General features: G+C 51.5%; 2 protein-coding genes across 4 annotated transcripts; both read right to left on the bottom strand.

Moving 5' to 3' along the window:
• Positions 1–5,230: 5,230 nt before the first annotated feature.
• LOC123580225 (lipopolysaccharide-binding protein-like) lies at positions 5,231–29,347 on the bottom strand. 2 transcript variants are annotated; one of them, XM_045444628.1, is made up of 15 exons: positions 29,165–29,346; positions 27,374–27,488; positions 26,128–26,256; positions 21,952–22,107; positions 21,300–21,363; positions 17,362–17,425; positions 16,623–16,714; positions 15,938–16,114; positions 14,433–14,492; positions 12,293–12,460; positions 10,932–10,999; positions 10,097–10,139; positions 8,052–8,115; positions 7,171–7,247; positions 5,231–5,593 (listed from the first exon to the last, which is right to left on the bottom strand). In XM_045444628.1, exons 1-15 carry the CDS (start codon positions 29,286–29,288, stop codon positions 5,549–5,551), a joined length of 1,446 nt encoding a protein of 481 aa, XP_045300584.1. In that variant the 5' UTR covers positions 29,289–29,346; the 3' UTR covers positions 5,231–5,548. The 2 variants fall into 2 exon arrangements, with proteins under 2 accessions (XP_045300584.1, XP_045300585.1); XM_045444629.1 differs by lacking the exons at positions 5,231–5,593; positions 7,171–7,247; positions 8,052–8,115; positions 10,097–10,139 and adding an exon at positions 10,201–10,273 and having other exon boundaries at positions 29,165–29,347.
• An 8,670-nt stretch (positions 29,348–38,017) lies between these two features.
• BPI (bactericidal permeability increasing protein) lies at positions 38,018–64,977 on the bottom strand. 2 transcript variants are annotated; one of them, XM_045444631.1, is made up of 15 exons: positions 64,806–64,976; positions 61,967–62,081; positions 60,566–60,694; positions 59,009–59,170; positions 57,731–57,794; positions 55,518–55,581; positions 54,022–54,113; positions 49,981–50,157; positions 49,047–49,106; positions 47,066–47,233; positions 46,006–46,073; positions 43,558–43,600; positions 41,041–41,104; positions 39,883–39,959; positions 38,018–38,313 (listed from the first exon to the last, which is right to left on the bottom strand). In XM_045444631.1, exons 1-15 carry the CDS (start codon positions 64,933–64,935, stop codon positions 38,275–38,277), a joined length of 1,452 nt encoding a protein of 483 aa, XP_045300587.1. In that variant the 5' UTR covers positions 64,936–64,976; the 3' UTR covers positions 38,018–38,274. The 2 variants fall into 2 exon arrangements, with proteins under 2 accessions (XP_045300587.1, XP_045300586.1); XM_045444630.1 differs by lacking the exon at positions 38,018–38,313 and adding an exon at positions 38,760–39,414 and having other exon boundaries at positions 64,806–64,977.
• Positions 64,978–69,588: the final 4,611 nt, after the last annotated feature.

A 69,588-nucleotide genomic window follows, 5' to 3' on the forward strand; every position in this document is an offset into this window, starting at 1 on the left:
GGGAAACGGAGAACGGAGCCCTAGATTCTTTAGTGGCCTCGGGTGGGAAATCATTTTCTTCTGGCCCATAAAACAGTTGTCTGTTCTGCTGTGTTTTACTACCAGTGTTCCCGTGCGGGCTGGGAGAAGCAGGCCCAGGCGGATGTGCCGGGGCGGGGGGTGGGATTTATGCACCAGACTCCAGTGGAAATCCTCAGGATGCCTTTACAGATCCCTTGGTCACACGGGCCATGTGCACCGCCCCTCCTCCCTCCCCCCCCAAATCCAGTTAGTTCAAGGGGGATGTCAAGTCTGTAGTTAGAGGATAGGCCAGAGTCTCAGGAGAGGTCTGGACTCGAGACATATACAGAAGGGTCGTTGCAACAGATGATCTTCCGGCTCTGGAGGCTGAAACCCCCTTCCTGCCTATACTAACCAGAGTGGATTCTGGAGTTTGTAGTTGGGAAGTCTGACAAATACAGAGTTTGCAGTGCCCACAAAGCAGAGCTCAGGAGGAGTCAGCTGGCAGCAGGAGTGGGGGCCCCCAGGCCCCGCCAAGCCACAGAAAACAGATATCAAGTGTCTGAGGCCAGCAATGTGTCTCGTGGCCAAAGGAGCCGGAGAACAGAAGATCCTCTGTGAAGTTAGAGGTAGGCTACAGTCCCCAAGACCACCCTCACTTCTGACACCCATCGCAAGTTTGAGGGTCCCCAAGACCACCCGTAAGTTCCATGATTTGCTAGAAGGACTCATAGAACTCGCAGGAAGCTGTGCATCTCAAGGTGACAGTTTGTTAAAAACAAAAGATACCAGTTACAATCAGCCAAGGCAAGAGGTTCGGAGGGCAGAGCCCAGGAAAGTTCCAAACACAGTGCTTCCGGTTGACCTCTCCTTGCGGATTTGCGAAGGCCTTACTCCCCCTCCCTGCCCCCTACCTCCCCTCCCCCCATCAATGTATAACAATGTGCACAGAGTGTTGCCAACCAGGAGGCTCACCCAAGCATTGTTGTCCAGAGCCCTGTTGTCCAGGGTTTCATCTGTGGGCACTGGTTGACCGCCCCGCCCTCCCGCCCCATGTCAATGACTGTAGTCTCCAGCCCCTTGGGGGCTCCAGACGATGCCACGGGACCCAAAGCCCCCAGCATAGATCACACTGGAAGACACGCCCAATGCCCCCAGATGGAGCAAGACTTCCGAAGGGCTTAGAGGTTACCTCCTGGCCTGAGGGCGAATATCAGACCTCTCTCTGAGCAAGGCTGAATCATTTACTACCAACGCCCCCTCCCTCTCCACTGCCATGATTCCGTGGGCGCTCAGGCCCCACCTCAGGAGAAGGGGAGAGTGTGTGAGAGGAGAGACCACGAGCGAATACTCAATTGCTGGATCATGGAAGAGTCTCTTCCAATTATCGGATCCCATTTCTGGATATTGATTTCACAGATGTATCTGCACATATACATGAGTGGATGTGTGAAGAGAAGTGATGGATGGCCCGAGCTCTTCACTGAAGCCCTATTTATTGTCAAGAGCTCGGCGGAGCTGGAGAGGGAGCTGGCCTGCCGTGTGCCTGGGTAGTGGATTAAAGCGACAACGAGCCCACATGAAAGTAACGGTGGTCTTCAGTCATTCACTCTGATCGTCGAAGCAAGAGGCTCACACCAGAGAAAGCACCGCCACCCCCCTGTTCCCTTTCCACCGTGGGTTGGAATGCAGAGGGGTCAGTGTAGACGTGGGGACTGTCTCACTGGAGAGGAAGACCCACACTGAAGCCTCTGGCTGTTTTATGGACCCTGGGCCAGGGGAGAGAGGGCCAGGGGGGTAGGCTGGAGGTAGAAAGTCCTGAGTCCTGAGTACTGAGTCTTTAGTGGCCCCGGGGTTGGGGGGGGAATCTTGTCTGCCAGGCATCTCCCTTCTCTCCCTGTGTGGCAGGGGTGAAAAGGAAGAAGAAGGACATCTAGAGAAGCCCTCTGATGAAGGTCTTAGATGGAGACACTTAGGACCGCAGGCGGCTGGGCTAGGAACGCAGGTTATGTTAAGAGCGGGATGGGCTGCCACTCGCAGGCTGTTCACCAGGTCTGGTGCGGGGAGGCCAGCCTTCCTCCCTGAGGCCTGTCAGGGAAAGGCTTTCTAACTGCCCATGGTCCGGCCTCAGAAAGCACATGTATGTTTTTGGCGAAAATGCCAGAATTTGGTTACAATGAGGAGGTGGACGGACTCCTTACTGATAAAAGCAAAGTATTAGAAACAAACTAAGAACCCATCAGTAGGGGATTGGTTAAAGACGTTGTGGTAGATCCCCGCCAGGAAATCCTATGCGTCTTTCAGAAAGAGGGAGTCGTGGAGCACCTGAGTGTCTCTGTTGGTTAAAGGGCCGATTCTTGATTTCAGCTTGGGTCGTGATCTCGCGGTTCATGGGTTCGAGCCCCACGTCAGGCTCCCCCGCCGGTGGCATGGAGCCTGCTTGGGATTTCTCCCTCTCTCTGTGCTCCTCTCTCCCTTGTGCTATCTCTGTCTCTCTCACAAGACATAAACTTAAAAATAATAAAAGAAAGAGGAAGTTGTCTTGTACATTCACAAGCACGGAACTCTGCGTAGCTGTAAGGAGGGGTGGTGGGGAAGTCAGGGGAGAGCAGAGAAGAAGCAAGAACTCGTAGCCAAGAGGAGAGTCTCCAGGGTGCATCTTAGGTGTGCGGATGAGGTCCATGGTGCAACGAGACTGTGGTCTCGGGGTGGTTCTTTGACGGCTCAGAGTTTTGATCATTAATAGCAGAATGTCCTGTCCCGAAGCCAGCGCGTCTATACACGTCTGAGTTGAACAGTTATATATCCACAGTAGATTTCAGGGTGTTGGAACCCACTATGGGCCAGCTGTGGTTTGCCCTGCACCTATCCCAGCAAGGTGCGATGACACCCTGTTACAAAATGAATGTGTTCAGTCTCACTGGGCAAGAATAGCCTTTCCCTGCTTTGGGAATCACAAATATCTTGTTCTTTTACAAGTAAGTGTTCTTCCCCTGTCTCATAGCAAAACGGTTGCCCCACATTCATCAAGGACTTGCCTGGGCTTCCCTGAGTCTTTTCTTGGAGCCGTCCCCTGGGATGTGCTGGAATGTCCTAGAGTGTTCAGAATGCAGGCTTGCTTGCAAACTAGGCTGAGTGTCTTAAACACGTGCATAGGAGAACAACCCACAACTTTTCCAGGCATGGTAGCAAACCGCTTTCTAGCATGTCCAGGGTTTTAAAGCTGGTGAGCTCCCACCCCATTGTAGGACCATATCAGTGCCCCACCCATCTTCCCACAGCCATGGACACCGACCCCATTTCTGCTTGCTGGCACTTGTATTTCTTTGCCTGAGAGGTTCCTATGGCTGCCAGAACCTTCTCTGCCAAGACTAGAAGAACTAGGGGACTAATGTCCACCAGGAGCTCCCCTCAACCAGCGAGTGACGGGAGATGGTGTATAAATATTCACGCTCCCTTGGCCCTTGGGTGTATACTCTGAGGAGTGTTCTGTGCTGGCTTCCAGAGTTTCCCCGGTGGGATTACGCTGTGGTCACCGTTGGTTTGATCACATACCCTTTCTAGGCTGCTTTCCCTTCCCCATCCCATTTTCTCTCCTCCTGGAACTTCTTCCAAAGAAACTACTTGTACTCACGTGCTTGTGTCAGGGTCTGCTTCTGAGGAGCCCAAAGCAAGATGGCGGATAGTCACACTGGCCATTTACCAGGACCTAGTATGACCCCCGCACCCCCAAGGGCTTGACGTGAACTCATGGAGTCCCTCGTCACCTGGCAAGGAGGGATTCCCAGACGCAGTCGACAGGTGGGGAAACAGAGTCAGACAGGCTTTGCCCGGGGGCCCAAAGCAAGTAACCTGAGTCAGGCTTCCACAGAACCCGAGGCAACACTCTTGCAAGTGGGGACTGGAACTGGGTCAGTTGCTGCCTCTACTTCCCTCACGCTGAGCCTGCGAGGAGGAGATGATCGGTAATCACGTCCAGCCAAGAAACGTCGAATCCCCACTACAGCTAAATAAATCCTTTTACGTGGGTTACCTAATATGACCATTATAACCGCCCCATGAAGTGGCTACTGTTATTATTATCCTTATTTGATTTATTGATTTATTTATTATTAAAAATTTTTTTTTTAACATTTATTCATTTTTCAGAGACTTTCTCGAGAGAGACAGAGCATGAGCGGGGAAGGGGCAGAGAAAGAGGGAGACGCAGAATCTGAAACAGGCTCCAGGCTCTGAGCTGTCAGCACAGAGCCCGGCGTGGGGCTCGAACTCACAGACTGCGAGATCCGGACCTGAGCTGAAGTCGGACGCTCAGCTGACTGAGCCACCCAGGCACCCCAATCCTTATTTTATAGATGAGGATCCCGAGGCAGGGGGAAGGGACCTGACCGAGGCCACGTGGCTAGGAATAGACAAAGCCCAGGTCTGTCACCTGTGCAGCATAGGGATGGGTGATGCAGGCAGACAAGTGAACAAAAGGAAAGAGGAGGGGGCACGTGAGGCCATGGCCCACCCTGCCAGCAGCTGGGTGACAGAGCGTTGCCCCATCTCGGAACGCAGCTCTGTCACACACAGGGTAAATGGGTCTATTCTCTGTGAATTATCTCTTAGCCGGCAGCTCCATCCATCTGCTCATTAACCCAATAAAAAAAAAATATCAAACGAGCCTTCTGATTCCCAGTCCCCGGGGGCCCAACTACATAACTTGGAAATGACTCTTTAGTAAGTCTGATCAAGGGCTGGTTGTTCAGTGATTAGAAATCATGGCCTCTTCCTCCAGGCTGGGGGCTCGTAAACAACAGTTGGATGAGCTTTTTATTGGGGTCGGACCGAAAACCTAGAGGGATCCATTTCTTCCTAATTTACACCCATTTCAGTGGGGAGAACAGCGGGAGGCTGAGGGTTTGCTCTGGGAGACCCAGCGGCTCCCTCGGCTGCAGCAGGCAGGAAGTGAGGACGGGAGCACATATTGAGGTGCGCCCATGAGCTGCCCAAGCACGGTGATAGACAAAGTGCCTTACAGACCGGGCGTCATTACCAGGTCCAGGGCTTAGTGGGGAGCAGAACCCCTTGTTTCCTCCTTGAACTTCCCACAGTAGCAGCCAGTGAGAAAGGGGAATGTGGTCAGGGTTGAGCCTTGGAGAACAAGGATGGGGCTGACCATCCAAAGACCCCTCAGTCAAAAGATGGTGGGTGGTAGGGAGGTTCAGCGAGAGTACCAAGTGGTTCCTTCATTGAACCATTCAATAAATATTTATTGAGGACCTACTACATGCCAGGCATGGTGTCTGCCCTTAAAGATAGTATATGCCAGTGGGGGAAGATGGTCCAATCTTGGGGGGAGAGTGAAGTCCAGAGTCAGAGAAGGTGTGGGTGCACCTGCTGAAGAGGAGTGGTGTGGGGGCCGAGGCCAGGCAGACCTCTCCCCCAGATCTGAGAACGGAAAAAATCTTCATCTTCTCAGAATCTCCGGGAATATGCTGCACATCTGGAAAAGCAACTTGTCCATTTAGCTGTGGCCTCCAAGCCCCCGGCTCTCTCCTTGCCCTCAAACTCTCATGTACTGGACATTGGCACCTAGGAACAGAAAGTCCTAGGAGAGACAAGACAGGACAAGATGGTAAAAGCATCCTCTACTCCGAAAAGATGTATCTCCACTTAAAGGGAGGCCCACGTCTGGGGAAACACAAGCTCTGGCAGAAACAGGTCAGTGCATAAATCGCGAACGTACCTCCATCCCCAAGGTCTCCATAAAGCACAGCTTTTGCCAGCCACCTTCTCTAAGGTGGCAATTTATCTGTCATTTCCCAAGCTGCTGCTTCCTGGCAGGCCTCATAAATGTCCTTTGTGTCACCTAAATTTTCTCTCCTTCGCGAATAACACAAAATTGTGCGCGGCTGGGATTTACTCTCCTACCTCCAGGTAACTTTCCATCACCCGAAGGGGCGGGAACTCTGAACTCCAGGCGAAGTCCAATTCTCTCCCACAGTGATCCATCCCATGCCTTTGGAGGTCAAACAAATGACCTCAAAATTCTAATGAGCATGATAGTGTAGAATAAATCTTCTGATGATTTCCCACATGCCATCCTGAGGCCAGCTGTGTGAATTGTCAGTTTTGACTTAAATAACGAGCTGTCTGACTCCTTGTAATCACTCAGCAGGAGTTGGATGTTGAGTATCTCTGGGCCCAAAAGGACTTTGGATATTGGTTTTTCCAAATATAGCAGTTGGTCAGTGTCTCAGTGTCCCTGACCACTCTGCTGCCCTTCACTCTCTTCAGTGACTGTTATTTGCTGGATATTGACGATGGACCAGATGCGATCTGGCATCTCCTTTACTGCTCACAGGGCTGCCGACCCAGTCGTCCCACCTTGCAGATGCTATTCTAGAAAGATAGCCTGAACCGTGGGCACAGACAGACCAGAACATGCTTGGACAGCATAGTGAAGAGGAGAGTGAACAATCAGACGTGTTCCTTGGTATCGAAACCGTTCAGTAGGTTATGGTCTCTGATGGATAGAACGGTATTTAACATGGGAGCGCCAAGGACTAGTTTGCAACAACAACAAAAAAGAAAAACAGCAAAGAAAGAAAAAGGGTCTGGGCACTAGGAGTGCAACTGTCCCAAACAAACAAACGAACACATTTTAGAAATACCTAGAGGGGCGCCTGGGTGGCTCAGTCGGTTAAGCGGCCGACTTCGGCTCAGGTCATGATCTCGCAGTCCGCGAGTAACTGTGGGGGCGGGTATGGGGTGATGGTCTATGAGGGGGAGCACATCAAACCTATATTAATAATAACGTTCCTCCACTTAAGAATTTAGAAGAAATGTTCAAAGCTTACAAATGGCTTTCATAACCTGGGCTGTTGCCATGGCAGTGTTTTCAAAATGAGCCGGTCTTGAAGTTCCCCATGGTGGGAGGGGGTGGGAGGCAGTGGGGACAACAGACCGTGTCAAATGCCTCTTGCCCCGGTAGGGGTACCACCTCTGAAGGACACGTCGATCACTGCACGGCATCTAGCCATGCCCGGGGCATCCCTCCCCAATCCAGGCCTTCTGAGCTGTAAGGCTGGGCTGGCTCCGACCCACTGAGCTATGGCCCCTGAACTTGGAAAACTAATCACCCCCCTGCCCCAAATCCTCAAAAGCCCACCTGAGCCCACTGACCTTGTGGATCTCGAGAACAGGGTCATAGAGCTGAATGCGCTTCAGCAGAGGGAGGGGGAAGCCTCCTGCCAACTTCTCTGGAGGTTGAGGCATAACATTGAGAGAGATTTGTTAATAAACAACAATTGTAAGGTAAGTTCCTCTCTGCCAGCTCTATACACGGTATATTCCCATTTAATTATCTCCAAAGATGATGAGGTAGATAAGACTACTATTTCCATTTCACCGATGAGGAAATTGAGGCGCAGAGTGGCCAAGGAACCTGTGCAAGGTCAGAAACTGGCAGAGCTGGAATGTCAACCCAGGCAGGCTGCTATAGGAGCCTGAAATACCAGCCACGGTGCCATATGGGAGGAGTGGCCGGGATGGGGCAGCGCACGCTCATGCGAAGAAGCTAGTGGGCACCTGCTCTCTGCCCTCCGCCCCTGTCCTGCCCTCTGTGGCAGCCAAATGAAGCAGGTCCTTGTGGAAACAGTGTTTAGGGCTTTATGCTTTATTTTCTGATTAGGGAGTTGGCAATTGACTGGGAAATTCAGAGATGGGCCGCCTCATGCCCTCTGTATTAACTTGGTCCTCTGTCTTTTGCCAGCCATTTTGGGGTGTAGGGGGCACTTCTGTGGGCCCCTCCTTCTCTCTCAGGAGGAGGTTTCCTGTGCTCCAAAGAGCTGCCTCAGTGTCCAAATTTCGCTAGAGCCTTGGAGGGAGATGAGGCCACCTCCAATAGGCCCATCTCACAGATGGGCCGCTGAAGCTCAGAGGAGAAATGACTAGTCCAAGGTCACTCAACCTGCAGGAGAGCCCTGTTTCCCATCTCCAAGTCCAGCTCCTTTCCCCCCAAAGAGTATTGTCCTTGATTTGGAAAAATCCATAGTGATTCTTACCGTTGACCTGAGGGTAGAGGGTGTTGAGAATGTGGTAGTTGAGCAGCGCCTCCAACAGCTCCACCTGGTGGAGAACAGGAGAGATACAACTGTGACCACACGCGCCATTTTGCCTGGGCTCAGCTAATTCTCTACGTGATGCCATGGCAAAAAAGACGCAAAAAAAGCAAATTTCAGATAGATGGCTACATCATGCTACTATTTTATGAGATAAAACTATCTTGAGATGCACATTTACGTGCGTGCAGACGGATAGAAACATTTGAAAGATTACACACCCAACTGTCCTTCCTCAGAAAGAACATCAGGGTTTGGCTTAGCCTTATCTTTAGTATTAATTTTCTTTCTTTCTTTTTTTTTACCATTTGATTTTTCCTTCACAGAATGTTTTCCTGAATGAATTTTTTTTTTTGAAAAAAATTCAAAACGAAAGTTATGAAACCCAACTTTTAACATTCACCATGCGCCCGGTATAGGGCTCAGAGCATGACATATACATCTGATTCAATCTTCTCAATAACCCTTTGGAGTTGATATTACTGCCCCCATTTCACAGACAGGAAAACCGAGACCCACAGAATGAAAGTGACTTTCAGAAACTGAGCAGCAGGGGCCACATTTGAACCTGAATTTATCTGATTCTATCATTCTTGCTTTCTACATCCTCTGTTCTGGTAAGATGACTTTTTGTGAATCTTTACATTTGACGGTTCACCTCATAGAACATTTTTAATTTTTTTTAATGTTTATTTATTTTTGAGAGAGAGGGAGAGTTAGAGAGAGAAACAGAGCATGAGTGAGGGAGGAGCAGAGAGCGAGGGAGACAGAATAAGAAGCAGGCTCCAGGCTCTGAGCTGTCAGCACAGAGCCCGACGCGGGGCTCCAACCCATGAACCATGAGATCATGACCTGAGCCAGAGTTGGTCGCTTAACCGACTGAATCACCCAGGCGCCCCACCTCATGGAACACTTTCATGCCACGCACAGAAGCAATATTAGCGTGTCATTATTCCCTTCCTCCTTTGTTACGGAAAGAGGTCATCGTTTGGGGTCCTTGGGGGTAGAATCTCTCCCCACAGTTGATGTGCTTGTTTCTACTTGGTAAGTTCGTAAGGGAAGGTCTGGGCAGCAGAAGGCAGGGGGTGGCTGGCCAGAGGGGCCAGTGAAGGCGGGATGGTGTTTGCAAGTTAAAGTCTATCCATCTCCTGCTTGGCCTGAGGAGGAACTGCCGTCATCCTGTCTTCCCTCTTGTCAGAGACTTTTCCCTGATTACTTCTTCCCGTACTGATGTTCCCACGGTCTTTCTTCCTTCAATATGGGGCCATCCATTTCACTGTTTGTTGCTCCTTGTGGAATCACCTCTTGCTTTAGCCTGCCCTGCAATCCATTCCTCTGGTTTTAATAACAGAGCTCCTATTTTCCCCCGGGGACCCCTCCTTTCCAGGCTCAGTCGGTACGGTTTGAGACCCCACATCCTGGCCCCAGGAGTCCAGATGAAACCCATGTTTGGTCAATCAGCCTTGTCCAATTTTTAACCACAGTGAGTGTCTAAAGAACGGCCACGGGATTCAGATTAATCCAATGAGAGCCAGCACCCCATATCTTGTATTGGGATGTAACTGCTCCTTGGCCCTATGTTTCAAGTCTTCGAGAACTTCTACCCTTTTCTAGGGCAGAAAGCAGATCTTCTAATTTTTCTATTTTATTTTTTTTTATATTTAAAAATTTTATTTATTTATTTATTTATTTATTTTTGAGACAGAGAGAAACAGAGCATGAGCAGGAGAGGGGCAGAGAGAGAGGGAGACACAGAATCTGAAACAGGCTCCAGGCTCTGAGCGGTCAGCATAGAGCCCGACGCGGGGCTCGAACTCATGGACCGTGAGATCATGACCTGAGCTGAAGTCGACACTCAACCGACTGAGCCACCCAGGCGCCCCTAATTCTTCTATTTTCTACTAATGGGTGCCATAGCATTGCTTAGTAAATGCATGAAATTAACTAATACCTTAAACATTTCATCAATAAAAACAATAAGAACTTACATTGAATACTCCAACTTTAGATTCTTTCAGTTCCACTTGTACCCTGTAACAAATTCGAGAAGACTCAGAGATGTGGTCATTATGCCCATGGGAATTTCCACTCAAGTGATGTGGGGTCCCTAGAAAGGAGGCACTGGCTTGAGAAGACACAGAGCCAAGGATGGGGTAAGGATGGGACTGAAAAAGATGATTAAATAACAAAACCCCCTTATTGTGATACCCCCTTATTGTGAAGGCTTGCAGAGGGGAGATGGGTCGTGTAGAGGAACTCAATCTTTATCTGATATTAGAAAGTCAACAGAGCTGATGTTTAAAATTCACAGGCTAAACAAAAGCAGTATTAGTTAATTCTTTATTTACTATTACTTTTTTAACGTTTATTCAGTTTTGAGAGAGAGAGAGAGAGAGACGGAGTGTGAGCAGGGGAGGGGCGGAGAGAGATACACACAGAATCTGAAGCAGGCTCCCGGCTCTGAGCTGTCAGCACAGAGTCAGACATGGGGCTCGAACGCACAAACCACAGATCATGACCTGAGTCGAAGCTGGGCGCTCAACCGACTGAGCCACCCAGGCACCCCATTTTTTAAAAAAACTTTTTCAAAAATTCTTTGGAAATTTGGAAGTAATGGGGATTAGGTGGGAAGGAAGTTTATGGAGGCAGGACCCATGGGGCAACAACTCATGTAAAATTTAAGTTTCCTTCCCCAGTCGTGGGCCCCAACGTTGAGAGGAGGCTCTGCTCACAGCCCCATCCCCAGCTACAGAGAATCAGCTAGAGGGTCCAGATGGACGAAGCCTAGTTGAGTGTCCCCATGTGGGCGGGAGGCTGACTTACTTTCCTGGCTTCAGGGCCCCAGTGATCTTGCTGGTGTTGAAGGTCAACATGGCAGACACATTGGTAGCCTGGGAATTCCAGTAGAAGAAAACAGGTTTTTATATGAGAAAGGTTGTCCCCTATGGGAAGGATACCTATTAGTACCAACTGTTTCCTTTAAACAAACAGCTGAGCAAGTTAAAGCAGGAACTTGTCCACTAGACTGTAGGCTCCTAGAAGGCTCATCACAGGTACTCGATAAATGTTTGAACTTGGACTTGAACATTTTTTACTTGAAATTGCTGACTATGAACGCGTTTAAACTGTGAACAGACTACCGCGAAAAGGTGTAGGGTGCCTGTCCCTGGATATCTCTAAAGGGATCGCTTTTAGCTATCTCAGGGCTAAGAATCAGCCCTAGTGGTGACAATAATAAAAAATAATAATGATAAAATTTTGTTTTAGTTTACAATATGTACAATGTATTAAATGTACAATCCATTAAACAACAAATTTGATAATTGTAACAATAATATCAAACTGCAGATACAGCATCTAGAAGCAATTACCCTTCCAGAAATCGGTGTGGTTGAGTTTCAGATCTGAAACAAGAGAGCAAAGTTCTCCATCCGGTGGGCAGGAACCCAAAAGGATTCAGAATCCCTTCTCTCTTGGACAGGAGAAAGGAGAGACCACTCTCAATATTTAACTCAGAGGGACTTTAATATAGGGAATTGGTTATGCAAGTGATGCAATTGACAAGAAGCCAAAAAAAAAAAAAAAAGTTAGAGGGGTGACTCAGAGACTAGCAAAGGCAGAAAGCTGCTTCTACCCCAGGACTAGAAGAACCGAAGGAGGAATTGGGGTTATGAAAGCCACCGCCGAGGAGAAATAGTCAATGCCTGAGTCTCTGTCCAGAATCAAAAGAGGAAGAAATATTCTGGCTTCTTCCTTCCTCCCACCTGTAGCCTCTTGATGGTACATTCCATTGGCTGACCTCGCCTGAAACCAGGGTTCAAGGGCGCCTGGGAAATGTCATCTTCAGGGGTCAGATATAGATGCAGAGTAAACAGGTCAAAAACCCCCTCCATCTTCCTTCTGACAATAGCCCAGTCTCACTTAGTGGGAGACACATACATTAAACAAATAAACCTGCCAACAACTATATAAGTATCTTTATAATTGCTATGCAATTCTAATAATAGGGTGCTTTAAGGAAAAAAAATGACAGGGGGCCTAAGGTGGGTCAAGGGTAAGGGGTAATCAAGAAAGGTCTCTCTGAGGAAGTGAGATTTGAGATCTGAAGGAATTAACCAGGTGGTGAGTAGGGGGAAGAGCATGCAGAAAAAGGGAACAGCATTTGCAAAGGCTTTGAACCTTACCACACCAAGCCTGAACACAGGCTCCCTGACGGAGCTGGGCAGGAGCACAAAGCCTTCAATCTCCATCTGGGGGGTCAAGGACAGATTCCCAGGGCTGAGGTTCAGGAATGGGGCTGATGCCATTGTTCCCTGGAGCTCCAAGTTCATGTTGGGGTACAGTCTGGCTAACTGGGGGGACAGAATGAGGAGATTATGCCAAGAGAAGGAAATATGCAAGTTTGCCAAGGGCGCCCCAAAGGGAGTCAGATAAAGCTGAGAATGTTTTTTGATTGATTTTATTTTCACCAAATAATGCTCTGTTCTTCTTTCTCTTAATGGGTCACCTGGAGATCTTTCCTGTCATCAGACATCTGGAGTCTGCCTCATGTATCTTGTGGCTGCACTGGGTCCATTGTGCGTGGGTCTGTAACTGATCTAACCACAGTGAAAAGCAGGTGGTTTCCAAGGTTTCGCCATGATAACGATCACCCCTGTGTGCACCTTTGGCTGTTTTGGGGAGGTGGGTGGAAGTGAAATTGCTGAGTCAAAGGGCAGGGATATTTTTCAAGCTCTTGACAGGTATTGTCAAACTGTCCTCCAGAAAGGTCGGGCCAATTTTCTCATGCCCCATCCCTCCTGGGGCGTGAGGTGAGAGACCTACTGCGTCTCGGGCCCTCCCTGCACTCGGGGAAACCGTGCACGCGGAGACCAGACCCCCCCCCCCCCCACCCCACCCTCCGTTTTTGAAATATGACCAGACTAGATGGCACAGTTTCACCAGTGCTCACGGTTTTCTGTTTAACTGGAATTTAATTGGGGGGCAAGACTTGTTCCTTTTTAGGGGAAAGAACAACAGTCCCTGTGAGCCTTTTTTGTTATGCAAATATAAAACCTGCATCCTACCGTAAAAGGGAGATATTTAGAAGGTTGGGGAGGTAAAAGGCTTTACTGAGAAGCTGGGCTGAGTTGCGTCTGCCACGTCCGTCCACGTCGTCGAGGCTGATGTAAGCAGGAAGTGGGAGGGGAAGAGTTTGCTCCTCTTTCTAGGGCTAAAAGGATGTTGGAGCCACCGAGGGCTCTCCAAATCTGATAACTTGGTAGCCTGATAAGCGGTTCCGGAGCTCAAGGGAGAGAAGGAGCCTATGGGGGGCACCTTATGGAAGGATGCGACCCAGGCACTGCAGGACCTTAAGTTTAAAAACTTTCCCATTATAACCCCCTCAGCCACCTGCAAGGCTTCTCCAAGGCCTGTTCAACACTCCTGACTGTCTGAGCTGTGTCTTGCGGGGGGCTGGGAAGATGGGGGAGAGGACAAGTGGATTGCTGTCGGGTTAGATGAGACGCCGCGCACAGTGAGGTTTAGCCCCACGATGACAGAGTGGCGAGGATAGTCCCTGCAGCACTGATGTAGCGATGAGTGCAAACAACCCCCGGGTCCCTCAGGGGAGACGGGCTAAGCTACAGAAGTCCACCAGATGGCAGGCTGGATATCCAATGGAAACAAGAGTGAGGAAGCTCCTTATCTACCTCGACGGAATGATCTCCCAGGCCAGTAAGGCAAAAAAGGAAGGTACGAAATCACGTGTGTGGTACATTTCTGTTTGTGTAAAAAAATGGAGAAGACTCACGGCGTTTGTTTGGATCCACACGGAACATCCCCAGAAGGATATATACTGGGGGTGGGCACGGGGGGGTTCGGGGCCAGGAGCAGATGGGAAAATTTTCCACTCTAGAACCTTTTATGTGTTTTGAATGTGGAGCTATGAGAATTTAGTGTGGTTATAAACAAATTTCTTATTTACTGTTAGGGTGCCTGGTCCCTCACGTGCCCGCTGTAATTATTAATGTCATTAATAATGATGTTATTATCAATGATGTTATTAATTAGGGTGCATTTGGCAGGACGTGTTGGCATTCTTTGGGATTCTCAGACACCACCGGTAAAAGACCGGGCCACCTGTGGTCCCACGAGACATGGGGCTCCGGCGTCTGTCGTTTGGGCTTTGGAGAGAAGCCCCCACGCCTCCAGAACGAAGCACCGCCCCCGCTGGGGGCTTCACTGCTGGCCTCGGTCAGCTGAGAGTAGCACCGAGGTTTTAGAGAAACCCCTGGAGGCTAGTGAGCCTGGCCTGCACCTGCCCAGGGCTGAGAGAAGGCTTACCCGGGGCGCGAAGGGGCGGAAGGACTTGGTGGTCAGCCGGATGGCAGAGCCAGAAGGAACCTGCAGCAAAGAGACACGGTTTTAGGGTACTCCCGCTGGAGCTGAAGGTGTAAGAATAAGGAGGTGTGGCAGGGGGGAGATGTTCAAGACGGTAGCTTCTTGACGGCCTGTGTTACTATGGCAACAGTCGCCAGGGTCCCGGCCGCTCTCCTTGGGACACAGGCGACATGCGGTGTCCTGAGTGAGGGTGCGATCTGCAGTCACAAAGATGTATGGTTCCCGGCTTTGTTACTGTGTGGTCTCAGGCCATTCCCTTCACCTCTCTGAGCCTCAACTTCCTCATCTGTAGCATGGGGATAATAGTAGTCCCTGATGTAGTAGGTATGGTTCCTGGCTTTGTTACTGTGTGGTCTCAGGCCATTCCCTTCACCTCTCTGAGCCTCAACTTCCTCATCTGTAGCATGGGGATAATAGTAGTCCCTGCTTCTCAGGTCATTGTGAGGGCTAAATGGGACAGTGTGAACAACGCACCTAGCCCAAGGCCCAGCATAACTATTACAAAACACAGCTATTCTGATCCGATCCACTAAAAAAAAGGGACTGCACCACAGGCAGGGTGGGTTCCTCAAATGTGATAACAGAAGTAAAAGGCCTGTGTGCATGTGTGAGAAATCAATGAAAAGACAAAAAGCCACTCCCTCTACCCGCCACACGGCCCCCATCTACCATCAGAGCCGGCTGGACCTTCCGAGCCGGCCCGCACTCTGTGCTTCCCTCATCATCCCGACGCTGTTCACGAGGCCTCAGCTTTACAAAAAGCGACGAGAAATAATTTTCTGAGACCCAGAAATACTAAAGAAACTTGAGAATTATTAAAGATGTCATCCATGGTAAAATTTAAGATTCCTGACAAAAAGTCCCATTTAAGACAAGTGTTTTAAAGGTAAGTCCTAGGAAGACTTTGCCTTTCCTTCTACCATGAATCACTAGATCATGGACCTTTTTCACTTTGGCTACAAGGAAGCTCCCAGAGAGATTTTTTATTTAAAAAAAAAATCAACTTAGGGGCACAGTGTTTTCTTTAATTGTACTTTACTTGTAACTTGGTCTTAATTTCCTATTCCATGTAATTATATGCATTTATCGGGGTATTTATTATCCTGCCTCATTTACTAAATTTTTTTCATTTTTTTTTTTTTTTTAAACCTCCGCAACCAAGCATGAGAGAAAATATGAATTCGAACAACAGGTCTAGACTGGGGCAAAAGTAAAACACAGACAAGGAAGCCACAGTCTTTCACGGTTCTACGGGAGAAAGAATTTTGATTTGAGCTTTCTGGCGGCCAAAGAGAAAAGGGAAATTGTGCCAATTTGTATATTTCCTTGTCTTAATCTTTTTGCACGACAGCTTCCCATTTCACTGATGTAAATGGGGTAGAAAGGAAAGAAGGAAGAAGGACAGGTTACACTGTCACTCGTGAGTGCTATTCTGCCACCACCCTCACCATGTCATCTGTGATGGAGAAGTTCAGGTGCCCTGCCTCGTGATAAACCCGACTGGCTGTGTTGAAGACATAATCAGAGATGGCAAAGTAGACCATTCGGTTGTGCTCCTCAGGAAGACTCATGACAGGAGCAAGGAAGGTGACTGGGGAATACCGATCGCGGTTAAAAATTTCACCCTGGAAAGAGAAATAGGATGCATTTGAACTTTTCAAAGTCCGTCTCAGAGCTGGACAGCTGAGCTAGGCAATCGCTCGCATAGACTGATGCGGGGGCACTGGCGAGAGTCACTGCCTGAAACTCTACCACGAAAGGCGTTTTCCTAAGGGTCCAGAATCCCTTAATGACAAGCTCCCCAGCTTTGGCATATTAACCCATAGTACCCTCTACACCACCGTCTACACCACCTAGCCGGGTTCTGATTGACCTCACTTGCATGGTGGTCAAGATGAAGGAAGGGAAGAGCGTGGGTTTCAAGGTCTAAGGGTTAAGATGCCTGTTGGAACTCTGGCTCTTGAAACCCTCCCCATCACTCCATATCGCCCTGCCCTCAACACAGTGGGCACCGCTGGGGAGATGGGGCCAGATCTGAAGCCAGAGAGACAGGAGGCCCCCAGTGAGGGCTGGCCCTGAGGGCATGCGACCCTGGGGCCCAGCCCACCCCAGCCCCTCCTCTGGGCCTCTCACCTTAAACATCACGTCCAGCATTTGGGCTGTTGCCCGAGGGGCTTCCGTTAAACTGTAATCGATGCCAGCGAAACTGTCGATCTCTGTTGTGACTGTGAACCAGGAGAGGGGTGGAATCAGGAGCCAGGTGATGGGGGATCTGATTGACCCACATCCTTGTAACTTTCTTCATGGCTCCCTGCCCCTCTGCCTCCCGACCTTCTACCCAGCCCAGGCCCACAGCAAAGAGCTGCTTCTCCAAGAAAGAGATGGCATGGTTCTATTGTCCCACTGGTGGATTAGCCATGAAGAGGGTAGTATGCTCAGCCTGGGGCCCGAATGGGTTCCAGGGTTACACACACACACACACACACACACACGCACACAAGCGGGGGAGAGAAGCACACACACATGCACACAAGCAGAAGGAGAGAATCCCAAGCAGGATCCACCCTCAGCACAGAGCCCGATGCGGGGCTCAATCCCATGGCCCTGAGATCATGCATGACCTAAGCCGAAATCAAGAGTCAGACACTCAACCAATTGAGCCACCCAGACGCCCTTGCATGTGTATATTTATATTTGCATATACAAAAGAAAATGTCTGGGAGCATACACCCTAAACAGAGATTACCTCTTGGGAGAAAACTGGGGGAGAAAAGGGGACTTAAAATGATTACTTTCCACGTTTCTGTCCCGTTTAATGTTTTATGAGGTATGTATATGCGCGAGTATCCCAGGGACGGGTGGGATGGCCTACCTGGCAGAGTTTGGAGATACGGCTGTAGGTCAGAGGCCACCGATTTCTGGATCCTTTCGCAAATCTGAAAAACACGGGAGGAGAAGCCTGAGCGGGTCCCCCAGCTTTGGTCTGCCATCGTGCTAATCGCTTTAGTCACGGCCTTTCACGTATTTGCTCATTGACCAACGATTCTACAAAAAATGTATCAGTGCTTGCCACGTGCCATGCGTCAGGAAACGGAAACGATCAAAAACACGTAGGTCCCATGTGGACCTCAATAGGGTCCACCTGGATCTTTCAAAGTTGTTCCCGGGGTTGGACATCTGAGCTGGGTGGTCAGTGACCCCGCCTGGTGAGGGGACGTCGACCAGAGGCACTTCCTGAAATACTACCGCGAAAGATACTTTCCTTTGGGAGGTGTTGGCCTCCCAGAGTTTAGAATTGAATAGCAGAACTAGACCGTCGGGAATGCATGTTCCCCAACCAGTTTGCCATATTTGCTCTTGTAATCGCTCAAATTACTTATTATGGAAACCCACGAAACGTGGCGGTGAAACCCAAGGATAAATGCCTTGGAAAGGTGAGCTGCTTAAAGAAAATGCTGAGAGAACCAAGAGACGTTCTTGGCGTGGACAGGAAAAAGCTTAGGAGGAAAAAAAGTCATACAAATCTAGAAGGATTCTGCACTGGGATTGCTTTGCAAAGGTCTTGGAATTCTCATTGTGGTTAGAGAAATCTGAGCCGGAACTTGGGGCAGATCAATGTTTTACGCAGGAAAGACGAAGAAGTCCGTTGTCGATCAATCAAGAGACTATTTTCATTTTGTTTGTTTGTTTTAATGTTTTACTCAGGGTTTTGAGAGGGAGAAAAACGTGAGCGGGGGAGAGGCAGAGAGAGAGAGGAGGACAGAGGATCCGAAGCGAGCTCTGTGCTGACAGCTCGGAGCCCGGAGCCTGTTTCGGATTCTGTGTCTCCCTCTCTCTGACCCTCCCCTGTTCATGCTCTGTCTCTCTCTGTCTCAAAGATAAATAAACGTTAAAAAAAAAAATTAAAAAAAAAAAAAAAGAAGGATCCACGCATGTAGGAAGGAGAGGAACATGACGAGGTGGGCTCTGAGAGCATGGGGTGGGGCCCTGGCCTTGTGTGGGGGTTGTAGGTGTCTTCCTTCAAGAGGTGACATTTTAAGGGCAGGCTAATGGGTGAGCAGACATAAATCAGGCACAAGGTTGTGGGGAAGGAACTGCGCTGGGGGCACGGCAGGCAAGAGGTGAGATCGTAGCCTCCCTTTGTAGCTGGCTCAGTTTGGGGAGAGGAGCTTGGCATCAGGTTGCTGCCAAAAAGCAAAGAAAGGTGTGGTAAACAATAGTCATGGTTGATTTCACAGGAACCAGGAAACGCTGCTGGCCTCACTGGAGCCTGTCCCCTTCTTGTTTTTCCTTCAGACAAAGGCCCATCGGATCTTCCTAAAGGCCCCCCTGGATGCCCCACCCCCCGGAGGGGACCTGCACGATGGGGGGAGCGAAGGCCCTTGGGCCCTCAGGCCCAGACCTGTAGTAGGGCCTCCCAGGGAGGCGGGGTAAGGGTGTAGTATGTGAGCTGAGCAAACCTGGGTTCAAGTCCTGTTCGGTCCCCCCGCTGGCTGTGTGACCTTTGAAGAATCTTTCCCTGCTTTCGAGTCCTCACACACAGGATCCAGTGACAAGGCCAATCCCTGTTTCCCAGGGATTTTGGGGGGACTAGGGAATGAGACAGTACGTATATACGGCCCAGAGAGCAAACATGTAGAAAGTGCTTATTCTTTTTTTGTTGTTGTTGTTAAATTTTTTTTTTAGCGTTTATTTAATTTTGAGACAGAGAGAGACAGAGCATGAACGGGGGAGGGTCAGAGAGAGGGAGACACAGAATCTGAAACAGGCTCCAGGCTCTGAGCTGTCAGCACAGGGCCCGACGCAGGGCTCGAACTCACGGACCGCGAGATCATGACCTGAGCCGAAGTCGGCCGCTTAACCGACTGAGCCACCCAGGCGCCCCAGTAAGCGCTCATTCTTAACCCTGTTGGTCAGATACCATATCCCTTCCTGAGTGAGGAATTTTGAAAGGTCCTGTATCAGGCTCTTAGTTTTCCTGGAAGAAGGAGATTTCTGAAGACCCATAAAGGTCAGGGGTCAGGTGAGATCTCCATCTTTCACGAGACACCCAGCCCCTGTAAGGCCTTTGGTACAAGATGCTCCATGTTCTAGGAAGTTCGAAACCCAACCTAGCTCCTCACTAGCAAGGTGACCACCGGGCAAGTGATTCCACCTCTCAGAGCCTCTTCGATCAAATGTAGAAAACAGCGCCTTCTTCAAAGGTTGTGGTTGAGACTCAATGGCATATCAATGGTTCAGTGCTTAGCACACTACTTCTGGCCAAACCACAGGCTCAATAAATAGCTGCCATTGCTATAAATAAGAATAATTAGGGGCGCCTGTGTGGCTCAGTCAGTTAAGCGTCTTCAGCTCAGGTCATGATCTCACAGTTTGTGAGTTCGAGCCCCGCATCGGGCTCTGTGCTGACAGCTCGGAGCCTGGATCCTGCTTCAGATTCTGTGTCTCCCTCTGTCTCTGCCCCTCCCCCACTCATGCTCTGTCTCTGTCTCTCTCTCTCTCAAAAATGAATAAATGTTTAAAAAAATTTAAAAAAAGAATAATTATACAGTGATATATTCGGTTCACATTAATTATATTAACCGATTAAGACAATAATTAATAAATTACCATGACAATTATTATATCAACGCCACTTGTAATGTATTACTATATTATATAATATTACTAGTCATTATTTGCACCCACACTGCGGAAGAATACTGTGTCCTATTTAGAAAGCCATGGCATCGTGGAAATGGGGCGCACAAGAAGGAGGTTAGCATATGTCCCCAGCTCACCTACACCCCAGGACTCCAGAAAAAGGAAAGGAACAGAATCCAGTTTGCCATTCCCATCTGTGGGGTCTGTCTGCTATTCCCACTTCAACCACCAGGGGGCACTCAAAACAAGACCAGGGGCACCTGGATGGCTCAGTTGGTTAAATGGCCAACTCTTGATTTCGGCTCAGGGCATGATCTCATAGTTCCTGGGTTCGAGCGTCGCATCGGGCTCCGCACTGACAATGCAGAACCTGCCTAGGATTCTCTCTGTCCCTCTCTCTCTCTCTGCCCCTCCTGTGCTCTCCTTCTTTCAAAATAAATAAATAAACTTATGAAACAAGACCAGACGTTGGACCAAGTGGAGTGTGAGTGTGTGTGTGTGTGTGTCTGTGTCTGTGTTTTCTTCTTTCCTCCTTCATTACTTTCTCCCTTCTCAAGCACAATCGTTGCTACAGACACAGCTCCACATTCATAATACCTCAGGAATGGGATTTGGGGGATGAAATGAGTGTTTAACGTGAAACCTCTTTGGTTTAGCCAGAGGTTTCAAAATTTGGAGATTTCACATAATTTTTTTTTTTTTTAATGGGAAAAACCGACACTCTGTGGCTGCCTTCCCGTCCAAGGCAGGGGCTCATGAACACCCGGTTCTCACGTTCCCCAAGTTTCCTGCCTGCTGTCTGCAGGCACCTAAGTGTTAATTTCCTTTTTGGCCTTATGGAGTGCAGGGCAGTGAGGGTGGGGGGGAGCACGCCCTGAGCAAGGTCAAGCAGAGAGAAGGGGAGGAGTCTCTGTTCGGCCCCTGCTGTTTTACCATTGGCTGAACTTCTTACCATTCTCTGCCTGACCACACCCACTTGGAGTCCAGAGACCCACATTTTGCCCCAGCCTGACTGCACACTGGCTCCAAGTGATTTGTCCTTTCTGGGCCTTGGGCTTAAGTATGTCTGGGCCAGCCCTCCTGACCATCTAGGACCAGAAGTCGGCGAGGAATTACACCTCACCCTTGAATGGCACGGCGGGATACCAGCCGCGTGGACATTCCTACCTTGTTTTCCAATGCTTTGCGTAACTTGGACTCAATCTGGTTGTCGAAGAGATTCAACAGCCACCTGGGGAGAGGAGCACAAAGGATGGTCAGCTGTGTTCCGCCGAATGCAGGGGCAGTGAGGCAGCAGAGGGGCTAGGCCAGTCTCCAACGGAGCCCTCTCAACCCGTCTTGGTGCCCTGCTGTGTGACAGAATTCTTGACAGGATGGAAATCCAGAGTCCCCAGCTCCCAGTACGTTCACTGATTCAGTGCATCTGGTCTCCCAGGCCCCTGCTGCACCCCGATCAGGTTCAGGAGATTTGGAGGAGAGGCTTGAGAATCCATATAGTTCTAAACAAGGAAACTGAGACTGAAAGAGATGTACTCAAGCACTTGTATATTGTCCGCACCCTCTCCTTTGGCCAAAGACCCTTGTGTTCTTCCAATAATCAGATTTCACTCCCTTGATGGTGGTCCCCACCAGCATTCCTGGCTTGAAACTACCTCTGTTCATCTCAGCAGGGTCCTCCAAGGAATGACCTCTAAGTGCCTGTGATGTGCCTGTGCATGACGCCTGGACACTTATGCTTATCAGAGGCCAGGCTTCGGGCTGGGTGGATCTCGGGCTGCACCCAGGGATCAAGTTGGCCAGGGTCCCGATGGTGACCTACCCCAAATCTCCCGACACGTCCACCTTCACATCTTGAATGTGGCTGCTGCAGCTGGTGGCACTGACAGTGGGCCTCCCAGAGAGCTCTCTGCCCAAGAGAAGGTTGACTGAAATGGTAATGCCCTTGACCTCCACATCAAGGGAGCCGTGTAGTTTCCTGGAGGAAATGAGAGAAGCAGTCATTGATTCCTAGACTAAGATCAGCCACCATCTGGGGGGAAAATAGGAAGCTCAATTCTTACCCCAAAATAAATGGAGCTGGATCAAAACTTTAATTACAAAAATTATCACAAAGTAAAGATTTATTACAAATAAGACCACAAATGATCAGGAAGAAAGACTGGGTCTAGTTATTTATGGGAAGGAGTGGGCAAAAGCCTTTCTAGGTAGGATCCAAGTCTCAAAAGCCATAAAGGAAATGGTTAATAAACTGGCCAGCATAGAAAATTAAAACTTCAGCGAACAAAAAAACCTTCCGTATTCAAAGTAAAAGAAAAAAAAAATCGCATGGTGAGCCAGCCGAAGAGCTAATTTCCGTAACATGTCAGCTAATTTCCTTAATGCACAAGGAACAGGCTTATACAAATTAATAAGGAAAGGACAAAACAACCCAAGAGAAGAAAAAAGGGATCAAAGATATCAAACAGGAAGTTCAATTGCAAATAAGCGTATGAAAAGTTATTAAAAATGAAAATAAAATGATGCCAATTTTTACCTATCAGATTGGTGAACGTTTTTGAAGCTTGTGAAGGTAACGGGTAAACAGAAGTCCCAGACACCGTGGTTGGGAGAGCATATCTGGAATATAGACTGGTGGGATACATCCTAACACACGCATCTTTGGCCTAGAGATTTTGTTTCTAGAACTTTACTCTGTGGCTCTTCCTGCCAAGTTATATGCGTGGGGCAGCTCACAGAAGCATCATGGGTAATAGCAGAAGGTGATGAACAATCTAAATGTCAACTGGTGGGGCACAGGTTCGACAAGCCGTGGGCATCTATGCCATGCGTCCTTTCAAAAGAATGAGGGCTAATGTGGTCTCTCTATACAATGAAATAGTACTCATCAATAAAAAGGAAGAAAGCACTGGGACGCCTGGGGGGCTCAGTCGGTTGAGCGTCCAACTTCGGTTCAGATCGTGATCTCGCGGTCCGTGGGTTGGAGCCCCGCGTCGGGCTCTGTGCTGACAGCTCAGAGCCTGGCGCCTGCTTCGGGTTCTGTGTCTCCCTCTCTCTCTGCCCCTCCACCTCGTGTGCTATCTCTCTCTCTCGAAAGTAAAAAAAAAAAAACATTAAAAACCTTTTAAAAAAGGGATAAAGCACTGACGCATGCTATGTTGTGGACAAACCTCAAAAACATGATGATAATATATGCCAGATACAAAATGTCCCGTGTCGATATCATTCCAATTGTATGAAATGTCCCCAGTAGGCAAACCATAGAGATCTAGTTCAGATTGGTGGTTGCCTGGGGCTGGGGGAGGAGGCAATGGGCCGTGACTGCTTAATGGGTCTGGAGTTCATCTCGTGGGGGGATGAAAACGTTCTGGAACTAGATGGAGGTGGTGGTGGCACAACATTGGGAATGTACTGTTCACTTTAAAATGGTTACTCTTGGGGCGCCTGGGTGGCACAGTCGGTTAAGCGTCCGACTTCAGCCAGGTCACGATCTCGCAGTCCGTGAGTTCGAGCCCCGCGTCGGGCTGTGGGCTGATGGCTCAGAGCCTGGAGCCTGTTTCCGATTCTGTGTCTCCCTCTCTCTCTGCCCCTCCCCCGTTCATGCTCTGTCTCTCTCTGTCCCAAAAATAAATAAATGTTGGAAAAAAAAAAAAAAGGTTACTTTTATGCTATGTGAATTTCACCTCAAAAAATATTACATTAAAAAAGGTAAAAAAGAAAAAGAATGAGGTAGATTTTCATATGCTCATACAGAAAGATCTTTGAGATCTTTAACTGAACAAAGCCAGGACAGAAGAGCACGGCTCGATTCCTTTCATGGAAGTGAATAAATGTGACTTGTCTACTGAGCGTCTTTCTAAAGCCCCGCTGCCCAGTAGAAATATAATGTGAGTCCCGTAGGTAATTAAAACATTTCTAGTAGCCACATTTAAAAAGGCAAAATGAAAGAGGTAAAATTAATTTTAACAGCATATATTATCATTTCAACATATAACAACATAAACATCATTAATGGGATTTCTTATGTTCTTTCTTGTACCGAATCCTCAAATCTGGTGTTTCACACTTACAGCAGATCTCAACTGGTACCAGCCGCTTTTCTTTTCTTCTTCTTCTTTTTTAAGTTTATTTATTTATTTTGAGAGACAGAGACAGTGCGAGTGGGGGTGGGGCGGAGAGAGAGGGAGACAGAGAATCCCAAGCAGCCTCCTGGCCAGCACAGAGCCCGGTGCGGGGCTCGAACTCACGAAACTGTGAGATCATGACCTGAGCCAAAACCAAGAGTCAGACGCCCAACTGACAGAACTACCCAGGCGCCCTTGGCTGTTTTTCAGGTACTCTGGAAAGACACGTGGCTAGAAGCTACCATATTGGACAGCGCAGGTCTAAAGTATCAATATAGTCAGGTCATCCAGAAGAGACTGGTCAACCTTTCTGTTATGGGCTGAATTGTGTGTCCCCACCCCAAATTCAAATGTTGAAGGCTTGAATCCCAGGACCTCGGAATATGACTACATTTGAGACAGAGCCTTTGAAGAGGTGATGATATTAAAATGAAGCCATTAGGGGGATGCTTGACTGATTCAGTCCGTGGAGTGTGCAGCTCTTGATCTAAGGGTTGTGAGTTCCAGCCCCATGCTGAGTGTAGAGATTACTTAAAAAAATAAACTTAAGGGGCGCCTGAGTGGCGCAGTCGGTTAAGCGTCCGACTTCAGCCAGGTCACGATCTCGCGGTCCGTGAGTTCGAGCCCCGCGTCGGGCTCTGGGCTGATGGCTCAGAGCCTGGAGCCTGTTTCCGATTCTGTGTCTCCCTCTCTCTCTGCCCCTCCCCCGTTCATGCTCTGTCTCTCTCTGTCCCAAAAATAAATAAATGTTGGAAAAAAAAAAAAAAAGGTTACTTTTATGCTATGTGAATTTCACCTCAAAAAATATTACATTAAAAAAGGTAAAAATGGGGGCGCCTGGGTGGCGCAGTTGGTTAAGCGTCCGACTTCAGCCAGGTCACGATCTCGCGGTCTGTGAGTTCGAGCCCCGCGTCGGGCTCTGGGCTGATGGCTCAGAGCCTGGAGCCTGTTTCCGATTCTGTGTCTCCCTCTCTCTCTGCCCCTCCCCCGTTCATGCTCTGTCTCTCTCTGTCCCAAAAATAAATAAACGTTGAAAAAATAAATAAGTAAACTTAAAAAAAAAAATGAGGCCATTAGGGTGGGCCCGAATCCGATGTGACTGGTGTGCTCATAGGAAAAGCGCACATTGAAAAGAGGACACAGAGGGACACCCGGGGTGCCTGCACACAGAGGGACCACCATGTGAGGACACAGCCAGAGGGTCACCGTCTGCAGGCTAAGGAGAGAGGCCCCGGGAGAAAGTAGGCCTGCTGACACCTTGACCTTGGACTTCCGGCCTCCGGAAGGGTTGTTTAAGCCACCTAGTCTGTGCTATTTTGTTATGGCAGCCCAAGTAGACTCATCCACCTTCCATCCAAGGACCTTGGAGGTCGGAGAACAGTTCAAAGAGCCAGAGATTTGTGCCCCTGGGATCTGCCCTTGACCAACGGCAAATAAGGAAGAAGGGGTCGTAATGGCTGAGTTGGGGTAACTCAGAGGTTTGCTCTGCCTGCATGGCTTCCAGAAGTCCCCAGGAGGGCTGAACTCCCATCAGCTGCCAGGCTGACTTCCTTCCCTCCCTGCCTCCCTTCTCCACCCCCACGGACCGCTTCCTTCGGTCATTTCCCAGGTAAAGTACTTGCACTTGAATTCTTGCCTTGGGGTCTGCTCCTGGGGAAAGCAAACCGAAAAGAAACAGCATTCTCTCATTCAGCTCACCCATAACCCCACCAGGAAAGCTTAAGTCTTAACCAAGAGCCAGGGCGCAGGCCCCTGTGGGCTCCTTTCATCTGCCGAGTGGCCTTTCTGATGAGCCGGGAATACCTTGGGCCCAAGAAGGATGGGAGAAAGACCAAGGCCAAGGTCCCAAGAGCCTGGGAGCAGAGTCTACTTACACGAAAGATTTGCGCACCTCCCATTTGCTCCGGACTCTGATGAAGGAGTCAGAGATGGTGAAACTCAGGCCCTGGCCGGGAAGGGGTGTCAGAGTGGAGCCAGGCAGCTCACAGCTGTGGATCTGCAGGCTGAGGAGAGAGAGGCATGGAGTGCCATGTCAGCCCCAGCTTGGGTCCCTCCTCAGCAGGGCTCTTGCTCCGACCTCCACCACCCCCTACCCCCACCCCACGGGGACTTGGCGGGCAGGGCCTGCTTCGGGCAGGCGTGTGGCTCCCCCTGACTGTGCAGCCATGCTAAGCACGTTCCATCCATTATGTCACTTAGGCCTCTCGAAGGGGACAGCACTGTCCTTGTTCCCTTGTTACAGAGGGGGAAATAGAACCTCTTGAAAGGGCCGCACTTGCCCAAAGTCCCGCAGTTGGGATCAGAGCCCATGAATCTCGTGGTCCTGGGTAGGGTCTGGAATTGGGCCCACAGGCACGCCCCTTTGCGTTTTGCAGCTCCCTTGACAGATCCGGGTTGAGGGATCAGATCCAGGGAAGGCTGGGGCCAGCCTCAAGAAAAGACACAGAGTGCTGGGAGAAGCAAACCAAGACGACACATATCGTGGGGCCGTCAGTGGGAAAACAATGGTCGTTTCATTTTATTTGCCCGGCACATAGTAGGTACTCAATAAATGTTTGCTGATGGACTGAATAAAAGAAAGAAAGAATGAAGCCATCAGTGGTAGCGGGCAGGGAGGGGGTGATGAGCTGTGACTGGATTGCCTTCCTCCACCGGCTGTGCCTCAACAAGCATTTCATGCCCTTTTTTGGCATCAGCTGCTCATGTCTAACGATCCTCTGAAGGCTCAGCTCCAATGCCGGCTCCTCTGGGAGCCTTCCTTGACTCCCCCGGATGTACGACCCTCAGCTCTAAGAGCTGGGCTAATGTCTTTAAAGTTTAAGGTCTATCTTCCCTTCCAGACTACATCCAGGGGCCAGACTGGAGCCTAGATTATCACAGTGTCATCCCCATTTTACAGATAAGGGAACTGAGGCTCAGGTCACACAACTGGTGGGTCTTCTTTGATATTTATTGGATGAATGATAGAATGGGGGAACCCAACTCCTCCCCAGGACCTCTCTCTGAATGCTGCAATGAACTCTCCCACTGCTGCCCCAGGGAGGTCCTGGGGTTCTCCTTCCCCTGCTGACCCCCACCCCTCCCCACCCTCTCAGGGCCCCGGCAGAAGGAAGGCCCCACCTATGGAACTCGTAGTGCCCACGGCCGAAGGGCTTGATCTTAAAGTCCCCGGTGAAGTCAGGCAGTGTGATTCTGAGCAGTTCCTCCCGCAGGGTCACCAATCCCTCGTGGGCCACTGTGGACAGGAAAAAGCTATGAGTCAGCCTGGCCTGCCTGCCTGCCTCCCTTCTAAACCCTTCAGTGGCTCCCACCTGCTCTAGGGAGACAGGCCGACTTCCTTATAAGTATTAATGACAGTTACGGAATCTTGAGCCCCTGTTTTGTACCATATGACTTCAGGAAACAGGAGCATCACCCCGTTTCATGTGGTGCTGTTATGTGGGTGCCCAGCTGATGGGTGAGGAAACTGTCTTTGTCAGCAACCCCACCAGGGGAGGAGTGCTGTGGGTGTGGGTGGGTGGTCCTCTGTCCTGTCCTTCCCGGCATCTAGCCTGTGCTAGATGTAAAGACTTAGGGACGGAATCCCGGCATTGATGTCTTTCTAGCTGGCTGACCTTGAGCAAGCCTTCAGCCTTCACTTTCTCCGCGGCAGTGGTAACAGAACTCTCTTCTCGGAGCTGGCATGAGGATTACAGGAGATCCTTGCAGAGCAAAGAGGGGCCGGGGGCAGATAAGAAGCACTCCTAGCTTGGGGTGTGGTACACAGAGTAGGTGCTCAGGAAAGGCCCCGGAGCAGCAAAGTAGGGTTTATGTTATAAAAATATGGAAAGGACCAAAATGTCCAACTCCAGACGACTGGCTTAAGTAAACATGATACATTCACACAGCGGAAAGGAACCAAAGGCAAATTTTGCCTGACTTAGGGTTTCAAAGCACACAGCATTTACCAGGCCCCTTTGTTTGGGTACACGAGGGACCCAGGGTTCTGTCCTCAAGGACGGCATGTGTGCACAGAGGACCAGTGGTCTTCCCTTTTTCCAGCTGCACTCCTGTCTCTAGTGAGTGCGTGTGCCGGGCCTTCTGCCAGAACGCTACCCCTCGTCCCTGGTTAATTCCCACTCACCTTTTGTGCCCCCCCCAACCTCCTCCAAGAAGCCTTCCCTGATTTCCTTTTCTCGTCTCCCAACAGCCCTGCCTGAGGGAACATTATCACCCCATTTAACAGAAAAGGCAATTGAGGCTCCATGAATGTGAGGACAGCCGTGCGGTGACTGTGGGGACTGGTGTATAAATACCTCAGCACCCTGGCCCTCGGATGGGTTAATTTTGACGCTTGGCTTCAGCAAAGCAGTCCTACTTCTCATTCTTTTAAGAGTGAGCTATGACATAGATACAAGGCATTGCCGGGTGATTCTGAAATGTTCGTATACGCGTGTAACCACCACCCAGAGCACATTCCCAGCACCCGGCGGGCTCCCTCCCGTCCCCTCCGGGTCACTGTCTTTCTCTGGAGGCAACCGCCATTCTGACTTCTGGATTTAAGACAGAGGTTTCCAAGCTCTACCAAGAACCTTCCAGGGGACTTGTCCCAGTCACCTCTCCTGTCCTTACACACCTCTCCTGTCTCCCGGCTGCCTTCCCTTTCTCATCTCATGTTCCCACTCTCCTGTGCTGTTTCCTGGAATCCTCCCCCAAATCAACTGCTTGCTCTAAATCCTTATCCCTGTTGGCTAGTGGGGAGACCCCTGGCTCAGACAGATAACGTGCCCGAGTGGCACAGCAGGTGGGTGACAAGGCCTGACCTCGGCTCGCCGCCCCGAGGGAGAGCACCCCATTGGTGTCCTCCACGGTTCCCAGAGCAGCCTGGTGCCCAGCGGGTCCCCAGTCCAGCCAACAGCCGCAGCTTCTTACCATACTCTAGTCCCTTGTCAGTGATCCTGGCGACCAGGCCGGGGTTGGCACCCAGGGCCTCAGGGGAGGATGTAAGCAGCAACCTCAGCAGTAGAGAGGGCAGGGCCCCGGCCAAGGCCCTCATCCTGGATTCCCAGTGGAGTGGCCCAGGCTGGGTCCGGCTCCCATATAGCAGGAGGGCTGGGGCAGGGGTGGCTCCCGAGTGGGGGCGGGTTCCTGGGATCCGGTTTGGGGCAACGGGAATGGGAGGTGCAGAGACTGGAACTGGCTTGCAACATTGCTGGGGTCATGGGTCATGCTCAGAAGGTGGTTGCTGCTGTCCCGGGTCAGAGGGTGGGTTGGCCTGACCCTGGGTGACAATCTCCGTCCACCCTTCCCACAAAAAGACCCCACATGCATTGCTAGGAAGGCCCGATGTTACAGACTAGGAAACCGAGGCTCAGAGAGGCCACGTCCGTCCCTCGAGGTCACACACCTGACAGGTAGCGGAGCTGGGAGTCCGAGCCAGGTTGGGCACCACCCAAATTCTTTCCTCTCGTTTTAAATAAACAGGGTTGAGTATGAAGAAATCTTTCCCCCACGCCCCCATGGAAAAATGGGCTTTCTCAAAGCTTGCTGGTGGTAAAATTTTCTGGAAGGCAACTTGGCAAATCTCTAAGCACTTGCATTCCCGGTAACCCACAGTGCCACCTCCGGAACGTAAGTACATCATCAAAGTCAGCGTGAAATATGTCACCGCAGCAAAATGCTCATTGCTGTGCAGCATGAAACGGGCAAGGGAGCAGTGGACCCAATCTGGAGTGTCCAACAAAAGGGGATTGGCCAAATTAGCCATCATACATTGAAAGTAATGCCTCCCTTGAATGTATCATAAATGTATTTCTTGATTCCGTATATTTATTTCTTCATGCAGAAGGATGCTCAGGAGGGACAGTTTCCAGTGACACGACAGAGTGAGGTTCTGTTCCCACGTCTGCCGGTCTGGAAAACGTTTAGCAAGGAGTTTTGAGGAATTGTCTCTGTTTGGGTGGGCAGGGTTTTGCGTGTTTTGAAAATCTTTTTGTTTGTGGATATTCAAAATTTTTATTGTCTTGGGGATACATTGCATCCGCAGTAAGTAAAGATCATAACATTTCATTTTGGAGAACAAAATTTATAGTAGGGATTGTGCTTAATACATAGGGATCCTCCCCCCACCCCCCCACCCCACGGATCCTATATTTGTGAGTTTTGTTCTGCTTCCACTTCCAGGAAGCCTTCCCTGATCACCCCCATGTTTCCCTGGATTAGAGAGAGGCCCTCCTCTGAGGTCCCAGAATATCTGTACCTCCTCCCTCATAGCATTAACCACTCTCTGCTTCTTGGTAATTGTGGTCCTTTAAAAATATGTCCACAAATTCTTTTATACATGCCATCAAAACATAGAGTCTCTATATCCTCCCCTTGACCCTGGGCGGGTCTCTGCGACCGCCTCAACAGATCGAATGTGGTGGGAGGAACAGTTTCTTCCCAATGGGTCATAAACGGCACTGGCATCGGGGTTCGGATCAGAATTTCCTGCGATGAGCACAGGGGAAGCCTCCAGCCCAGGCCTCTCGGCTCCTCTGTCCCCTGTGCCCCAGCCTGGGTGCTCCTGAGGGCAGGGCCGAGGCTTCCGAATCCCTGAGCCCTGCAGCCTGGGGCGGGGCGGGGCAGGGACGAGAGGCTGCGAGCTCCTGCCTTGTGCGGGACACTGCGCGGGTCGCGTGCACCTGTTGACCCTCTAACGCGGGTGTCTCAGTCTTACTTCAGTGGAAAGATCCGAGTCTCAGAGAGGTGAGGTGATTTTGGCCACAGTCAGCCGCCGGGGGTTCGAACCCAGATCTGTGGGCGCCATTCCAATACGATGGTCAAGGAAGGCTTCTCTGAGGTGACGTGTTGAGCTGAGCCCCCAAGGATGAGAGAGGGGCCAGACTCTGGAAGAGCCGGTTCAGGCTGAGCAGAGAGCGAAGAAGCAAGCAGTCTGCCAGCAAGGGCTCCCTGACGTGCCAGGGGGCCCTGCTTCCGGGACTCAGCCTGTGGTGGTGGGGAGGGGTCCTGGGCCGGGAGCTGGGAACCCGGGTTCCGACGTGGCTCAGCTCCTGCCTGGCGTGACCCACGGCAAGCCTGAAGTCCGTGTCCTCCTGGTGCGTCAGTTTGCCTCTGTAAAAGGACGGGGACAGAACGGGTGACTCCCATGTGGAGTAGGGGGGGACAGTCTGGAGAGTGGGGACCTCCTGGGGACACAGGTGTCACTCCTTCTATGGCAGGCGTCTGAGGATGTCCCGGGCTGGGGGCCGTCTGCAGAAGTGGGAATTCCCACAGCAGTGACCCTTGGACCTTAGACCTGCCCAGCCAGCCACATGCCCCACGGTCCCGGGCCAGGCCTCCACCCCCATGGGTTCCCACCCCCCCACCCAAGGTCCCTGCTGGTGACCCAGAACCCATCAGAGGCTCCTGGGGCCAGCGTGATTCCAACACTGCTCAGATCCCCCGGGCCTTTCTTCTCCCAGGCTGTCCATCCGCTTCCGTGACAGTGATGGGTGCCACTGAGCTCCTGCCACTGCCAAGTCCCACAGCAGCGAGAGCGCCCTCCCTTCTCATAAGGACAGGTTGAAAGAGTTTGGAAAACCCAGCATTTGGAAACCGCAGTGCCTGGAGACTGAGCAGCACATAGCAGGTCGTTGTTGGAAGAGGGAACGAACAGGAAGCAGGAAGCAGCCTAATGGTTAGGGGTGTGGACTCTGGCTCCAGACGGCCTGGGTTGAATCCTGACTTGCCCCCTGCGTGACCTTGGGCACTCTGTGACTCAGTTTCCTCATTTGTAGCTGGGCTCAGCCAAAGGGTGGTATGGCAGGAGGTCAGAGGTCTGGAAGAGAGAGGGAATAGGGCACTTGTCTGCTCTCTCTTTGCTTTGGATCTCAGTCTGACAGTGGCTGTGTCCCTTCCACCCGAAAGTGGCTCTAGCCCTCCCTGGGCTTGGACACCGGACCCCTTTCTTTGCTGCTTTAAGCCAGGATCCAGGGATGCTAGTTCCTGGGGGCCTCAGCATCTTTTGCCGGTGTCCTTAAGCCTGTCCCTTACCTCTATAAATAGCCCCTTAATTCAAATCCCGAGAACCATCTGAGTCGGACTCTTTTTTCCTGCCTGGGCCCCGATGGACACCATTACCACCCTGAGCATTTCTCCCGCATTTATTGATCTGTAGCAAATGCCTTTCTCTTGTGGAAAGCTTTGATTTCTTTTCCAAAGTCTGTACGGTCCTTTTGTGGGGAGACTCGGCTGCAAAAGACGGTGCTAAAAATACACAGTGACCCATGCTCTGCCCCCAAGGGAGTCTCTGCGCGCCACCGAGGAAGGCTTCTTAGAAAGGTAGCATCCTGCCGCGTCCTGCCGGTCACACTGAGGTTTTGCAGAGGAGAGAGCAGAGGGCAGTCCAGGAGGAGGGAGCAGCGTGTGCTGGAGACATAGAGCCATAGGAACATGGGAAGGACTAGCAGCGAGGAAGCCTGGGTCCTCGTCTAGGCTCTGCTCCCGACAGGCTGTGTGATCTGGGACAAACCGTGCCCCTCTCTGATCCTCACTTTCCTCCCCAGCCAATGCAGAGGACGGCGTTGGACCAGGACAGCATTTCTCAAATCACCCAGAATCTTGTTTATTTAATTTTAAATTTATCTTTATATGAATCTAAGATGTGCCGTGTGTCGATCTGATACGTTTATATTTTGCAATATGATGACCCCCATAGAGTTAAGTGCCACCTCTACAAGGTGACATAATTATCATTTCTTTTTTTGCGATGGCAACAATTAAGATCTTGTCTTTTAGCAACTTTGAAGTTTGTGAAGTCCTTTAAGAGGACTTATCTACTAGTTCCAAATGTGTCTCCTTAAATGACATCTCCCCAATTCCCCCACCCCCAGCCTCTCTGCTCTCTGCTTTGAGGAGTTTGGCTTTTTTATTTTTATTATTATTTTTTAATGTTCATTTATTTATTTTGAGAGAGAGTGTGTGGGGAGAGGCAGGGGGAGAGGGAGAGAGAGAAAGACAGAGAGCAAGTGGGGGAGGGGCACAGAGAGAGGGAGACCCAGAATCGGAAGCAGGCTCCAGGCTCTGAGCCATCAGCCCAGAGCCCGACGCAGGGCTTGAACTCCCGGACCGCGAGATCGTGACCTGGCTGAAGTCGGACGCTTAACCAACTGCGCCACCCAGGCGCCCCGGAAAATCAAAAAATTAAAAATAGAACTACCCTATGTACAGCGATTCCACTTTGGGGTGTATATTCAAAGGAGACGAAAATAGGATCTCAAAGAGATGTCTACACCCTCATGTTTCCTGCAGCATTATTTACAACGGCCATGACACAGAAACGATCTGATCCTCCAACAGATGAATGGATTAAAAAGTTGTGGTATATATATACCAGGGATCTTGTTAAATGCAATTCTGCTTCATCAGTTTCCTCTAGGGCCCGAGACTCTGCATTTCTTCTTCTGTTTTTATTTTTTATTCATTTTTAAATTTTTTTTTAAGTAATCTCGACATGCAAGGTGGGGCTCGAACTCGCGACCTCCCAGATCAAGAGCTGCATGCTCTATAGACTGAGGCGGCCGGGCACCCCTGAGACTTCGCATTTCTAACAAGCTCCCTGGTGGTCCCACCTTAGACTGTGCTTTGAGAACAAGGGACTAAAACCAGCTCCGATTTCCCTCCAGGCTCGGCGATTCCATAACTCTGTTCGTTCCTATTTCATGCAGAGCTGTCTGTGACAGGGCCCACACTCCTGAGAACGTCAGCTCTAGCTGGAAGAGACCGATGTTATAAAGGCCCGTGGTTCTGGATCTCTGCGGGGTACTTTGGAGTGGAGAGTTTGATATTTATGGCGGCCTCCTCCCCAGCCCCATCATCTGCAGATCTGGGCATTCAGATTTACAGAAGAGAATAGTACGGTCGGTGATGAGCCAGTGTGATTTGAAAATGTTGTCGCCTACTCCCGCTGCCGGGAGGCCCTCTGGAGCAGCAGCGTGTGGATTCGTAGCCCCTCACCCCAGGGGGACTCTAAGGAGCCTGAGGACCCTCCCATCTCTCCCTCCGCCCTCCCTTTGCCTCTGCAACTGTGGCGGCATCTAAAAATCCCAGCCATAGCCTCGTTTCACTGGGTCTTGTTAGCTTTGGGGACCCTGAGGAGCTTCTGTTAAAATGAAAATTTCTCAGCAGGGAAAGGTTCTTTAGTATTTGCCAGAACCCACCTTAGTGGATTCCTTTCCTGGATTTCCAGAGGGCCCTGGCTTTTACAGATGGGGAAACTGAGGCCTAGAGAGGGAGAAGGACTGGCCATACCATGAGTTCGTCACTGCACCCAGATTTCTGGCCAGCTGATGGTTCTGCTGCTTGGGGTTAAGCCTGTCGAGGCAGGCAGGCCCAGATCATACTTTGAAAATCATAACACGGTGGCTTTGAGTCACAAGGAGGTGGATTCAAATCCTCGATCATGAAAAAAAAAATTAGTAATAAGTCTTGAGCACCAACTGTCGGGCAGGCATTAGGAATTCAACTGTGGCACGTCAGATACAGTCCTTACAGTACAGGGAGAATTCCCGGGTTTATTAATCTTTACAGCTTATTTTGATTTCTTAAAAAAAATGTTTTTAATGTTTATTTTTGAGAGAGAGAGAGAGAGCAGGGGAGGGGCAGAGAGAAAGGGGGACACAGAATCGGAAGCAGGCTCCAGGTTCTGAGCTGTCAGCACAGAGCCCGACGTGGGGCTCGAACTCACGGACCGCGAGATCATGACCCGAACTGAAGTCGGATACTTAACTGCCTGAGCCACTCTGGCTCCCCTCAGTTTGCTTTGATTTCTATTCCTCAGGTCCCGTGCCACACATATGTTTGATTCTCATAACAACTCGGTGAGGTAGGGACTCCTGTGTCCTCATAGCTGAAGGCCAGCTAATTGCCCAAGGTCACACAGCGGGAAGTGGCGGAACTGGGACTTGAAACCACCATGTCCGGGACCATAGTTCATGCTGTAAACCTCCATGCCGTGAACTTACTAATTGTATCACTGATTTCTCCCAACCGTCTCACGCCAAAGAGGAGGGCAAGGTTTCATTGTTACTTTTCAGAGAAGGATCAGAGGGGTTAAGTAACATTTGGAAAGCTGTGCAACCCACGAGGGGCTGGGTTGATGTTTGAAACCAGGCTCTGAGCTCAGTGACCTCGAGAGGGCCACGTAGACTGTCTAAACCTCGCACGCCCTCCGTCCTGCACCCGGCCGTCTACCTTTGGATGTGGCCATGAGGATTAAAGTTTGAGGACATTGGCTCAAGGCAGGGCCACCCGTGGCCACCAATGTGGCCCATTCTCTCCCCCAGTAGGGTACCCTCCCTTCATATTTAACAACTCACCATTTCCAAAAGGAACCCCCAAAGGCAATGCTTAACCCAGAAGGGAAGCTGCTTGAATGCTGAGCTTTCAGGCAGTCTAGAGTGGTGATTTTTTTTTTTTGGTGGCTTTATTGACACATATTTCACGTACCGTGACATTCGCCATTCAAGCAGACGGTTCAGCGGCTTGTAGCGTGTTCAAACAGTTGTGCAACCAGCACCGCTAGCTAACTTTAGAACGTTTCCAACACCCCCCCCCCAAAGAAACCCTACACTTTAGCAATCATTTGGAGCGGGCAATGCTTAGCCTGCAGGGAGACGTTGATCAAACAGTGGTTTTGGGGGCAGCGCGGCAGATCCTTTGGAGCGTGGTGGGGAATACCCTTCAAATCACACCTCAGACAACTGCCTGTTTCCCCCATTCGAGAGCCGTCCGTGGGGCTCGGTGTGTTCCATTCACCGATCTTTAGGTCCAAGAAATAATGGCATTTTTTTTTTTTTTAATATATGAAGTTTATTGTCAAATTGGTTTCCATACAACACCCAGTGCTCATCCCAACAGGTGCCCTCCTCAATACCCATCCCCACCCTCCCCTCCCTCCCACCCCCCCATCAGCCCTCAGTTTGTCCTCAGTTTTTAAGAGTCTCTTAGGCTTTGGCTCTCTTCCACCCTAACCTCTTTTTTTTTTTTTTTTCCAGCATTTTTTTTTTTTTTTCTGTAGAGAGTGGGGCAGGGGCTGCCTGAATGTCAGAAAGTAGAGGGTCAGTGTGTGTGTGTGTGTGGGGGGTGCAACTATCCTCAGAGAGGTGGTGGGGGAGGATGTGAGGGTGGGGGAGGCAGGGCTCCCCGTCTTCAACAGCACTGTCCCCCCACCAAAGCCAGGTGGCTCTTCTGCAAATGTGAATTGGATTCTGTTGCTTTCCTGCTCAAACTCTCCAATGACCCACCCCTTACTTTCTTGGAAGGCAAGCCAGAGTCCCTAGTAGTCTGAAGGCCACCAGTTTCGTCCTGCTGCTACTCCCACTCATGGTCTTTCTTCCAGCCTCACAGGCTGCTTTTCTGTTCGTAGTCTGCCTCCATGGCAAAGAGAAAAAAATGTGGACCCTCTTGGTGGACAAATTAGAGGAAGGATTTTGTTCTCTCAGCCTGGTGCCTTTTTATAGTACGCAACGTATGCAACTGAACACAGCAGTCCTGCTTTAAATACGCCAAGCCCCCAACAGACAAGATTTTGACAGAGTGTGGGCTCTGAGGGCAGATGGTGGGGAATCCCAGCTCTGCCACTTGCCAGCTGTGTGATTCAGGGAGGGTGACTCGGTCTAAAAGGATTGAGTGATTCCCACCTTGGCGGATGGAAAGTGCCTTGAGGATTAAATGAAATCATTGGTGTGCTGTGCTTGATCAATGTCCCTCCCTGCCCCTGTGCGGCCCCAGAATCCCCACCTCCATTTAACAGCGAATCAATGATGTTAGCAGAGCATATGCATTTTTCTTTAAAAACAAAAAATGTTTAAAGTCTTCTGTCCGCTTCTCCTCACTACAAATGCTCCTCTCCATTTTTACGAAACAGTCTGGATGAAGTCTGACTCCTAATTTGTGCCCACCTCCTTCCACTCTTGCCCCTCCAAATGCTTGCAGGAGTCACAAGCAAACATTTTTAAAACTAAATCTGCTTATGTCATCCTATACCCCACTGTCTGCTTCGAACTCATCTTTCTGGTCTCAGACCAGATGTCAACAGTGCAAGAGCCCTCCAGGACTGCTCGGTCAATGGTAGCAGGACCCGGGTAATGACCCGAGATGGCCACCGCTGGTATGCCACGAGGGGAAATGGCCCAGAGCCCCCAAGGAAACTCACCAAGGGCCCGAGGGTAGCCTGGGCTAGGGGTCTGGTGCCTGTGCCAGCCCTGAACGTCATGGGGGAGAGCTATTGCAGCTAAGGATGTGACTAACACCTCTAATGGCATCTGTGCCCTGGCCCCGTGTTCTGCTTTGGGGTCAACGGCTGAGCCGGAGAGCTTGGGAAAAGGGAGCCACATCAGAGCCAAAGGGTGGGGAAAGGAAACAGGCTGTGCAGGACAGCCGTTCAACAGCGACACCGTGTGGTGGTGACAGGAGCAACAGGCTCTGGAGGTTGTAGTCAAGACGACAGGCTGCACAGGATAGCTGTTCAACAGCGGCACCGTGTGGCAGTGGCGGAAACAACAGCCCAGCAGGTGGATCCACTCCACCTGACCTTACTTAGGAGGCAAGATGCGCTCCCTTTGGACTGAGTAAACTCTAAGTACTCTTGGGAAGTGTGGCATGAGGGGTGTCCCCAAAAAGGGAGGAGACTTTCTACTGAGAAGGGCGTGTGGGGGCTGTGCTGTCAGCACCACAGAGCATGCTGGGTACAGACGGTGAACAAAAGAATGGACATAAAACAAGAAACAACACCATCACACAGAATTCCACAGAGAAAGCAGTGCTTTTTGTGGGGCGGGGAGGGGGGACTCAGACCTCGCAGGACGCTCATAATCCCTGAAATACACATCCCACGCTTTCTCAAGGAACACAGTTCCTGTAAGGAGGTCATTTCCGAATCTGAGTTCCGAGAAATTTGCAAGGGCCTCTGGTGCAAGGGCTGGAGAAAGGCAGCTTCTGCCCCACGGGCACGTCAGGAGGAGGTGCGGACAACCTCTCCCCTCCTGGCGCCCACGGCCACTTCAGCCGTAGCGAACATCTGCACCGAAGAGCAGGAAATTCTAGGGAGAGAGGAGACGCTGCCATCAGCGGGACGTGCGCCCTGGTTGGTGAGCGCGGGGCTGCTGGGGTTTCTGAAGGAAACCTTGGGAGCAGCCTGCCCGGACGGGAAGGAGAGCAGAGCGGGGCCTGTCTGCTGACAGAAAGGCAGGAGTGGGGGGGGGGCGGGCACTCGGGATGTCGCCGCCGGGGTCTGCATGTCAGCGCCGTGATCCTATCAGCAGCCGCCCTGGCAGCTGTCCCCTCCCAGACACGGGTGGGGGACCCCGGGCTGCTGCGGAGGCCTTCATTTGTCATCCCTGCCTCATGGCAGCTCAAGGGAGCCTCCTTCCCATCAAGGCTGCAAAACCACTTTTCTTTGCTCCTTCCTGCCCTTCGCTCAGCATTTTCAGAAATGAAGAAATTACATGGTACCATGGAGTCATTTTTTTTTTTAAGGATGAACTTGGTAAAACGTGGGGAACATGGGGGGATGTGCGGCCTCTGCTTTCTTGGCTATTGTTCTATAGTCTCAGGCCCATTGGTAGCCTGCCTGAAGACCTGGGGACTGGGGGTGAGGGAGGGCGGGGAATCTGGGCGACGTGGCCAGGCCCCACGAAGGCCACGAGGTTAACAGGAAAGCCACTGAGCAAGTTAAGGAACGCTATAGTGGGGTGGCAGTGTCATTACCCAGTGGACATGCTGGGTTAAGGGGCCTCAGGGCCGAGACTCCAGGCACACCAGCGAATGCACAAGTTGGGAACATGGAACAATCTAGAAGTGCAGCTGGGTCACTGGGTGGCACAAAGGCGGCTGCTGGCTTGAGGCAAGTGGGCAGGGAAAACCAACAGTGGGGGAGGGCAGAGGCCTGGGCAGGAACTCTGGAGAACTCCTGCTGGTAGGGTGAGGGCAGGGGGCGGAGGAGGGGAAGAGGGAGGGGGAGGGAAGGTGAAGGGAAGAAGGGGAGGGAGGGGGAGGGAGGAAGGAAGGGGAAGGAAAGGGAAGAAGGAGCCAGGAAAGAAGCCGGCACTGACCCCGCGAGAGGCAGCTGGGAAATCGGGAGAGGGGGCCTTTGAGTAGAAGAAAGCATCCCTAAGTAGTCTCAGATGCTGTTGTGGGTCTGGCTGGGGGACAGACAAAAGGAGGTCTCCATTCTGGGACTAAGTCCCCTCTTGGTACCTCACTTTTTACCACCACCACCCCCTCCTTTCCCCCAGGCCTAGAATGTTGCCAGACCGCCGAGGGAGTCATGCGATACCCACTTGCCAAGTATTTAAATACATCCACTTATAAAAGAGGCCCTGTGGCCACCAAGTGAGCTCCGTTTTTACCGAACACAGTGCGGGAACGCTTCCAAGCCAGTGGTTCAAAGCGGGGGCGGGGAGGGGGGACCTGGCTTTGAATTTGGACTCCATTGAATAGCCACACGGCTTTTCTGAGCCTTCCTCTTCCCTGCGGGTGAACAGTCCCCCACCTCGCGGGGTGTTGTAAGAGCAGAGGGTGCTGGCTGCAGGGCTGGCCTGCGGGAAGCTTTGTGGCAACAGGTTGCTGGTGTTGAGGGACATTTGGCGGAAAGAGCCCTTCGGACCTACCTGGTGAGACTGAAGCACCAGATTGAAGAGCTGGACGTTGTTGGGCATCGGGAGAGGGAAGCCTTCTTGCAGCCGCTCTGCCGTGGAGGAGGAGGAGGAGGTCAGCAGGGGGGAGGGGAGGGGGCGGCCTCCCTGAACCAGCGTCCCCGGCTCTGGGTAGGGACTGGCACTACTTGTAGGCTGGACAAGTAGGCTGCCCCGGAGACGCTCTTCACCACGCGCAGGGACCCGGAGCCTTGCCTTCTCGCCCCGTCAGCCCCCAGCCCACATTCAGGATGCGTGCAGACCTCTTCCCCAAGACCCCCATCCCGAGGCTGATGGCAATGCTGGTGTACAAGGTCAGGGGCGGCTGCTTGCTGGGGGTGTGGGGGGAGGGGTAGACAGCCTGTGGCATGCGACTGGGGGTATCTACCCGTGTGCACACGAAGCCCCTCGATGTTTAGGATGAAACTAGAGACGGGTGGTAGCCCGGGACCCCTCCCCCCCCATACCACCATATTCTGATGCGAGCCTCTGAAGACTTCTAAACTCAAACCTGGCCTCCCAGATCATTAGGAAGCTACATTTGCCAAGGTGGGAGATGTCGTAGCCTATATCATAACTTTTGTCTTAACTGACAATTTCTAACTATTCTAGTCCCGTGGTATGTGGTCCTCTAAGAGAGGTATGTGCTCTCTTGTCCCTGGCTCTGCAAAGGTTAGGCTTTTATCAGGGCGATGAGCGGAAGCCGTTGGCCAAGGTTAGCCCTTCTTCCCTGGCCCTTCTCCCAGAGGTAGGCGGGGGCTGAGGGCTCTGGCTTCAGAGCTGGGATCAGATCCCAGCTTCATCTCTCACCCGCCCCCGGGACCTGCAACCAGCCCCCTGTGACTTCTCGGATCTCCCATTTCTTCCCACAAAAATTGGAGAGATTACTAATCCGCGTGTCATGGGGTGGTCTTAAAGACTGGGTGAAGTGGTGGATGAACACATGATGGGAGCTCAGCCCATGGGGTCCCCTTTTTCTCCATCCCCTTTTCTGGGTCAGATGCCACGTGAGGTTCATTTGAGTGACCACCCTCCAGCCTCCATAACTGGGGCCAGGTGTTAGGCGGCTGTAGGACTTAACTCCCTCCGCCTCCCCTAGGACTGAAAGTCAACCGTTTCTCCAAAGCGCCTTACCGTTAACCTTGGGAATCACAGCAATGGGTACAACATAGTTCATGACAGCCTGTAGCACTTCGACCTGCAAATCAGAAGGACGGAAGCCATGTCAGGGCGCCCGGGCATCAGCCTCCCTCCCCAACAGGGCAACCTCCGAGCTGGGACCCAGGTGATGCCAGGCAGATTCCGCAGCCCAATCAGGTCACCCAAGTGATCTCTTTTGCACCCGAAGGTTCCAGATGTGAAGCGTGTTCTAGATGGAAGGTACCAGGCCGAGGAAAGGAAGGTCATCAGAGAGTACTTAACATGAAAACCGTTGTGTAAGAAAATGCATCACCTCAGACACTGCCGGCTACGGGGCAAACTGGTTCAACCCTTCTGAGGCTCTGTTTGGCAATGTTCAGCAAAAGCCTTAAAAATGTGTGTGCCCGCCCGGGTGGCTCCGCCGGTTGAGCATCCGACGTCGGCTCAGGCCATGATCTCACAGTCCATGAGTTCGAGCCCCGCATCGGGCTCGAAATGTCTAACAAATGAGGGAATTTCCTAGGGGGTCCGAGGGTGCTTTGATTCTAGGAAATACTATGCAACTGTTAAAAATAGTACCGTAGAAATTTAATTGTCCACACAGAGATATTCATGTTATATTTTTGAGTGAGGAAAAGCAGGCTATGGAAACCACACAATTCTGTTGTGTTGTTGGCTATGCATAGCAAAAGGTCAGGTAGGATATACTCCAAATGATTAAGTGGTAAGAATAGGAATGGCTTTTATTCTCTTTGGTTTGCACACCTGTAGGTTCTGATTATTCTATAACGTACATGTTTTGCTTTTGCGATAGTAAAACAATATTCAAAGGTAATGTGGCACCTCAAGATGATTGCCCGGTGACATTTACAGCTTGTAAATATGTACATTTTTGTTTGGGGAGCAACTGAGTTTCCTTCTCCAGGCTGTAAATCCCTGGGCTCATAAAATGTGGTGCCCTTCTTCCCATGAATCTGAGAACTTTAAATTTTGATCTTATGCAGAAGCAGACGTTGGTTACCGACTGAGTCAAGCCACCGTGTATCTGGAATATTCCCAATATTCTGGAAATATTGGGAAGAAGCAGGCCCACAAAACCCTGGCACCAGTAAGTCTGTGAAAATACATTGAAGACACTTTGGGTCCTTCTGTTCGTTGTAGTCCTTTTGGGTAGAAATGGCTGGCTGGATTTCCATCCAATGTGGAGGGATGTTGGGATGGTCTGACGTCAGGGCCAGGTGGCTTCCAAGGTACCCACTTGGTGGGGCTCTTGGGGGGCATTTCAGGGATCCAAGAAAATGCTCTCCAGGGGTTCAACAGGATGCCCCCTGGGAGATTGGGCCGTGTGTAGGACAGAATCAGCATGCCGTGGCTTCTAATGGAAGTCACAAGGGCAACTGGAAGTCACAAGGGTGACGCTCATTCAAGGTGGCTGGTGAAGAGTGCTAAGCTGCTATTTACTTGGGCAACTCCAGTGCCCTAGAGGGAGTGAGGGGGGTGGGCAGGGGTGAGTCTGCTTAATGATGGTCAGTGATTGCAGGTAGTGGAATCATCTAGCAGGCTGGCGAGATACCTACTGTCTCCCCTCCCACCTGCCCTTCTCCACCTCTACATGACTCCGCCCTTCACCCAGCTGCTCAAGCCAAAAAACTAGGAATCATTCTTCACCACCCCCTCCACCCACATCAAAGTTCTCACCACGCGGCCTCGAATACCACTTCCAAAGTGTGGCTCCAATCCACCATTTTTCTCCTTCTTCACCCACAAATGCACTCCATCTCCCTGCTGATCCACCTGGGCTGGCTCTTGTCCTCCCAAATCCATTCCCCCCCACCCCAGCCAGGGGCATCTTTTATAAAGCTACAAACCAGAGCACGCCGCCCCCTGTGTGGAACAGTTCACCGGCTTCTCACTGCCCTTTGAACACAATCTACTCCGGGCCAGAAGGCCCAGGATGAGCCAGCCCCACCTGCCTCTCAGGCCGCATCTCCTCCTATACCCCCACACCCAACTTGCTCCGCTCCAGCCACGCAGGCTTCCCTCCATTCCCCAAACATGTGGAACTTGTTCTCACCACAGGGCCTTGGCTCCCCCTGTTCCCTCTGCCTGCAGTAGCTCTTTACCTTGCTGTCTCTTTCAGCCCAGATATCACCTCCTCAGAGAGGCTTTCCCTGATCACATGGTTTAGCCTTCAGCCCTCGCCGCGACTTGCTACCCCACCCTCATTTTGTTCTTCGCGCAATTAGGAAGGATTATCCTGGCTTTGGGGGAAGGTTGGAAGTTCAGAGAGGGGAAGTGTGGAGCAGTGATTGGAGCTTAGGTCTGTGGGCCCACAAAGCTCCACCCGCCGTGACGTCACATGCAAATTATATGCAAACGGACAGGTGGCCTCCACACCGGATGCCATGAGCCCTGGTGGCTCTGAGGACAGTTCATGAGCCTTAGTGGCCCTGAGGACAGTTCTCTCCAAATCAGGGGGACGGAAGGAGTCACCAAGGGCCTCAGACTCACCGAGAAGGGGCCGATGTCTGAGTGCTTCAGTTCTAGGAGCAGCCTGTGAGAAGGGGAGGAACAAACTGAGACCACCACTGGCCTGAGCTGTGTTAGAACCCAGTTGCTGGGGAGAAGGGGCCCTCTCTGGTGGATGCCGTCTGGTTGTCCCACCCAGTATTCATTCCCCTTCCTCTGGTCACAGCCCCCTGATTGTTTCTTTAGGGTACTTAGGGTATCCTACGTTGTTAGCCCTGAGCTCTGGGGTAGTCTGGCGAAAGGGCAGAGTCCACCTTCCCTGCCGTCGTGATTGTTGGAAGGAGGGACCTGTGACCCATGCTGGTGCAACGAGAGTTGGCCCTAGGACTTCTGGAAATATTGGGGAGGAGGTGTTTTCTTTCTTCCGGGAGAGGAGAGCTCCCGGTGGCCATTTTTTTTTTTTTTTCAACGTTTATTTATTTTTGGGACAGAGAGAGACAGAGCATGAACGGGGGAGGGGCAGAGAGAGAGGGAGACACAGAATCGGAAACAGGCTCCAGGCTCCGAGCCATCAGCCCAGAGCCTGATGCGGGGCTCGAACTCACGGACCGCGAGATCGTGACCTGGCTGAAGTCGGGCGCTTAACCGACTGCGCCACCCAGGCGCCCCGTGGTGGCCATTTTTGTGGCCCCTTGGTGACAGCCTGCTGTGAAATGGAGCGCGCGTAGGGGAGAGCAGAACCAAGAAATGGAGAGAGTCAGAATCCTCAGGATATCATTTGAGCATTGGGATCCACCCTTGCCTGAAATCCTTAGACTTCTCAATTACCAATAAACTGTCCCCTCTTTACAGTCTTTATGACATTTTAACAGTGATCAAAGGGGGGGGGGACCACGTGGCTCCTTGTTGAACCTCCATCCCTCACTATGTTGTGTGCTATCCTCCATGGGAAATCATAGAGCCCCCAGGAGGCAAGGGCCATCACACTCGCAGGTCACAGATAAGGAAACTGACGGAGCCACTAGGCAACTTACAAGGTCTCACAACTAACAATCAGCAAAGTGGGATTTCAATCCAATCTCTCTGATGCCTGAGCTCTTGTCTCGAATACCCTAGAAGGGGAGCTTGCAAACTCGCCCTTGTTCGGCGAGAGGTGGGAGCCCCGGGACTCCCGCCCTGTGGACTCTCGCACCCCAGCCCCGCGTGTTTGAGAGTCTGTTCAGCCCTCACCCAGCTGTATCCTCTCCGGCTCCCCTACTTGGGAGGCCCATGGGCTTTCAAGGAAAATTAAATCCACATGTATCTGAGGCAGTAACACCTGTCAGAATGACGCCCGGAGAAATAAGCTGCGTGTAAACCTCAGGAGCCAGTCTCAAGGTTAAGAAGGACAGCTCTGTGCTGGAGAGAGGGCGGAAATGGGCAGGAATGTAGGTCAAGACTCAATCCGAGCAGCCCGAGCGTGATTAAGAGGCAGACAGCAGGTCTAGCGGTTGGGGCCATCACATCTGCTCTCTGAGGATCTCCCTCTCTGCTGTGTGTGTGTGTCCTTCTCTCTCTCTCCCCCCTTCTGTCTCTCTCTCTCTCTCTCTCTCGGTCTCTCTCTTATCATGCCTCTCCATCATCTGTCTGTCTGTCCCTCTCTGTCTCTCCCCCCCTCCCTTTGTGTGTATCTCTCTCTGAGAGTCTCTCCATGTGTCTCCGTTTCTGACTTTCTCTGTCTCTCCCCTATTGCTGTCTTTCTCTTTTCCGCGTGTGCCTCTCTCTGTCTTGCTTACTGAGCACTTAGATTTCTTGTGTTCTCAATACCTCGACGCGTTTGAATACCTGATTTCATTCTCACCTACAGTGCTGCTGGCCAGGAACAATTATTGGGCTTACTTATTTGTTTCTTCTAAATCACTGGGCCTCTTCTGCCGCCAGGGCAACGGGACCTTGGTGAGTTCAGTGTTTGCAAGGTGAGCTGCGCTTTGAGGGCGGGCGGCCTCAACACCAGAGCCCGCGCTAAGCCACAGCCGCCTCTGTTGGGGTTTTTCCAACACGAGGCGGCTGACAAAGTCCCAAGGATGGGGTAGGAGGAAATCGCTGTGGGTTTTCCAAGCGCTAAGGCGGATCAGGGATGCGGGTGGCTGGGCGCTGCCGTGGCTCAGCGAGGGTTGGAGGCACCGGCTGGCATCGCCCAGCCACGCGTCTGCCCAGGACGGAGGGGCCGTCCAGGGTGCAGGACTTTCAGTGCTAACGGCGGGGGACTGCGGGCAAACCAAGATGACCGGTCACCTACGTGTACGACCTTGGGCGGGGCCCTTCCCCTCTGCACACCAGTTTCACTGTCTGTGAAACAGGGCCATGGGGCCCGCTGTGAACCATTTGAGGCTTAATTGCCACCGATGAACAAGAAGGCAACGACACCGTGCTCGGGGTGTTGTGGGGCCACTGCTGGCCCACGGGCCCCGAGAACGGATGGGCAGCCACTCCTGTCATCCCCACACTTACCTGTTCAACCTGAGCTGTCCCACAAGCCTGTCAGGCGTGGCTCCGACCGTCACAGAAATGTTCATGCTCTGCAAAGCAGCAAGCCAAAGAGTGAGGTCCCCGAGCCCACGCAGAACCCGAGGGGGAGGGGCTCTTCCTTTTGCTCCGTGCCTGTCGGTGAGTCCTGGGTTGTCAACCACTTACCACTTTCTCCCGCTGCTCTTGGATTCCATTCCAGAGTTCCCAGGCCGTTCTCACAGGCTAGGTGAGACAGACCTCGGGGCTGGAGTCCAGGCCAGCCCTAATGTCAAGATCTTCATTCATCCATTCATTCATTCATTCATTCAACAAATATGGACGAAGCCAGAAAACCGAGCTCCCCACCTCAGCTTTCCTGCCCACTGTCTGTAAGACCCGGGACGACCCCCCTGGGAGCCCATTTGATTGGCAAAATGGGGAAGTGGGTCTCGACTTGAGAGACGGCAGACCTGCCTGAGGCCTGTGAGCACCCCCCGGTGGGGAGAAGGTCTGGCCTTCGCCTCCATGGTCACAGCGGGTGCCACCGAATGTTCATGGGGAGACAGAGAGAGGATGAACCCGCACACCAGCAATAGAACCCAAACTTGAACGAGCAAGGGCTTACACACGCAGATGAAGGAATCGACAGAGATGTGCGTCAACAAATAAAAGATGAATGGATGAACAAATATACACATGAATGTTTAATTGAACAAAGGTTTAAGTAAATGAATAAATGAATAACGGCACAGATTAATGCATGTATGCACCAGAACAGATCTAGCATTTCAAGTCAGCAATCTAATGAATACTTGAATGAATGAGCAAATACACAAACGCATAACTGAATGACCAAAGATACGAGCGAATGAACCTGAAACGGTACACGTATTTCAAGGCAGCGACAGAATGAAGAGTTGAATGTATGAATGCCCGCAGAAGCCAGAAACGGTACCGTGGCTCTGGTCTCAGACCCTGGAGCGTCTGAACCTGGACAGGTTCACCCTGGTCCCCCAACTCCCAGGGCGTTGCCCTCGTCTGCCCACACCTGCAAACCGCTTACCAGGCGAAGCACGAACAGGGGGGCCAAGGAGGAGTTCGGGAGGACAGCAAAGGCCTGGGCATCCAGGGTAGGGGTGAGGACAAGGCCTTCGGGGTGCATGGTGAGGTGTGGCGGGGAGGAGGCCCAGAAGACGAGCTGCACCTTCATGTTGGGGAACATCTTGGCCACCTGCCGTCCCCAGTGGGGACAACAAACAAAGTGACGATTTTATTAAACTGTTTCTAAATCCTATCTTGTGTTGGCCCTGCATAAACGCCTCCAATGTATTCTCATCGTTTTTAATAAAAAAAAGTTTGTTTATTTATTTGTTCATTTATTTATTTATTTTTGAGAGAGAGAGAGAGAAAGAGAGAGAGAGGCAGAGAGAGAGAGAGGGAGAGAGAATCCCAAACAGGCTCCACGCTCTGTGCACGGCCCGTCATGGGTCTCGATCCCACGACTCATGAGATCATGACCTGAGCCGAAATCAAGGGTTGGATGCATAGCCGACTGAGCCCCTCAGGTACCCCTTCCCATTGCTGTTGGAAAGATTGCACTCTCTGCACTTGGTGTCCACGACCTCACCCCACGGGCCCCACTCCCTGCTTTCCAGCTCCAGCCATATGGGACTCCTTTCTGTTCCTCAAATATATGACCCATTCTGTTCCTGTCCAAGTTCCCCTGCTGAATGCTCATTCCCCCCCCCTCCCCCGTTCTTTCCCAGTTTGGCTCTTTCCCTTCCTTCAGGGGTCAGCTCAAATGTCACAGAGCAGTGGTGGCTTCCTGGGGGAATGAGGAGGGCTTTGTGACACCGCCCCCATTTCTCCTAACTTCCAACCCTCCCCCAGGCAATTCACGGTTAGGCCATAAAGCTTCAAGGAGAGTCCCCTGGTCCCCCTACCAGTCACACTTCCCCACACCAGTACCTCCTGTATAGAAATTTCTGGAAGGGCCACCACTGGAGAGGCTGTTATGGATGGAATGTTTGTGTCCCCCGAAACTTATGCATTGAAGCCCTAACCCCCTGTATGGCTGTAGCTGGAGATGAAGCCCTAAGGAAGAAATTAAGATTCAACGAGGTCATAAGGGTGGGGCCCTAATCCAACAGGATTAGTGTCCTCGTAAGAAGAGACACCAGAGCTTGCTTGCTCAGAGGAAAGGCCATGTGAGGACACAGCAAGGAGGCAGCCATCTATTAAAAAAATTTTTTAATGTTTATTTATTTTAGAGAGAGACAGAGCGCAAGCAGGGGAGGGGCAGAGAGAGAGGGAGACACAGAACCGGAAGCAGGCTCCAGGCTCTGAGCTGTCGGCACCGAGCCCGACGCGGGGCTCAAACTCACGAACTGTGAGATCATGACCTGAGCTGAAGTCGGACGTTCAACCGACTGAGCCACCCAGGCGCGCCAAGAAGGCAGCCATCTATTAGCCCAAAAGAGGCTCTCCCCCAAACCCAAATGTGTGGGTACCTTGATCTTAGACTTCTTGGCCTCCAGAACCATGAGAAATTTATTTCTGTTGTGTCAGCCACCAGTCCGTGGCACTTTGTTATAGCAGCCTGAGCAGACTGAGACAGAGGTCCTTGTCTAAAGTGACCTCATCAATCTGTTGGCTTCATTTATCTTGGCGTGCATTTTCTTATTTGTTTTGGGTACCTGAATAAGAATTTTCTCTCTTCACTGGACTGGAGCTCCAGGAGGGCAGGGAGATGGTCTGCTTTGCTAGACGCCAAGAACAGGGCCCTGGGCACACGGTGAGCCCCCAATAAATATTTGTTGCATGGAAAAGCCCCCAGTGTCTACCCTCGTGCCTGGTCACCTGGGTGCTCGGAGCCTTTCTCTGCATTGAGGACGGACTACACAAGGCTACTTCCACTCCCAGGCTGGGTTGCCTCTAGATCTGGAGAGGGGGGCTCTCATCAGGCCACTCGGCAGAGCTTAGTACTCCCCAGTACCCCCAGGATGCCTCATGAGTGGACAAAAAGGGAATAGACTCTTTCTTACCTGGGGTATGAGGATTCCAAAAACATCGGTTGTCAGTCGGAATTTGGATTCCTTTGGTATCTGTAGCAAGAAAAGAAGAGAAAAAGATCTTGTGGGATTATGTTATAGATTGGGGGGGGGGTCCGTAGGAGGGGTGAAAGACTGAATCCACAAATGCACAACGGCCAGTCTACACGTGACAATAGAATGGGGACCCCCAACTTCTGCAGCAATCAGCCTGGAACAGCCAGGACTGCCAGCTTCCCCCTTTTTTTTTTCCCTGAAAAACTCGGATAGGCTCTCCAAACCAATCACATGGGATGCCCAGCTTCTCTTAGCTCACCTCCAGCCTCCCCGTGCCAAAACTCTCTTAGGAGCACACTTGTAAAGGTATAAAGCCATCAAGTTCCCCCTCCTCTGTGTGTGTTTGAGTCTCTGCTAAATGCGGGTGTTGGCGGCTGACTCTCTCACCCGGAAGAGTTCTCATTCGGGAGGTCTTTGTTTATCTTCCCAGGGGACACATGGTTGGTGACCTGGTTGCACCTGAACTCTGGACAGGATGGTTATTTCCTCACTTTACAGATGAGTGAACTGAGGCCCAGAGCAGGACTCAGCTTTGAATATATCGATAGAGACACTGAGGTTGATGATAATGGTGGTTTGAGGCTAAGACTGGATCAGGGCAAGGGCGAGGGCAAGGGCGGTGTTGGCTGTAACTTTTATCCTCGTCCAGGACTTCCTACGTGCTAAGCCCGTGCTGAGTGCTTTGAGAGGTTGACCTACTGCTCTAAGGTCACCCAGCTAGAAAAGAGGGGGCTGACATTCCAGCTCAGGTCTGGCTGCCCCTAGAGGCTGGACTGTGATGTCCCCCGTGGAAACACAAGTTCAAGTCCAGACGGCCTGCTGGGCTCCGAGCCCCGTGCTCTTCCCGCATCCACCCCCAGCCTGGCCTTACCGTGTTGTCCGTGACGGTCAGGTTCAGGACCCCGGCCTGTTGGTACACGAATCCCGCTGTGTTGAAGAAGTAGTCGGAGATGCCCAGGTACACCATGCGGTCGTGGTCGCTGGGCAAGGCCAGTGGCGGAGGGGCAAAGGGAGGGGGACTGGGGTGGGCCCACCTGAAAAACTCCCCCTGGGGGCGGAGGCGACAGGGTGAGCCCGGACTTCCTTCAGGAATTATAATTCAACGTCTTCATTCCAGGAGAAAATGGGCTGGGGGTACCAATCACGCACTCACAGAGGAGGAAGCCACGGCAGAAACTAACAAGAATGTCCTACGCCTCCTCGGTGCTAGTTTCTAGGGGCTCTTCCTGCCACTCCTGCGAGGGGGATGTGATGATGCCCATTTTGCAGGAAAGCATACTGAGGCCCCGGGAGCTGAAGAGGCTTGCCTGAGGCCGCTCGTGCGACACTCCCAACCTCCCGGCCACTCCGTCGGCCCAGCTTCAACCTTGCCAACAAGCACGGAAATTCTACCAGAAGAACAGCGAGGTTCTGTTTGTTGGCTTTCATCTGTCAAATTAGCAAAGTGTTAAAGGGAGAGGCAAACTGTTTTAAGTGTATGCATATTTCAAGCTCACACCATCCAGTTTTGGGGGAGAGTGTTCAGATGCTGTGGGGGAATATATGTTTATAAGTTTCTGAAGAGCGACTTGGCCACACGTTGCCAAAGCAGATCATTTATTTAGCTAAAAAAAACCCAATGCTGAGTTATAAAAGAGTAAGTTGTAGATGGATACATATGGTAGAATACCATTTATGTAAAATTTAAAGGCATATAAAATGTACTATTTAAGAATTATCGACACATAGATCAGCAGTAAAAGTGTAAACACCACAGGTAAGAAGGATACACACGGGCGTCTTATCCGTGTGGGTTCCCTGCGGGGTACAGGTGCCCAAGGAAGCCTCAGTGTTTATTTTTCGAATGTTTCAAAGAAAAAATCAGAGGCAAATACAGCAAAATGGTAACATTTCTTTTTTTTTCCTTTTTTCTTTCTCTCTCTCTCTTTTTTAACGTGTATTCATTTTTTTTTTATTTTTTTATTTTTTTTTTTTCTCAACGTTTATTTTTATTTTTGGGACAGAGAGAGACAGAGCATGAACGGGGGAGGGCCAGAGAGAGAGGGAGACACAGAATCCGAAGCAGGCTCCAGGCTCCGAGCTGTCAGCGCAGAGGCCGACGTGGGGCCTGAACTCATGAACTGTGAGATCATGACCTGAGCCGAAGTCGGACGCTCAACCGACTGAGCCACCCAGGCGCCCCTTAATGGTAACATTTCTTAAAGCTCGGTGGTAGGTACGTCAGTGTGTAATCTTCTCCGTACCTTTGAATCATTTCGTCATAAAAAATTAACCACCCTTTCACCTATCTTACAGAATACCATGCAACTCTTTAAAATAATAAATAAGTGAGGGGCGCCTGGGTAGCTCAGTCGGTTAAGCATCCGACTCTTGGTTTCGGCTCAGGTCATGATCTCATGGTTTGTGAGTCTGAGCCCCACATCAGGCTTTGCACTGACAGCGTTGAGCCTGCTTGGGATTCTCTCTCTCTCTCTCTCTCTCTCTCTCTGCCCCTCCCCTGCTCACATGCGTGCGCTCACTTTCTCTCTCTCTCTCTCTCTCTCAAAATAAATAAATAAGTGGACCCATGTGCCAACTCTAATGCAGATTTTTAAGCGAGAAAAGCAAGTGAAAAGATGATATGTATCCATTCATGCAAACAGATTACCAGCAAAACCGGATGGGCTTGCGTTTATGTGAATGTTTAGAACCAGGGAGCCCGGAGATTCACATGTAACACACCCTGAGCCTCACAGCCATGACCTCTGGGCAGGAGCCTGGGGGGGTCAATAAACAGGTTATTCTCATCCTTTATTCCATTGTACCACTTAGATTGTTTTTTTTTTTTTTTTCAACGTTTATTTATTTTTGGGACAGAGAGAGACAGAGCATGAACGGGGGAGGGGCAGAGAGAGAGGGAGACACAGAATCGGAAACAGGCTCCAGGCTCTGAGCCATCAGCCCAGAGCCCGACGCGGGGCTCGAACTCACGGACCGCGAGATCGTGACCTGGCTGAAGTCGGACGCTTAACCGACTGCGCCACCCAGGCGCCCCTAGATTGTTTTTTTTAAGTATACTATTTGGTCCAGCAATGCCACTTCTAGGAGATAGCCAAGGATGGGCAGAGACCCAGATACAAGGATGTTCACGGCAGTTCTGGTTAGTGTATACAGTGTGCTCTTGGTTTGGGGGCAGATTCCCATGATTCATCACTTACATACAACACCCAGTGCTCATCCCAACAAGTGCCCTTCTCCTCAATGCCCATCACCCGTTTTCCCCTCTCTCCCTGCCTCCCCCCATCAACCCTCAGTTCATTGTCTGTATTTAAGAGTCTCTTATTTATGGTTTGCCTCCCTCCCTCTCTGTAACTCTTTTTTCCCCTTCTCTTCCCCCATGGTCTTCGGGTAAGTTTCTCAAGTTCCACATATGAGAGAAAACATATGGTATCTGTCTTTCTCTGACTGACTTATTTCACTCAGCATAATACCCTCCAGTTCCATCCATGTTGTTGCAAATGGCAGGATTTCATTCTTTCTCATTGCCAAGGAGTATTCCATTATATATATAAACCACATCTTCTTTATCCATTCATCAGTTGGTGGACATTTGGGCTCTTTCCATAATTTGGTTATTGTTAAGAGCACTGCTATAAATATCGGGGTACATGTGCTCCTTCGGATCAGCACTCCTGTATCCTTTGGAAGAATTCCTAGGAGTGCTATTGCTGGGTTGTAGGGTAGTTCTATTTATAATTTTTTGAGAAACCTCCACACTGTTTTCCAGAGTGGCTACACCAGTTTGCATTCCCACCAACAGTGCAAGAGGGTTCCCATTTCTCCCCATCCTTGTCAACATCTGTTGTTTCCTGAGTTGTTAATTTTAGCCTCTGAGTTGTAATATTTGGGTAATCTCTCTCCCTCTCCTCCCTTCCTTCCTCCTTTCCTTCTTATTTATTTATTTCTCTGCTATGCTTCTCTGTAGTTTCTAACTTCTCTTTTTTGGATCAAATGTATTTTAGAACAAACAAGTAAACAGTAAACAAGCCAATCACCAATCGTGGAGGGACTGAATGAAGTACATCCAGAGGGAATTCAAGGGTGGGACCCACTCCAGCTGGGGTGGTCAGGGAAGGCTGCTTTGGGAGTGACATCCAAGCACAGACTCACCTGGAGTAGAAGAAGCCAGTGGGTAGAGGGGGGCATGCAAGGGAAGGCAGTTCAGGCAGAGGGGATGGGTAAGACAAAGGCTCTGAGGTGGGAACGAGCTTGGTGTGTTGAGAAAGTGCAAAGCCCATGTGCCTGGTTGGAGGGTGGTGAGTGGGGGGAAAGCAGCATGAAATGATACTGCATCTATCCACCATCCATCCTTCCACCATCCATCCATCCATCCACTATCCATCTATCCATCCATCCATTTGTCTGTCCAAGCAGAATATTTACTGAGCAGCTAATAGATACCAAGCATGGTTCTGGGTGTGCACCTACAGTCAGGAACAAAACAGCTATAGTCCCTCCTCTTTCATCATAGTGAGGGAGACAGACATGTGACTCTGTGTGTGTTTGTGTGTGTGTGTGTGGGGGGGGGGGTTGTTAATAATATGTGATGTTGAGAAAAATAAATCAGGATATGGTGGGGGTGGGGAGAAGGAGCTATTTCAGTGGGAGTGGCCTTTAGTGGGAGGGATATTTAAGTAAAGACTTAAAAAGAAGGGAGAGTTTATGTGAATATCTGGGTGAGAGCATTCTGGGCAGAGAGGGAGCAGGTGCAAAGGCCCCGGGGAGCGAGCAGGCATAGAATGGTTCAGGAATAGCAGGAGGCCAGCCAGTGTGACCAGAGCAGGGAGAAGATGCCGAGATTAGGATGTTGGGGAGCCCCAGGAGGGCCTGTGGCAAAGGCATGAGGGTATAAGTTCCCCAGTGTACGTCTCACCTTCAGCTGCCCATCCAGGTTGTCAGTCGTGGCTGTTGGAGGTGCCACCAGTGAGTAATTGATCCCAGCGACATGATCTATTCGAGTTGTCACTAGACGGGAAGAAGATGAGCCATGAGCTGCCTCCCCTGGCAGCATCTTTAGGGCCTGAGATGCAGTGTTGGCATCTGCCAGAGTTGAACGGCAAAGAACTGCAGCGCAGGTTCCATTCCCACCTCCTCCACGGAGCCCTCCCTGGGCTCCCTTTAAGGGAAAATGAACCCCCACCCTACACAAACAGACATGATCTCTTCCCCTGCTTCCATAGCCCCGAGATGTAGCTAAAACACAGGGTCAAGAAGCAGAGAGACCTGGGCTTGAATTGAACTCTATCTGACCTTGGACAAGTTGCTTTCATTACTCGAAGCCACTTTGTGTCACGTGTAGAACGGGGCAGTACTGGTGACCCCACAGATGCCCTGGACATGGGAGGGGCTCAAAAGCCAAAGGGACCATTTACTAGCAGTGATAATATCCCAGGCTGAGCCCAGGTTGGTTCAGGTCTGAACAGTGTGTGTGGTTCCCAGCAGTCATGAGTGAGAATGAAATAAATGCCGGTCCCTCCTTAAGCCCTTCCTTCCCACATCAGAGGGGAAGACACGGGGCTCGGAGATGTCACTCCTCCAAGATGGCACAGCTGGAGAGTGATGGACCTGGGACTCAAACCAAGGTCATTTTCCTGCCTGCTGAGGCCAAACCGTGGACAGTGTCATTGCACTGAACATGCCCGGGTAGGGCCCATCCCTGGAGGGTCTGGGGCCGTGCCTGGGGAAGGAAGGCATCTTGAAAGGACTCGCACCATGGGCTGCCATGACTGCTCCACCGGGAGGGAGCCTGGCTAGCAGGTTGGGGTACAGGCTCTGGAGTAAGAAAACCCCAATTAGGATCCTGCTTCTGCTTCCTCCTGGCTTTGCGACCTCAGGCAAGTCACAGTTCCTTTCTGAGCCTCCGTTTCCTCGCGGTAAAGTTGGGAGACGACACCGACCTCCGTGAGGCGTTGGGAGGCTGAGAGGAGACAGTTCCTCTGGGTGCGTGGACATGGGAAGCACTCAGCCAGTGGGAGCCTGCCCCCCAACCTGCAGCTCTTCGGTTACTGGGAGGTATGGAGAATTGTCCCCGTTTTAAAGATGTGAAACCCGGGGCCCAGAGAGGCGAAATGACCAACGTCAGATCTCGGGGCGGCTATGAGTGCCCGACCACAGAGAGCTGGGACTGTTTGTTATTCGGCCCTGGCACCGGTGGGGGAATGAAGGGGCATGGGCGGTTCTCGCACCTGCCACCAGGGCCTGGCCCATTTGGGGTCCGATGCGAGCTGCCGGTTGAAAATCGTCCGTTCTACCCATTTCCACCCAGACCCAAGCCTGTCTGGGAAACCTGGTGGCTCCATCACACTCTCCTTGTCCTCCTGTGCCCCTCCCCCTTCTCTCCCCATCTCCTTGACCTTGCCCAGCGCTCACCTGGCAGCGTCTCTAAATACCGTTGCAGCTTGGAGGACACGGAACTGGTCACCACCTTGCAGATCTGGAGAGAACCAAAGAAGTGGCCAGTGAGGGCTTCCCGTGGCGGAAAGTGTCTTTCGGGAATGAGCAACCGGGCACGTTTTGCTTTCTTTGAATGCTTCTTCGAAGGAAGGGGGGAGGGTAGGAGGGAGGAAAGAAGTGGCGGAGGGAGAAAATTGGTTGCCCTGAGTGTGTTTCTATCACACACGCAAGACTCTGCACGCGCCTAGAATATCGTCCTCTGAGGGGCCTGTACCTCTGCCGCGAGTGGTCTGGGGAAGGGGGTGGTGGGGGGGTGGCACATCTGGGAGCTGGGGCTGCCTGCCCCTGGGCTGCTGCCCTCCAGTGCCACTCCCCGACGAGGGCCACCAGATGGCTCCAAACCACAGCAAATCGCATGACAGCCTAGAGCCCAGCTTCCAGCGGCTGCTTGTGTCGTCCCCCGCTCTCCGCCCCACACACACTTTGCGGAGACCGGGGCTCTTCCTTCCCTCAGATGCCCACCCTTCACTCTGTATTCCCGGGAGTTAACTGCCCAGCTCACTCCTCGTCCTTTCCAGCCCTTGCTACGATCATGGACACCCTGGTACCTCGTTTATCCACCCATCCATCCATCCGTCCGTCCATCCGTCTGTCTACTCAAGACAGTACTGTCTTCTAAAGAGTATCTTGCTATGATCAAGAGCTTCACCTTGGAGGGGGGGGGATAGCCTGGGTTTGAACCCCAGTCCCATCACTTCCCCCTCTGAGCCTCAGTTTACCCATCGGTAAAATGGAGAAAACCATGACACCCCCTAGCATAAGGATTTTGTGCGGATTAAATGCTGGGATCCTTGTAGAGAGCTCGAGACATAGGGCCAATTTCACTGCAAGCACTCTGTGTATGCAGACATCCTCCCCCTCCCCTCCCCTCCCTGTCCCCTCCCCTCCCTCTCCCCCTCCTCCCCCTCCCCCTCCTCCTCACCGTTGTTGTCTAACAACAGGTGCATCATTACTTTTTAACTTGGCTGCTCCTGAGGGCCACTCTGAAGGTGTCACCAAGAAATACTCTGTTTTAATAGTTCCAATGTGAAATGCTGCCATTGCCCTTGTACTATGACTTAATTACAAGGACAGTTGAACCACGGGTTAGTCAGGCTGGTGGGTGAGCGCACCGCCTGCATTGCCTGAGCAGCTGGGTGCAAGGAGGTACTAAGGTCCCCATTTTACAGATGGCTGAACCGAGGATCTGAAATTTGCTCAAAGTTGCAAAGCGAATTAGACCCGGGGGCCGGATTCTGCCGCTAAAACCCATTTTATAATCTGCTGTGGTACGCATTTTGACAACCACGCACTGCTTTTGTTTTGTTTTGTTTTACAACTTTGACAGAATGCCGTCAGACCAATGATCTGATCTGACTGATGTCTCCCTGTCCCCACTGTCAGTGCCTTTGACCGAGAACCCAGTGGCTGCCCTCTAGAAGACTATACAGCTTCCTTGGGCTCCCTGAGGTCCCCTGCCCCATCTTTTGGCTCCTCCAATCATTCTCACGGCAGCCACAGAAACTCTTCCAAAGCACAGATCTGGCCGGGTCACCCCCTTGCCTAAAATCTTCAGTGGCTCCCCGCTTCCCTCAGCTCACTTGGCCTGGGAGACAGGCGCAGGGCATTCCTGGCAGCTAATGGTTTATTCATGGAAAACCAGCCCGATGAATGGCCCCTTTTCTCAGCCGAAGAAGCTGGCCTGGGTAGATTTAGGGTGAGGGAGGGTTGGGGAACGCTAGCCAGTGACCCTTTTCTGTTCCAGCCCCAGGGGATACTTTGCTGGCACGCTAGCCTAGCAGCTTCATCAATCGTGTGGTTTCCGGGTGGGGAGCACCAAGAGGGGGGATTGGGGAATGGCAGGGATGGGGGAGGAGGCCAGAGAGCTGGGAGAAGGAAGTTTGCCTGCGGGAGGAAAGCAGGGGGAAGAGCAGAGGAGGTCCAGGCAGGGCGTGGGGCGAGTGCACGCTCTGTGGGTGTGTGCTGTGTCCTTCGTTTTAGTCTCTTGCTGGACTCCTCACGACTGGTTTTTAGAGCCGAGCCGGAGGTCTCAAAGAGCTATGAGGACGGCTTCCAGTCCTCTGGTCCGAGAGCAGAAAGATCCAGCGACGCCTGCACTGAGGGCCCCGCCCACTCTGAGCCCGTCTTACCTCGCTGGTCATCCTGTTTCGGAGCGAAGATTCCATTTTTTCGTGGAAGAGGTTGATCAGCCACCTGGAGATTGACATGTGGGGACAGGCATGAGGCTTCCGAGGTGTCCCTGGGCTGCGTCGGAGGCTGCCTCATCTGGGACACCTTCCTCCCTCCTTCAAGTAACCTAGGCACCCTCGTGCCTGGGCTTTAACTGTGCACACCCCCATTAGATACTTGGCCCTCGGGGTGCAGTGACTTGTTCATGAGTTTGTTTCCTCAGCTGGTGCGCGGCTGGGGCCCCACCCCGTCTCAGCCTCTTTCGTCGCTGCTGCTCTCCCCCTTGACACTCCAGCCGCACTGCTCTGCAGTATCCTCCTGTGTTCTAATGCTGCCTCCCACCACAAGGCCTTTGCACATGCTGTTCCTGCTACTGAAAACACCCCCTGTCCCCCACATCTGCCTAATTAACTCCTACTTATTCTGTTCATTTCAATTCAAATGTCATTTCATCAAGGAAGAAGCAGCCAGCCCTCAGACTGGGTCAGACCCTTCCGTTCCATGTGATCATAGCACTTTGTACCTCTTTTTCTTAGTTCTTACGTTCTTTTGTGATCCTTTGTGAATCATTCATGAACGCAATGATTTGATTAATGTCTATCTCCTCCAGTGGCTCGGAAGCTTCAAGAGAACAGGGGCTGAGTGGCTCAGAGTCTGGGGCCGGAGAGCCGTGGGCTGAATCCCTCTTCAACACCCACGAGGTATGAAAACTCAGGCTCTTTTCTATCCCCTCTCTGCCTTGGTTTTCCCTTCTGAAAACGGGGGCAATAACGGACTAACTTCACCGTGCGGCTCGACTGAGACAATTCACAAGCTGAAAAGCACGCTTGGCTCACGGTAATGCTAGCTGACGTCCCGCTGATGTTCGCTATTGCTAAGTCTTTATCGGCCACTGCTGTTTTATCGGTGCACAGCAGATTCTCAGTGGACATTTGTTGAATGGGTGAATCAACGCCTACAGATCTGTGGTGAGGGTTGTGCAGTTCAACGCACGTCAAGGGGTTAGCCAGAGCCCGGGGCATAGTCAGGGCTCAGGAAAGTCTGTTGAATGCATGTCGGATGACCAAATGACTCCTGGAGGCGGGGGTGGTCTCTGCGCTGTCTGCGGACCCTGCCCCTCCCCTACAACGGAGGCCTCTGAACAAGGCCCGGCAAGAGGCGCACTTGGAATGTTCTCTGAATGCAGGGCAGTGTTTCTTAAGGTCTCTCCTCCCGCCCACGGCCCTAGGAGACCATACCCCAGGCTGCTGCCTGAGATGTGTACACGGACACTGTTGATGTGGTTGTTGCATCTGGAACAGGAGACGGTGCAGTGGCCGGAGGCGGGGTCAAGGCCCAGCTTCAGAACGGCCGAGATGGAGACGCCCTCCACGCTCAGGTCAAAGTTGCCGCTGGTTTTGCTGAAGGGAAACACAGATCAAAGAGTCAGAGCAAACAGTTTCTTCCCTAGTGCCATTCAAACTTCAAGCCTCGGCCGGAAGGTAGGTTTTGCTGCTTGAGATGGAATTCAGAGAGGGGAGGCCGCCTGCCCGAGGTCACACAGCACGGAGGGACGCGTGGATCCGTGTCTGCCCGGCAGAACGCTGCTCTCTCCCCTTGCCTCTGCCCTTGCTGAGTGGCTTTGGGTATGTTTCTCAACTGCTCTGATTTCCAGTTTCCTCGCCCAGACCCTTGACCGGCCGTTGATCACCGGCTTTGCCCCTAAGAATCTGCATGTTTGGAGACTTTCACTAATTAATGTCCTCATTCATGAAATGGGGTCAATAGCTCCTCCTTCAGGGATGGAACGAGTTTGGGGTAAGACAGTGGACGTGAGTGTGTTTTGCCAACTCTCCTTTAACATAATGAAGTATGGTTACCTTTTGTGCCATCAGCGAGTGAAATGATAGATGCAAAAGAGCCCACGCGAAGAACTAAGCGATGTCTACTGTGGGGAAGGGACAGGAAGGCAGACTCACGTCCCTCTCCCCAAACTGTCTTCTCCGTGATCCCCCTGGAATTGCCACAAAGTCGCTGAAGTGATTGGTCGTTCTGAGCCGCCACCCCTAGAGGGCAGGCTCACCGTGGTGAGAACCCAGTATTTCGATTCAGAGTTGTGGTTTGGATGATTTGCCCCAATTTTCCATTCCTTTGTCTATCTTGGGGGGGAGGTGCATGCATTTCCAGGCTCTTGCCTTTGGGCTTGGCTACGTGACTTACTTTGGCCAATGGCGTAAGTGAGCAGAAGTAAGTAGAAGTGACCACGGGCTAATTCTAGACCTTAGTATGTTTCTGGTTGCCCTTTTCGCATGTCTGCCACCACAGAGGACATGCTTTGAGTAGCCCACAGGTCTAAGGAGGAGGACGAAGAGATACGTGTGGAGAAGGGCTGCCTCAGCTGATCAGCGGAACCCAACCCAGATCAGCGGAACCCCAGCTAACACACAGATACATAGTGATAATATATGACTATTGTTTTCAGCAGCTGAGTTGGGGTGTTTTGTTACACAGCCGTAGCTAACTGATAAAGGGGTAAATTATAGGTCCCGCTTAGCCTTCCATCCTATGCTTCACGTACCAAACTCAATCTTGTCAATGTCTTGCGTTGTGACACGGACAAATGCTCAGCTATTAACCAGGGGCTATGTTGAATTTTCACACATGAAAAATCCCCCCCCCCCCCAGGAGCCCTGTGGGCACAAGTGGTGATGGGTAAGGCAAAAACTGAGTGTTCCTGAGGTCCTGGCCCTCACCCCTTCCAAGTATCACCTAAAGCTCACCCACACACTCAGTCAACACCAAGGTTGGAAACGCACATGAAGTTCTTTCGTGCCTTCCATTTTCCACTAATCTTGACATTGGCGTTTGCGATGGAGAGATCGAGGCCCTCACTGGGAGCTAGTTTTATCTGGGAACCGGGAAGCTGGAATCCACGGATAGCCATGCTGTGAAGAAGAAATGCTCAGTTAGCCTCCTGGGGGCCCACACAAGAACTCAGTTAATGGTTAGTGCAGACTCATCCCACCCCCAGCCCTTCACCACATCCACTGCAGAAGAACCCAGAAACTACGAGAGCCACCTTGGAAACTCTGAGGGCATTGGGCAGAGTGGCTAGGCTTTAACGTCAGACAAATCTGCATTTGAATCCCGTTCCTCAGCGTGCTGTTGTGTGACCCTGAGTATGCCACTTGATCATCCTGAGGCTCAGTTTTCTGGGCACAATAACCTCCATCTTGCGGGAAGTGTGACCATCAACGAGGATAACAGATGTAATCTCGCCTGACTGCAAGTTCTATGAAAGGGTGGAATGTGTTTCTCTTGGTTCACTGTTGTAGCCAAGCCTGTTGTGTCAGACACATAGTAGGTGCTCAAAAATATCTGTTGAGTGAATAGGTGTATAAAATTCTGTAGTGGGCATTTATGGGTTTTCTGCCCGGCACCCACACTCCCTTCTTGTGGTAACAGAACTCCCTTTTTCCTCTGGGGGCTCCACACAGCTACTCCACGTCACTGCAAAGGAAGTTGACTTTCCATGTTCACGGGGTGGAGCTTTTGACTTGGGCGTGAGCTAGTTAGTGTAGGGTATCCCCTGGCCACGGTGACTGGTTCAGGGACGTGTACGTAACCTAAGGTGGGACGATCAGAGTGAGAATCTTAGTGTTTTTGCTTGAGATTCAAGGAAAAGTGCTCTCCTTCCACAGGATTCAGAGTGCTGAGGAGATGCCGGTCGCCATCTTGCATCTCTGAAGGGACACCCCACCTGAGAATTGGACCTCCTCAACGGAAGCGATGCTGAGAAGTGGCAAGGAGAAAACAGGGGCCAATGTCATTTGGGGCTACCTCAAGCTGAACCTGAGGCCAGACTACTCCAGAGACTTCTCAGACACGTGAGCCAATAAATTCTGGTTTGAGCCATTTTAGATTAAGCTTTCTGCTCTTGAACCCCCTCCTCCAAATCCTGCTTGCTATATGGGCCTGGCACAGAGTTTTGGGGGTTGTGACACATTCCCCCTGCCTTGGGAGTCATGGTGAGCACCTTCTGTGGCCTCCTCTACACTCAGCTTGGGGGACTATATCCCCTTGGGGTGGGGTCAACACTAGACTGGGAGTCTTAGCCTCTCTGAGTTTAGGAGTTTGTGGCTCTGTGATTCTAGGTCTTGGTGGCCCCGGGACACTACAAGTTCTGTACACGGAGCGTTGAGTTCGACAGGCCTCACCTGTGGAAGCTATAATGCCCTTTCCCAAGATGCTTGATCTTGAAGCTTCCTGAGAAGGTGGGGATGGTGATCTTCTCCAGCTCCTTCTGCAGCACGGCCACTCCTTGCTGGCAGGCTGAGGGGCGAGAAAAAGGGTGACAGTCAGAGGCACAGCCTGTCCCTGTCCATATCAGGGGTCAGCTAGGGTTTTCTGTAAAGAGTCAGATAGTGAATATTTTTGGGTTTGGGGCTCACGCGGTCTCTGTCACAACCACTCAGCTCTGTTGTGATCGCACGAAAGCAGCCACAGACAATAAGTAAGCGAATGGGTGTGGCTGTGTTCCAATAAAACTTTAAAACTTCATTTACGGACACTGAGATTTGAATTCCAGATAACTTTCACATATTATTCTTTGACTTTTTTTCAATCACTTAAAAATGTAAAACGTAAAAGCCATTGTTTGTTCACGGGCCATACAAAAACATGTGGCCAGCCAAATTTGGCCCGAGGACTGTCGTTTGCCAATCCCTGGTCTAAAATATCACCCCAAGGGGCACCGGGGTGGCTCAGTCAGGTCATGATCTCATGGTTCATGGGTTCGAGTCCGGTGTGGGGCTCTGTGCTCACAGCCTGGAGCCTTGCTTTGGATTCGGTCTCCCTCTCTCTCTGCCTCTCCCCTGCTTACGTGCTGTCATTCGCTCTCTCTCAAAAATAATAAACGTTAAAAAACATTTTTAATAAAATAAAATATCACCCCAAACACCCAGTCATGCATTCTATGAGTATTCACGGAACACCTACTCTGCGCCTCGCTCTGTGCTGTGCCCTCGCAAACACTCCATCTCTCTAACCTTTGGCCTCTCTCCACAGGACCTTTGCATGTGCCATTTCTGCTGCCTAGGAAACCCTTCCCTCCCACCTTCATCTGGTTAACTTCTGGTCCGCTCGATCCTCACTTCCTCCGGGAACCTTCTCTGACCCAGGAGACGAAAGCAATCCTCCTTGTTATCATTCTCGTGATGCCACGGGCATCTCCCGAGGAGCCCCATGACTGTTTGCAATTGTACATCTATGCATGTGACGCTGTGGATACCACCTCTCCCAACTGCTAGACAGGAACCCTTCAAGGCTTGCAGCGGCCACATCCGTTTTGTTGACGAATGTGGCCCCTCCATTTACCGTAGTGATTGGCACTTACTATTAGAAGGCACTTAATATTGGGTGAATAAATGAACGAACGCCCAAAGTCAGGAATCCTGCCATCAGTTAGGTGGCTGACGGCGTCCAAGGACCCGTCGAAAGGCAGACATGTTACTTGAGAAGGAGGAAGTGGTAAGAAGAGGGATCCCAGGCTTTGTGTTTTCCAACAGCCAGTGGAAATGACGTCTCCCCCCCACATTTACTCTTATTCTGTGCCAGGCACTGTTCTGAGCTCTGTACACGTATTAAGCTATTGAATCTGAAAACCCTCGGGAGGAGGTCCTGTTACCACCCCCAAGTCGCAGGTGAGGAGGAGGAAATTTGGGAAAGTGGCCACACAGCTGACAAGTGATGGGTCAGGATTTGAATCCTGGCCCTTCCGGTCCCGGAGCCCGTGCACTGGGCCAGGTCTTGAAGGATCTCAAATGCCATGCTAAAGGATCAGGACATCCTCTGAAGGCAGGGACACGAGCAGATTTGCGTATTTCAGGACACCCACTCTGGTTGCCACATGGGGAAACTGAGTCTGCTGTGACAGAACACGAAGACTTCTGTGTTTAAAAGCTGAGCCTCCCCACCGCCCCCCCTCCAAAAAAAAAGAAAAAAAAAAAAAAGCTGAGCCCAGGCCTCTGCTCCCAGGAAGCCTTCAGGGCCACCCCGTACTCTTGTCTCCGAGCTCACGTGGAGCCTTCTGCCTACACCTGGGATTCAGAGACGTCCTGCCTGGGCTGGGGAAGGACTTCGGGGGTGGGGTGCCAGGTCCCCCTGAGTTCTGTCCCCATTCCCTCAGCGGCACGCCAGCCCACGAGGGTCTGCCTTCTCCTTGGTCTGACCTCTGCGCGCCTGGGTCTCCCGCACTGTTCCACAGTTCATCTCTCTGCCACTGGGGGGCAGCGTCGAGCAGCCCCGCGCGGGGAAGGTGGGGGGCATGAGCCAAGACTGGAGGCGAGATCTAGGCGCGCAGTTCCCTAGTGCCTCCTCCAAGCTTCAATTTGCTCATCTGTGGATGTTGCTGGTGACGGTATGTCCTACCCAGGGTTGAAATAAACATGAAATGACCGGCACAGACTGGAGCGGCAGGGGCTGTTTTATGCCACTCTTTCCTCTGTCTGGACCCGGATGAGTGGCCTGGGGGGACCCTCTCTGGTGCATCCAGATGGGTAATGTGCGCCGTGTGGCTGCCAAGCCCCTGCCCCGGGGGGAGACGGTGAAGAAGGGCCCTCCTCCCCCCGTCCCCGTCACTTAACCTCCTCACAGGGCCTGGGCTCTGCCCACGTAAACGTGGAGCCAGGAATCTCAAGGCAAAACTCAATCTCAAGACTGAGAATCAGCTTTGGGGGGAAGAGAAGGGCCTAGAAGCCTGAGCTGGCAGTTGGGTAGAGAGAGGGAGGAGACCATGAGGACCCTCAGGGGCCTGAGCACTGACGTGGAGTTCTCCAGATCGGCACTCCAATCCCAACCCTGCCTGCCACCTTGCAGCTCTGTGACCTTGGGCCACTCACCTTGCCTCGGTTTCTTCATATACATGACAGGGGTCAGAGGGCCTCCTTTGAGGAGCTGTGAGCAGGCCATGCGCTGGAGTTAAAGGACTGCACACAGGAGGTGCTCGATAAGTGCTCCTTAGGGGCAGGAGAGGAGGGAAGGAAGGCGTCTGATTACCGTAGTCCAGGCCTTTCTGGGTGATCCTGGCCACAACGCCGGGGTTCGTGGTCGCGATCACAGCTGTGCCCAGGGTGGCCAGCACCACCAGGGTCGCTCGTGTCAGTGCCTTGTCAGGTTCCCTGGCCATGTTCTGTCCTCCAGAGCCGCCAAAGCCTCGAGGCCTTGGAGGGGAGCCAGGCATCTATAAAGGATCTGGCGGGGGGGGGGGGGGGTTGGGGGGGGTGGGGGGGGTGGGGAATGCAAACCAGTAAAATGTAGAAAGGAGGAAGGAACCCAGGCAGGGGCGGGAGAGGGGGAAGCCACAGCCCCAGAGGTGGCCAGAGTGGAGCCTGAGAGCTGGGGGGGGGGGGGGGGGAGCGGGGGAGGGGGGCACTGTGTGTGTGTGTGTGTGTGTGTGTGTGTGTGTGCACGCGTGTGTATAATAGGATGAGACTTTTGGCTCTGGGGATCATCCCCTCCCTAAGTATCTCCACCCCCTTCTCTGAGCCCCCGCCCAAATCCCTCCACCTACAAACCTTCTTGAAGCTGTGGGGTAGGAACATCAGGATTCATTATATTTTCCTTCCTTCCCCCACCCCCACCCATCCTTTTGAGGCATAATGGTCACACAAAATTGTATGCCTGTTTTTTAATGCTTATTTTTGAGAGACAGCATGAGCGGGGGAGGGGCAGAGACAGAGGGAGACACAGAATCCCAAGCAGGCTCCAGGCCCCGAGCTGTCGGCACAGAGCCCGAGGCGGGGCTCGAACCCGTGAACCGTGAGATCATGACCCGAGCTGCAGTTGGACGCACAACCGACTGAGCCACCCAGGCCCCTAAAACTGTGTACATTTAAAGTATACAGCGTGATGATTTGATATATGTATACATCGTGGAATAACTGCCACAGCCAAGCTGATTAACACAGGCATCACCTTATACAGCTATCATTTCTTGATAGTGCGTGTGTGTGGGGGGGGGGGGTGAGGGGAGACACTTAAAATCTCTTGGTTTAGCGAATTCCAAGTACACAATATAGTATTCTTAACTGTACTTTACCATGTTGTACATTAGCTCCCCAGAATTTATTCACGTCATAACTGGAAGTTACATTTTTCTTTCCACTTTTGATATCCTTGATATTTCCCATAGTAAAACATTTTTCAAAAACAAACTCTTTCGTATTTTCTTGTCCTAAGAAGCAGTAGGGGATAATGAAATGCTCGAACTTTGGAGTCCAGTAGCTTAGCTGTGGTTTTAAATCTGAGCCCTGTCACTCTCTGGTGGTTTGACCTTGGTCAAGCCCCTTAACCTCTCTGAAACTCAATTTCCTCTTCGGTAAAGTGGGGATAATCAGAGTACCCTCACTTCTGGGATTGTTGTGAAGACAGAGAGGGCTTTAAATCATGCAAAGCAGTGAGCACAATGCCCCCGCATAATAAGCACAGAAATGGTAGCTATTAATGTCTCTCTGACTTTAAAAGTAATCCATGTTCATTGGCCAAAATTTGAGAAAGAACTAGGAGGAGAAAAATCGCATGCAATCCCCAATTCTGGAGACACCAAGCAGAAGTGAGTTTTAGAGTACCCCTTCCGTGTTTTTTGAACAAAGAAAAATGGGATGACACTGGTCTTTTTTTTTTTTTTTTAATTTTTTCTAATGTTTATTTATTTTTTATTTTTTTTAAATTTTTTTTTTCAACATTTATTTATTTTTGGGACAGAGAGAGACAGAGCATGAACGGGGGAGGGGCAGAGAGAGAGGGAGACACAGAATCGGAAACAGGCTCCAGGCTCTGAGCCATCAGCCCAGAGCCCGACGCGGGGCTCGAACTCACGGACCGCGAGATCGTGACCTGGCTGAAGTCGGACGCTTAACCGACTGCGCCACCCAGGCGCCCCATGTTTATTTATTTTTTAAAGAGAGAGACGGAGCATGAGCGGGGGAGACGCAGAGAGAGAGGGAGACACAGAATCCCAAGCAGGCTCCAGGCTCTGAGCTGTCAGCACAGAGCCCGACGTGGGGCTCGAACTCACAGACCGCGAGATCATGACCTGAGCCAAAGTCGGACACTCGACCGACTGAGCCACCCAGGCGCCCCCACACTGGTCAGTTTTGTAAAGTTCCCTTTTTCCAATGAACGGTACGTAGTGAATGTCCCCCCCCCCCCCCACCCAGCACTACGCACACCATATGTCATTGCTTCCACGCCCCACATGCTTCTATGCGCACCATATGTCATTGCTTCCACGCCCCACAGTGTTCTGCACCCGCTTTTTTTTGCTCCTTTTTCCCCCTTCCTTTGACAGATGTGGAACCTGAGGCTTGGACAGGGGAAGTGTTCTTCCCCCAGTCACACAGCTAGCTGCTGGCAGAGCTGGGACTCAAATGCAGGTTGTCAGGCATATCCCACATCAGCCTGAGTCCTTGAGCGCCTGCAGGGGGTGGGGAGGTGGGGGAGGTGTAGCCACTCCCCACACCCCCACCCCAGCTTTCCAGACAGGTCTCCGTCTTCTTCGCCCCTGCCCCTCCCTTTGCCGCAGCCTCAGGCCCTGGGTGGGCGGGAACCCCACCGGGCAGCCGGTTCAGTCTCCATGGTGATGAGAGGAGGGGCGGGGCTGCCGAGGGGGAGGCCAGCTTCTCTCCTGCTGGGTCCCCATCAGCCCCCTGGTGCCCCGTCTCCTCGTCTCCTCCTCGTCTCCTCTAATTTTATGAAAGTCTAATGACGCCCGCCGAGCCGGGAGGATGTGAGACCCGAGGTTTTTTGTTTTTGTTTTGTTTTGTTTTTCCTTCTCTTTGCCTGGTGCTAAAAGGCTCTCCCTTCCTGCCCCCATCCACAACAAGAATCCTTCTGGCTTGCTTAAGAATAAAAAACGGTGGCCACCCCTGGCATCTACTGTGTGCCAGACGCTTTGCATATATTATCTCCAAGCCTAAAAACAGCCCTCGAGGGAGGGATGCGAAGGAGGGGTGATTATTCCCCATTTTTGGAGATGAGGAAACTGAGCGATCATGTCCCTGGCAAGGTCACACCGCCTTTCATGGAGAGAAGACTTCTTCCGCTTACTTGGAGCCATTGCCAGGAGGACTCGTCACCCTGGGCCCTCACCCTGGCTCTACCTTCTTGGCCCCCCCAGAGTCAGATGCCTGTGTTTGTACAGGGAAGAGAGCGCTGAGCAGCAGCCGAGACACCTAGACTGATGATTTGTCAAAAACTTAGATCGTGAAAACAAATGATCTCATACAGATTTGAACACTTGCAGCTCTCACTGCCCCCAAATTCCCGAGTCCCCTGGGCCCAGGCAGATGTTGCGTCTGTGAGGGTGTCAGACAGGAAAGGAGCGTTATGATGGAATTCATGTGACTGTGACTTACACTGCCACAAAAACGAAATCTTAAAGCCAACCGGCGAGTTTCTGCACAAGTCACCCCCACCCCGCCACTTCGCTCTGATGGCTCATGCCCAGCCAAATCCTTTTCAGTGCTGCCACTGGCCATGGAGGTGCCTCACTGCTTCACATCTGACTCTCTACCGAGTCACAGAAATCCCCAGTTGACACTGGCTTCCACAATAGGCACTTTATCTCAGAGAACTCCAAAGAGACAGGGCAGGTTTACGCTGATTCAGCAGCTAGCAGACATTTGCCATCTCTCCACCTCTCTGCTCTGTCATCCTGGCGTCTCAGATCTACCTTCACCCTGGCTTCTTTCATGGCTACAAGATGGCTGCAGTGGCTCCAGCCATTGCAGCTAAGCAAGCTTCTTCCAGTGTCTCCTCTTCCTCTGCTCCTCTTCCTCCTCTTCCTCCTCTTTGTTGGGTCTTATCATTATTGTAAAATATTCCAAACATGTAGATAGGAATAGACTACCCAGGTTTATAAAATCTTCACATTATGCCATATTTGCTTCCTATAGTTTCTTTCCGATCTGTGAATTTTAATACATGTGTAGCTATATGTAAGGATTAGAATTTGCCCACCGTCCTCTCAAACTCTCTCCTCCTGTCCCGACTCACCATTGCTGCAAGCATAAGGAAAATACAGCATCCCTACAGGAATTCCAAGGTGGGGTGGATCCAAGATGGTTAATTCAGGGGCTGGTTTTGTCCATCTTTCTACTCTGTGGTCCTTGGGAAGCTGACTTTTCCCAGAGGCAAGCGCATCGGGTTTAGAGCTGGTGGGTCACCAGGCTACCCCACTCTCTGTGCGACCCTGATCACAGAATCCCTTCCGAAATCCAGGTTCCCTATTGAAAGACGGGGAGAAGTGCCAGTCATGTGATGTGTTCTGAGGGCTGAGCTCATGTGTGAATCAGTCTGCACGGAGAAGGCGCTCGGTATGTAGTCTTAGTTCAGTCACTGGCTGGCTGGAGCGTCCTGAAACCGGGCAGGGGCGCTACAGACTGAGCTCTCCGTCCTCTGAGCCTTGGATCTGGGCTTGACGTGTGCAAGAGAGAGGAGTCCGTGGCTCGCATCCCCTCGGGGAGCCACCTGGTGCTGTGAGCAGTGGCTGGTTGCCACACAGCAGTCGAGAGTGTGGGCTGGGAACCTTACAGACCTGGGCCCACACCCCAGCTCGCCACCTGCCCGCTGTGTGAGTTTCGGCTGGTAGCCTAACCTTGCTGAACCCCGCGTTTCCCCGTGGTCCCCACTTTTATTTAATGGTGAACAAATGAAAGGAGGGTCAGAACCCAGAGTGTGAATTCCAGACGATGCGTGTTTGGAGCCTGAGAAGCTCAAGCGCAGCCTGACCTGACGATCCCCCAAGGCTTCCAGAAGGAGGCGACCTTGGCCCTGGAGT

Source organism: Leopardus geoffroyi, chromosome A3 (assembly GCF_018350155.1).
Source record: "Leopardus geoffroyi isolate Oge1 chromosome A3, O.geoffroyi_Oge1_pat1.0, whole genome shotgun sequence".
NCBI lineage: Eukaryota > Metazoa > Chordata > Mammalia > Carnivora > Felidae > Leopardus > Leopardus geoffroyi.

Coding starts and splice junctions, on each gene's coding strand:
- BPI (XM_045444630.1), bottom strand. CDS start 64,935: ATGGCCAGGGAACCTGACAAGGCACTGACACGAGCGACCCTGGTGGTG. Junction 50,158..54,021: donor ACCTGGATGGGCAGCTGAAG/GTGAGACGTACA, acceptor CTCCGCCCCCAG/GGGGAGTTTTTCAGGTGGGC. Junction 49,107..49,980: donor TGACCGTCACGGACAACACG/GTAAGGCCAGGC, acceptor TTCTTGCTACAG/ATACCAAAGGAATCCAAATT.
- LOC123580225 (XM_045444628.1), bottom strand. CDS start 29,288: ATGAGGGCCTTGGCCGGGGCCCTGCCCTCTCTACTGCTGAGGTTGCTG. Junction 21,364..21,951: donor GACGTGTCGGGAGATTTGGG/GTAGGTCACCAT, acceptor TCCTCTCCCCAG/GTGGCTGTTGAATCTCTTCG. Junction 14,493..15,937: donor TCTCCATCACAGATGACATG/GTGAGGGTGGTG, acceptor TCTTTGCTGCAG/GTTCCTTCTGGCTCTGCCAT.